Raw genomic sequence first — 62,211 nt, 5'->3', positions numbered from 1 at the left:
CTGTTCCTATCCAGCGGCCAGCCCTTCTGGTTTGGGGAATGGACTACGGGCAATGAGGTCTTTCCCTCACCCTGATTTGGGAAGGAGGCACGGTCCCAAGAGCTGGGCCCCGCAATCGTCTTCTAGAAACACTCAGAGGCCGGTGAACGGGATCCAGGTGGCTTCTCTGAGGTGCTATTATTGAGCAGCCCTGCCCAGGAGGGAAGTGGGGTGAAGGGCCAGGCCATTGCCAAATCTGGGGTTTGGTGGATCTGCTAGGTCAACAAGTCTTGAAGAGGAAGTGGTGGGGAAAGGAAGTATGATGATTGGGTTTGGTTGAATTGGCTGTGTCCCTCCCCCACCACCTTCGAGTCCCTGGTCATCCACCCAGCCTCCTGTTCTTCAGACCAGGCTCCCCTAGGCCTGGGTCAGAGACTCCTCCCCTGCATCTGTGTCACCTGACCTTCTGAGGCATCAACACCCCCCCATCTCCGACCTTCAGGAGGGTGTCACTCCAGATTTGCATTGTCTGATGGGAATACAACGGGAGCCCCATAAGTGATCTTACATTTTCCAGCAGCTAAGCAAGAGACGAGCAAAGAGAAACAAGAAGGATCAGATGAGATTGATTTGGGTGATACATTTCACTGAACCAAATATATTTAAAATATTATCATTTCGGGATGCCTGGGTGGCTCAGAGATTGAGCATCTCCCTTCAGCCCGGGGTGTGATCCTGGGGTCCTGGGATCGAGTCCCACGTCGGACTCCCTGCATGGAGCCTGCTTCTCCCTCTGCCTGTGTCTCTGCCTCTCTCTCTCTCTCTCTCTGTGTGTCTCATGAATAAATAAATAAAATATTTTTTAAAAATAAAATATTATCATTTCAGGATGTGATTAATACAAAAAATTATGGAGAGATTTCATGTTGCTTTTTCCTACCAATCTTTGAAATCCAGTGTGTATTTTGCATCTCAAGAGGCACCACGTTCCAAATGCCCGGTAGCCCCATGTGGCCAGCGGCTATCATACCGGACGGCCAAGGGCTAGCACTCCTTCACCCGTGTCCAGACCATCTACGAAATCCTAACATCCAACAGCTGGAGCTCTACACGTTTAGCACTTTTGGGTTCCGATGTGACAGGCTAGATCCTATGATTCAAATAGTCTGTGAGTCACCTGTAGAATCCCTTGGGTCAAATAGCCTATGATTCCAATGTTCTAAGAGTCTGTGGTTTCAACACTGCAGCATCTTCCACCTGGATCAGCAGTCAGCAGACTCCAGCCTGGGGGCCGCATCTGGCCCCTTGCTTGTTTTCGTAAACAGAGTTTTGCTGGGAACACAGCCAGGCCTGTTCAGTCCACGGCCACTTTCATTCCACCAAGGCAGGTTGAATAGTTGAGACAGAGACCACGAGTGACTTCTTGACCAGCAAAAACTATTTACTCTTTGTTCTTTTCCTGAAAAGTTTACTGACCTCTGATGTAGATATTCAAAGATTCTAGGACAGATGGTGGTTTTACAGATATTCATTAGATTATTGTACTTGACAATAATCTTACATGGATGTGACCTACACTCTTCTGTGCATTGAGTATCACATATTAATATACATTGTTCAAAAGACACTTATTTCTCTATCTTAGGCATTCATTTACCTTTTCAGGTTTCTATAATTTTTAAAAATATTTTATTTATTCAACTATGAGAGACACAGAGAGAGAGAGAGAGAGGCAGAGACACAGGCAGAGGGAGAAGCAGGCCCCATGCGGGGAGCCCTATGTGAGAGTCGTTCCCGGGTCCCCAGGATCACACCCCGGGGCTGAAGGCAGTGCTAAACCGCTGAACCACCTGTGCTGCCCAGGTTTCTATAATTGTGTTAAGTTGGGTGCACCTGGCTGGCTCAGTCGGTGGAGCATGCTACTCCTGATCTTGGGGTTGTAGGTTCGAGCCCCACACTGGGGAATAGGACTTCAAAAGGAAATCTCTAAAATTTTTTAAATTAATTTAAAAATGATGTTAGGGGATCCCTGGGTGGCGCAGTGGTTTGGCGCCTGCCTTTGGCCCAGGGCGCGATCCGGGAGACCCTGAATCGAATCCCACGTCGGGCTCCCTGTGCATGGAGCCTGCTTCTCCCTCTGCCTGTGTCTCTGCCTCTCTCTCTCTCTCTGTGTGACTATCATAAATAAATAAAAAAATTAAAAAAAAATGATGTTAGGTTGAACTCTAGGAAATTGCCAAACATCATCCTGTTTTGGAGTGAGGGGGTGAAATGGCTTATTATTCATTACTTAAAAAATTAGAAAAATACGAGTCATATAACATTCACCATTAATGGCATTTAGTACATTCCCAGTGGGGTGCAACTGTCACCACTCTCTAGGTCCAGAACATTTTCATCACCCTAAAGAAACCCCATCGTGCCCCCCAGCCCCTGGCAACCACTAAACTGCTTTCTTGCTACAGATTTGCAAGAATGCAACCGATTTCGACGCATGACGTGGCAATTCTCTATGTCAACCTAACCTTCTAAGGTCTCCTTCTGGCCACCACCCCCCTCCGTCCTTGAGGAGCTGGCACTTGGTATCTTGCAGAGTGGCTGTAAAAAGGAATTCCACCTCCAGAGTGGCCCCTCTCTTTCTTTTTTTTTTTTTTTAAGATTTTATTTATTTATTCATAGACACACAGAGAGAGACAGAGACACAGACAGAGGGAGAAGCAGGCTCCATGCAGGGAACCCGATGTGGGACTCGATCCAGGGTCTCCAGGATCACACCCCAGGCTGCAAGCTGCGCCAAACCACTGCGCCACCAGGGCTGCCCCAGCCCCTCTCTTTCTATAAAACTTTCTATGAAAGTTGTGTCCTGCTTTCCACCCCCAGCCGTCTGCATCTGCACCTGCAGAGAGCCTGTCCTTGGTCCACAGCGTCTCCCAGGCCCCCAGGAAAGAGCCACAAGCACCAGGGACACCAGGAAACCTCAGAATCTGAGAAACATGCACCCCGAGACTCAGCGGCTGAAGCGTTTATGAAGCTCTAAAGATTTGAGCTGTAAACTGGAGGTCGGTAGAAATTTGCACTGATCATGGACAGTCCCCAGCCTCCACCTCTGCCACCCTCATCTCTTTCTTTTCTTTCTTTCTTCTTCTTCTTCTTCTTCTTCTTCTTCTTCTTCTTCTTCTTCTTCTTCTTCTTCTTCTTCTTCTATTTTTTAAAAAAAATTATTTATTCATGAGAGACATAGAGAGAGGCAGAGACATAGGCAGAGGGAGAAGCAGGTTCCCTGTCAGGAACCCAATGTGGGACTCGATCTCAGGACCCCGGGATCATGACCTGAGCCAAAGGCAGACACCCAGGTGCCCACCCCCCCACCCCCCGTCTCTTTTCTGAGCAGGGTGGGTCCCCATAGGATGTGGGTGGTGAGGAGGCCTCCCAGGGCATGGCAGGAGGGGACAGAGGGGACGTGTATCTCTTTGGGAGGGTCTAGGGCCACAGCAAGGCTTAGCCAAGACCCAGGCCCCCAGGGTGGGGCTGGGAGACGTCACAGATCACGCAGTTCCAGTCTGTTGACTCAGAACAACTTCCTCTAACAACACGATTTGATTCCCTAAACAACATCAAAAGAAATGTATAACTACAGCTCCCTCAGCCCCAAAGGCCGCACAGAGAGAGAAGTATATGCGCCAACAACTGCTGAATAAGAGTTCTGAAATGGGAGAACCACTTCCTCTTGCTCAGCCTGCGTTCTGAAAATGTAAATTTTGACACCTTTCATTAGATTCTTTCCATTATCCTCGATCTACCGTGTAGGTGGCCACGTCCAGTGGGCCCAGGTAGCCGCTGCTGTTGGAGGTGCTTTCAATCTCTTCACCCGTGTCCAGCTCATGGAAAAAAAAAAAAAAAAAAAAAAGGCCCCTGCACAGATGAGGAAGGAGAGGCCAAGAGAGGCGAGGCCCTGGATCTCAACGGTGGGCTTTGCCCGGGCCCCTCGTCATTCTGGCCCCGAGACCACATTCTCAGCCTCCACACCTCTGCTCAGAGGGAGGTTAGGGACACGGGGCCATCAACATCTTCCCGTGATGATCAACATCTTCCTGTTTCAGAGATGAGGAAAGCCGGGGAAAGGGCAGGACAGGATTGGTTTCTGTTTTGTCTGGCCCATGTTGTTTGGTGGCTTTGGCCTTTTTGCGGGGCATGTGGCACTGAGCCGTCTGCCGCAATCCCTGGCAGGCGGGAGGACTGTTTATCTGCCTTCAAGGCTCTGCGAGGCCAGAGAGAGGAGCTGGCGCACAGCCGGAGTCTGGCAGGAGGGTAGCAGGCAGTGGGTGCTCCCTGAGGGTGACCTCGCAGCCCCCCCCCCCCCCCCAGAGTGAGTCCCGGCCAAGAGCCTCAGGGTCAAACCGCATGCAGGTCTAGCTTCCAGGAACTGATGGCCTTGAGCAGGGGGTTGGCGACACTGGGTCAACTCTCCACCCCCCTGGAGCGCTCTCCAGCTTCTGCTGCCCAGTAATTTTGGGATGTGTGAGTCATGGGAAGAATACAGGATAAACACACCCTGGAAGGAGGCAGAGGCCACTCCTGTGTTCCCCTGGTTATGAAGATTTGCTGGGACCTGTGAGGTGGGCAGTGCTCAGCTGTGTCCCCCGGGAGCCCTGGCAAGGGGGGCAGATTTCCAAGAATTCACCTGCTGCCAGGCACAGAGAGGGGAGAGCCCGGGCCTCCTGGGTCCTGGTTCTGAGCCTGGATCGTGTTCCCGCGTGGCATTTGGGCAAGATGAGGATCCTCTTACAAGAGACGGTAAGGATGGAGGGACGGAGGGAGGGAAGGATGGACAGGAGGGGGTCATTTAACCAGCTCAACTAATTATTTTCAGAATCTGGGAATCAGAACTAGAATGTGAGAGGTGGAATCTTATCCTCATGACACTGGAATTCCAGACTCTTGGAATTTACTTGGGTGGCCAAAGGGAAGAGCTTTTTGTCAAAGGATCTGCATATTTGGTGTGCTCAGGTGTAGAGAAAATGACCTCTCTCTCTCTCTCTCTCTTAAACATTTTATGTATTTATTCACGAGAGACATACAGAGAGAGGCAGAGACTTAGGCAGAGGGAGAAGCAGGCTCCCTGCAGGGAGCCCCATGCGGGATTTGATCCCAGGACCCTGGGATCACGACCTGAGCCAAAGGCAGATGCCCAACCGCTGAGCCACCCAGGTGCCCCACCAACTCTACTTCTTCTTCTTTTAAAGGTTTTATTTATTTATTCATGAGAGACACAGAGAGAGAGAGAGAGAGGCAGAAACACAGGCAGAGGGAGAAGCAGGCTCCACGCAGGGAGCCCGACGTGGGACTCGATCCTGGGTCTCCAGGATCAGGCCCTGGGCTGAAGGCGGCACTAAACCCTGAGCCACCCGGGCTGCCCACCAACTACTTCCGAAGAGAGAATCTTTATTTCCATGTATAACACGCACACGTGTCAGAACTGTGTGCACAGGTAATGAGCGCCCGGGTCAAGCAACAGCATGAGCCGGGATGCCTGGGTGGTTTAGTTGGTTAAGCATCAGCCTCCGGCTCAGGTTGTGATCCTGATCCCAGGGTCCTGGGATCGCATCCTGAGTCGGGCTCTCTGCTCAGTGGGGAGCCTGCTTCTCCCTCTCCCCTGCTTATGCTCTCTCTCTGTCAAAAAAAAAAAAAAAAAAAGAATCTTAAAAAAAAGAAACAGCACAAGCTGATGCACCCTCCTGTTCCCCCGCTCACTGCCCACCCCCCATAGACTGCTTCTGCTCGGTTTTGAACTTGAGTGAATGATATCACTCAGTCACCTCCCCTGTGTGTCTGCCTCTCTCCCCCCAGCTCTGTGTGTATGAAATCCACCCACATTCATGTGTGTGGTTTGTTCATCTGCTGTAGAATATTCCATTGCATGAACATATCACGGTGTGTTTATTCATCCCACCCCCCCGGGGGCGACTATCAGGGTGGTTTCCCATCAGGGGCTGCTATGAACACGTCTTTCCTGGCGCATGTTTTTTGATGAGCATGTGTGTGCTTCTCTGCAAGGAGGGGCGAGGTATCCTATGTCAGGGTTAAGTCGAGTCTGCCCTGTGGTTCCCCAGAGCAGAAGTTCCAAGGAGACTGGCTGATTTGCAAGCACACATGTACCAAGAGCCCACACACTGGCGCTTGCGAGCTTAAGGAACCGAAAGAAACCTAAGTGACCCCTTTGCTTCCCTGTGCCTCACTTTCACTCTTTATTCTTTGACTCACTGAATACCAACGAAGCACCTGCTGCGCGCCAGGTGCCGTTCTGGATGCCGGGGACACGGTGATGCCCAAGTAGCTGGCGGTTTGGGAAATGGAGCATAACAATAACACGTCATACGGTTGCCGTAAGTGTTGTGCTTGGTACATAAGAGGTGTTTGATCAATGTCACCCGCTGTCTTATTGTTATATATAAAATAATAAGAGACACCTGGGTGGCTCAGCGGTTGAGCGCCTGCCTTTGACTCAGGTCATGATCCCGCAGTCCTTGGATCGAGTCCCACGTCGGGCTCCCTGTAGGGCGCCTGCTTCTCCCTCTGCCTGTGTCTCTGCCTCTCTCATGCATAAATAAATAAAATCTTTTATAAAATAATATAATAATAATAATCACGGCAATTATGTTTTATGTGTAGATGTAACTATATGAATGTCATTTGTTTTTTTTATGAATATAATCTATTGTACAAAATGATGATAAAATAATAAGGCTATTCGTGATTATCATTAAATGTCTTTTATTTATAGCCCAAGGCTGGTTCATAAGCACGGCCCATCCAGCCAGCGGGCTGATTCTGAAGCTGTTGTAGGAGAGGGTTGATGTGTGTGCAGATAGGGAAACAGATCGAAAACACATTCGTTACATGGAAGAGATAAGGGGATGACACAGCGGGTGTTGGATGTTGCATTTCTGTTTGAGATATTAAAAGGGAAATACCACAGACTGGCTGAGCTGCCAACATGCAGAAAATTTCCCGGATTTCGACCAGCAAAAACTGTGGCAGTGTGGGGTCTGAGGGCGGGGAGAGAGGGCGCGCACACCAGCAGCTAGCAGGTGGCTGAGGCTCGCTGCGGACCAGGCACCGTGTTGGGCTCTTCACGCCAAGTCACTTACTGAATGTTCGTCTCACCCCAAGGTGAGAATATTATCATTCTCATTTTACAGACAAGGAAGCTGAAGAGGTTAAGTGACCTGCCCAAGGCCACACAGCTGATGAAGCTTTGAATTTTTATTTATTTATTTATTTATTTATTTATTTATTTATTTATTTATTTTAAAATTATTTATTTATTTATTCATGAGAGACAGAGAGAGAGAGAGAGGCGGAGGCAGAGGGAGAAGCAGGCTCTATGCAGGGAGCCCGATGTGGGACTGGATCCCGAGACTCCAGGATCACACCCTGGGCCGAAGGCGGCACCAAACCACTGAGCCACCCGGGCTGCCCAGTCTTTGAATTTTTAAAGCCTGCACCCTTTTGATTCTAATGATGAAATAATACAAAAGCAGCATGCCAAACTCCAAACACATGCGCACAGATACACAGACACACACGTGCACAAAATGGCTGGACACACACACATGCATGCACGCACGCACCACAAAGTGGCTGGGCCTCTTAGCTGCTCCTTGGCAGGGTGGAAGGGCAGAGAGCAGCACGCCGACTTCCCCTCTGCTTTTCCTGTTGCATCAATGCCAGCTAGAGCTCTGGGTAGTGCCAGCCAGCCCAGGAGAGCCAGCAGAGAGCCACAGGTCTGCTGGCTCTGACGTGATGGGGGTGGCCTGCCATGGCCTGAGCCCTTAATCTCTGCCATGTGCTTTACACCTGTCAACTCCTTGAGGCCTCCCACAAACCGGTGAGGTAGGTTCCTCTCGGTGACTTATTCTTCAGGCGAGGAAACCAAGAGAGAGCCAGCTGAAACTGTGTTACGGAGCCTGGGTCTGCTGAGGGCCACGGGCCGCATGGCCTTCTGTCTCTCGAATCTAAGGTTTTGGGGTGAGTATACTCTAGGGCCCGGAGTTCCAGAGTGGGGCTAGCATGGTTCAAAACTCAGCTTGGGTACTTGTTTAGCTGAATGATCGTAGGTAAGTACTTCTCATCTGTGGAGTGTGTATGATAATGGTATTAGAACCAGAGGGTTGTTGTAAGGATCAAATAATATAAGATTTAAAGGTGTTTGGAGCAATGCCAGACACGTGACACAAAGTGCTCAATGCATGGTGGCTTCTAATAATAATAATACTATTAATAATATATAATAATAGTAATGTCATTATTATCACTATTGCTATGATAGATCATGTTGCTTCGTTGCTCACCACCCTCCTGTGGCCCCGATCTCACATGGAATAAAAGAAAATGTCCTCAAAATGCTCCCTGCGGTCCATGATGTCTTTCTGTTCTTACCTTCCCCTTCTCTGCCTCACCTACTCCACTCCAGCCACACTGGTGTCCTCGCTGTTCCTTGAACATGATCATCATGTCCCCACCTCAGGGCCTTTGCACCGGCTGTCTCCTCTGCCTGGAACTCTCTTCTTTCGGGTCCCCACATGGCTCGTCCCTCACCTCCTTTATGACTTTGCTTCAGTGTCACCTCCGCAGAGAGGCCTTCCTTGACCACTCATTTAAAATCCCCTGTGTGATCCTTTTTTTTTTTTTTCTGTAGCATTTTTCACCTTCTAAGACACTGTATTTTGCTTATTTATTTCTAATTTGTCTTTTTCCTTATCTGACTCCTCCCGCTAGAGTGTCAGCTCTGAGACAAAAGAGGTTTTGGTTTGTCACGTCCCCCACTAGGCATGCAGTGCCTGGAAGAGAAAAGGGACTCAGGACTTTTCTTGAATGAATGAATGGATCTCCTGACCGGGGAATTCAACATTTTATTTTTCCTGTTTTCCAAACACCATCAAGACTTTAAAAAATTGCTCTAGTAGGATTCTAGGTATGTTCTGTCTCTCGATCTGGGTGCCTCTTAAACGGCTGCGTTCAGGTTGTGAAACCCAGTGAGCTGGACCTACGTGATGTGTGGTACCTTGCTGTCTGTGTGTGTGCTCTAGTTTATGCAAAAAACAAAATAACACAATTTCTCCCGAGGTACATTTTCATTCTACCGAGATACAAAAATACCAGTGAAGAAGAACCAAGACAAGTACTTTTGCTGTGAATGCGTATTAACCTTTCCCCCTCTTAATGGATATTTGGATTCCAATGTTTTAAATTCTAGAATTCCACGTTGCTAACAGGCTAGTGTTACATTTAAGTGCTCTAGAATCTCCCTGTCCAATGAGGTAGCCATTAGCCATGTGTAGCTATTTATATTTAAGTAAAATCAGAAGATTTTTAGTCTCAAAAATTAGTCTAAAAATTTAGTCCCATTTCAAATGCTCAGTAGCACCTTTTGGCCTGCAGGTAGTTACAGATTGGATGGCTCAGATCTAGAACATTCCCACCAGGGGTACCTGGGTGGCTCAGTTGGTTGGGTATTTGCCTTTGGCTCAGGTCATGATCTCAGGGTCCTGGAATCGAGCCTTGCCTCGGGCTCCCTGCTTAGTGGGGAGCCTGCTTCTCCCTCTCCTTCTGCAGCTTTCCTCTGCTTGTGCGCACTCTCTCTCTCATAAATAAATAAATAAATAAATAATCTTTTTTTTTTTTTTTTGAAAAGAATGTTTCCATCAACACTGAATATTGGATCCCACAGAGCTGCTCTAGAATTCCAAATAATAATTGGCTGCAGTTGGGGGATCCCTGGGTGGCTCAGCGGTTTAGTGCCTGCCTTTGGCCCAGGGCGTGATCCTGGAGTCCCAGGATGGAGTCCCACTTCGGGCTCCCTAAATGGAGCCTGCTTCTCCCTCTGCCTGTGTCTCTGCCTCTCTCTCTCTCTGTGTCTCTCATGAATAAATAAATAAAATCTTTAAAAATAAATAAATAATTGGCTGCAGTTCTAATGGTATGCCATTTGGAGTTTCCAAAAAAAAAAAAAAAATTTTTTTTTTTTAAATCACGATCACAGTCTAACATTGTAATGTTCCAGAATCCCAAGATGCTAGTAAGCTTGAGTTCTAACACTGTCATATTCTAGAATTCCTGGATGCTCACCTAGGGCTAGTGTGCTAACCCCCGGCATCCTAGAATTCCAGTATAGTAGCCTGCTCGGGTTCCAACATTGTGTTATTGGCTAATCCCAAGATGCTACCGAGCTAGTTCTAAGGTTGGGGGCTTCTAGAATTCCAGTATTAGAATGCACCGGAGCTCTGACACCGTCACAGTCGTTTCCAAGCCGCCGGTGGGGTCCCCACCCCCTGAGGATTGCAGGGGCCTGAGGGCTTCCTCGACCAGCTTCCACTGCTTTCTCTCCTGTTCAGGAGCCTGGGGCCTGGATGGAGAACACGTCTGTCAGCTACGATTATGGGCACTACGACGAGATCCCGGATCTCCCCGTGGACTGCGTGGACGGCTCCTGCGTCTCCACGGACCCGCTGAGCGTCGCCCCGTTCCTGCTGTATGCTGTGGTCTTCCTGGTGGGCGTGCCCGGCAATGCCACGATGGCCTGGGTGACCTGGAAAGAGGCCCGCCGGAGGGTGGGTGCCACCTGGTTCCTCCACCTGGCCGTGGCGGATCTGCTGTGCTGTTTGTCTCTGCCGGTGCTGGCGGTGCCCATGGCGCGCGGGGGCCACTGGCCGTACGGGGCACTGGGCTGTCACACCCTGTCCTCGCTCATCCTGCTGTCCATGTACGCCAGCGTGCTCCTCCTGGCCGCTCTCAGCGCCGACCTCTGCCTGCTGGCGCTCAGGCCGGGCTGGGGGGCTGCGGGGGGCCGGGCACGCAGGGTGCAGGTCGCCTGCGCGGTGGCCTGGGCCGTGGCCTTGCTGCTCACTGTACCCTCGGCCATGTACCACCGGCTGCACCAGGAGCACTTCCCCCCCCGGCTGGAGTGCGTGGTGGACTACGGGGGCTCGGCCGTGGTTGAGAGCGCCGTGGCGGCCGCCCGCTTTGTGTGCGGCTTCCTGGGGCCGCTGGTGGTCGTGGCCAGCTGCCACGGTGCCCTGCTGTGCCGGGCCGCCCCGCACCGCTGGCCCCTGGGCGTGGCCGTCGTGCTGGGCTTTTTTGTCTGCTGGGCCCCCTACCAACTGCTGGGGCTGGTGATCACCGTGGCCGCCCCGCACTCCAGGCTCCTGGCCCGGGCCCTGCGGGCTGAACCCCTGGTCATCGGCCTCGCTCTGGCTCACAGCTGTCTCAATCCCGTGCTCTTCCTGTATTTCGGGAGGACTCACCTGTGCAGGTCGCTGCCAGCTGCCTGCCGCCGGGCCCTGAAAGAGTCACAGAGCAAGGATGAAAGTGTGGTTGGCAAGAAATCCACCAGCCATGACCTAGTCTCAGAGGTGGAGGTGTAGGCCCGAAGGAAACTGGTTTGGGTGCTTCCGCCCTATTTCGCCAAGCTGCCTTCAGGAAAAGCTGGATCCAGGGGGCTGGATGATCTTTCTTTCTTTGTCCATTCAACAGACATTCATTATGCACCTGCTACGTGTGAGGCCTTATAATAGGCACTGGGGGAGTAGCAGTGACCAAAAGGGACACAAATCCTTATCTCCCGGGGCAGCTGGCATTCTAGTGGAGGAAGACAGAAAAAGAGCAAAGCAAAAGGGAATATGGAGTATGTCAAGTGGTGGTAACCTAAAGGGGACAGAGAGGACTGATTAGGGCAGGGGTATGTGTAAGCTAGGCAAGGCCCATTGGGTAAGGTGATAATTGAGCCAAGACCTGAAGAAAGGAGGGAGGAATCATTCATAAATCTGGCAGAAAAGCATATACAGGGAGCCGCAAGTACAAAGGTCCTGAGGCACAATATGCTGGGCATATTTCAGGAAGAGTGGAGAGGCCAGCGCGGAAGAAGCTGCGGGAGCAAGAGGGAAAGTGGGTCAGACAAAGGGAGAGAGGTAGTGAGGGCCGGATTTGAAAGCCCACCAGGCCAGAGCAAGGGTTTGGAGATCCACGGCAGGGTTCTGAGCTGTTAGCAGATAAAATATACAATATCCAATTAAATTTAGTTTCAGATAAACAATGGGAAAAAGGTATTTTTGTTTTGTTTTGTTTTTTAGCAGGAGTATGTCCCATGCAATATTTGAAACTGTAAAAAATTATTTGTTTGGGGCACCTGACTGGCTCAGTCTGTAGAGCTTGTGACTCTTGATCTCAGGGTTGTGAGTTCGAGCCCCATGCTGGGTGTGGAAATTACTTAAAATCTTTGGGGCGCCTGGGTGGCTCAGTTGGTTAAGTGTCTGACTTTGGCTCAGGCTGTGATCTCAGGGTCATGGGATCAGCCCTGCATCAGGCTCTGTGCTCAGCATGGAGTTTGCTTAAGACTCTCTCTGCGCCTCCCCACCACTCACTCTCTCTCTCAAAGTAATAATAAAAATCTTTTAAAAAGTAAAATCCTTAAAAATTTTTTAAAAATAAAAATCATTTGTCGTTTATCAAAAATTCAAATTTAAGGGAACATTCTGTACATTTTTTTTTTCTAAATTGGACAACCCTATTTATGAGCACAGAAGTGTCTTGATCTGACTTAGATTTTAATAGGATCCCTCTAGTCACTGGGAGACTAGACCAGGGGGGAGAGAGGAGGGACATGAGGAGCAACTGCTTTAGCAAAGAGACTACTGCCATGATCCCAGCAAGAAGTGACGGTGACTTGGGTCAGGGTAATAGCAGAGGTGGTGAGAAGGTGACAGGTTATGGATCTATTTCGACAGAAAGGCTATATCCTAGTTCCTTGGCTTGGTATTTGAGGCTTCTCTCTGCCACTGGACACGTTTATGCTCTAGCTGCTCAGACTGATGTAGCAGACAGAGTAATGGCCCCTAATGAGGCCCACATCCTAACCTCCTGAACCTGGGAATATGTGACTTATGTGGCAAAGGGAACTTTGCCATTGTGATTGAGGATCTTGAGGTGGGAAGAGGATCCTAGATTATCCGGTGGGCCCAAGGCAGTTGCGAGGGTCCTTATAAGAGGGAGGCGGGAGGATCAGGGTCAGTAGCGGAGATGTGACAGCAGAAGCAGATGTCAGAGTGATGGAAGAAAGGGGTCACTGACTAAGGAATGCAGCCCCAGCAGGGGCTTGCTGACACTTTGATTTTAGGCTCCTGACCTCCAAAACTTGTACAGAATAAATCTGTACTATTTTAAGCCACTGAGTGTGTGATAACTTGTTACAGCAGTCACAGGAGACTAATACAGGAGACTACAGGGGACTACTACTCCCATACAGGAGACTAATCCTCTGGGTTGTATTATTTTCATGCCCCTGGGCCTTTGCTCAAGCTGGTCCCACTGCCTGGAATGCCCTCCGGATCTATGCTGCCCTTTCTGGTAATCACTAGGTGTCTGTGCCTATTCAGATTCAAATGAATTCAAAGAAAAAATCGAGTACCTGGAACACCTGGGTGGCTCAATGGTTGAGCATCTGCCTTTAGCTCAGGGCATGATCCCAGGACCCTGGGATCAAGTTCTGCATCAGGGTCCCCGCAGGGAGCCTGCTTCTCCCTCTGCCTGTGTCTCTGTCTCTGTCTCTCTCATGAAAAATAAATAAAATCTAAAACTGAGTTCCCCAGTTGCACAAGTTGCTAGTTGGAAGCTCATCAGCCCCGTGTTAGCCCCTGCGGGGCAGTGCATATACGGGGCCTTTCCATCACCGCAGAGTTTTACTAGACAGGACTGCTCGAGAATCCCACCCGCTCACATCTCTGAAGTCACAGAGTAGTGGCATCTGAATGTAGAATCATTACTCCAGCACAGCATCCTACACATAGCTTCTCCTTTAAGTAATTCCTATAGCAACACAGGGAAGGAAAGGGAGATGTCTTATTTTATAAGACGAGCCCCAGGGAAGGGAGGTCATTTTTCCAAGATCACACAGCAAGGAAGTTGTAGAACTGGGATTTGATCTCATGTTCGCTTGACTCTAGTGTCCATCCTCTCATCTCTGAAATTTTCCTCCAATGCCTTGCTCAAATGACACTTTCTCCAGGGAGTCTTTTCTGATTCATCCCCCTCCGAGGGAGGGAGTAGTCTTCTCCTCTCTGGGTAGAGTTTCTGGAATACAAGTTCCCAGGTAAGCTGTAAATTCCTCAAGGGCAACAGCTGAGTTATTTTTATTTTTATTTCTTCTCCCATCATCCCAGGCCTTAGAAACACCAAAACTGTCTTTATTTGTCTACACCCTGTTTTCCAGCTAGACTGTGAGCTCCACAGTGATGAGGATCTCTTTCTTGCTATCCTTTTTTTCTCTTTTCTAGTATAGGGACACATAGTAGTTCCTCAACAATATGTATTTCAGTCCTGTTATTTTATTCAGCACTGACATGCATGAGTTATTAAGACCAATACTCCCTTGTAGAATGAATTATGTCCTGGGACAATTTACAGGGCTTCATGAGCAGTTGGGGAAAATCCTGTCGTTAATCCATTGGGGCCAGGTGCCATTTAGGAGAGCTCTTTTTAAAATATGTTTGTAAAAGTCTTTTATTTTTTTTTAATTTATTTTCACTTATTACTGCAACAGCTGTACTTATTTAAAAAAAGAAGAATCACTTTCACATAAGCTTTTAAATGTATTTCTTTTTTTTTAAAGATTTATTTATTTGGGGGTTCCTGGGTGGCTCAGTTGGTTAAACATCTGCCTTTGGCTCCAGTCATGATTTCAGGGTCCTGGGATCAAGCCCCATGTTGGGATCCCAGCTCACAGGGAAACTGCTTCTTCCACTCCTCCCTGCTTGTGCTCTTGCTCACTCTCTCAAAATAAATAAATAAATAAATAAAATCTAAAACAAAAAAATTATTTAAGAGAGAGACTGATGTGAGTGGGGGGAAGGGGCAGAGGGAGAAACCTCAAGCAGACTCCCCCCTGAGCCTGGAGCCCGATGCGGGGCTGGATCCCAGGAACCTCAGATCATGACCTGAGCCAAAATCAAGAGTCAGTTGCTCAACCATTTGAGCGACCCGGTATCCCTTGAATGTATTTCCGTGCAACTTGGTCATGAAAAATAATCTTGCCTTTTTTTGTTGTTGTTGCCACTTCCCCTTTTCTGTTCTTAATTTTGTTTGTTTTTTGAATGCATTGATTCTCTTGTTTCCAAAGCACCAGGTCTTAATCTTTTTCCAAGAACTAATTTCAAGTTTGCGATTCAATCCTAGTGTTGGCAGTTTGCGACTTACATCCTGATATGGTATTTGTCGTTTACGTCCTTCCATTTTTCGTCAAAAAATAAATTACAGTTCTCTTCTGGAAATTTCAAGCATTGCTTAATCAATTTCTTCCCCTTCTTCTTTTTTTTTTTTAAGATTTTATTTATTTATTCATTAGAGACAGAGAGAGAGAGAGGCAGAGACATAAGCAGAGGGAGAAGCAGGCTCCATGCAGGGAGCTCGATGTGGGACTGGATCCCAGGACTCCACACTTGGCCAAAGGCAGACACTCAACTACTGAGCCACCCAGGCGTCCCTCCCCTTCTTCTTTTGATGACAAAATACGAATTGGCTTCTCAGTGTTCAAATTGTTTTCTAAAGGCTTGGTAATTGCCTCCAACTTCCCTCTTGACATCCCAACTCTGTGCAACACCTCACTCAAACTCAAATATGGTCAAAATGGAACTCTGGATTTTCTCTCAGCCCTTCTACCCTACTTTTCGATCTCAGTTGATGACAACTTCACATTTCCAGGCACGCAGGTCACAAACTCTGAGGTCATCCTTGACGCTTCTCTTTCTCCCACATTCAGTGGCCTATCTGTCAGCTGATCCCTCTGGGCTCTACCTTAAAGTATACACAGAATCCGACCACTTCTCTTCATTTTCTCTGCCATCGTCCTGGTCCACAATCTCTCACTTAGGCATCAGCTGTCTTCCTGGTCTGCTTTCCTCATCTTGGTTCCCTACAATCTTGGTTTCCCTGCCCACAAGCCAAAATCTAATCTGTTAAAATCTAAGCCAGATCAAGTCTCAGGTCCCTCCTCTGCTCAAACTCCTCCCATGGCTCCCACCTCACTCAGATGAGAAGCCAAGCCAAAAATCCTCCCCTAAGTGTGCTTGATCTACACTCCTTTCCCTACCTCATTTCCAGCTATTTCCCTCTCCCTCCTTCCCTCCACACACACACACCCTCTTGCTGACCTCACTTGTGAACCTACGGACTTTGTTGCCATGGCACTGTGCACTTGCTATTTCCTCCACCTCCCAGGATTTCCATGGCTTGTTGCTTCACTTATTTCTGCTCAAATACTACTTCCTTGGAGCTATGCTCTCTGACCACGCTACTTAAAATAACATCACTCCTTGCCCCTTTGCTGCTTTTTCTCCATAGAGCATGACACTACTGCTTGACATTCTTTTTATTTTTTATTTCAGCGGAAAAATATATTTATAAATAAATATATTTAATAATAATAAATCCTTAAAATATATTTTAAGGATTTACTTCTTTATTCATGGGAGGCCCAGAGAGAGAGAGAGAGAGAGGCAGAGACACACACCGAGGGAGAAGTAGGCTTCCCTTGAGGATCCCGATTCGGGATTCAATTCCAGATTCTGGAATCGTGCCCAGAGCCCAAGGCAGATGCTCAACTGCTGGGCCACCCAGGCGTCCCTCAGTAAAAATATTTAAATGTCTGTTTCTCCTGTTAAAACCCAAGCTCCATGGGAGCAGGGATTTTATCTGTTTTGTTTACCGCTGTATTCTCAGTTCCTAGAACTGGCTTTGGAATCAAAAGCTGTAACCTTCTCAAAAACATTATCTTAAGGATAATGGAGATATTTTAAGGAAAAAGGAGAATGATGGGAGGATACACTAAAAATAAAAGCTCTAGGGATCCCTGGGTAGCTCAGCGGTTTGGCGCCTGCCTTTGGCCCAGGGTGCTATCCTGGAGACCTCGGATGGAGTCCCACATTGGGCTCCCGGCATGGAGCCAGCTTCTCCCTCTGCCTGTGTCTCTGCCTCTCTCTCTCTCTGTGTCTATCGTAAATAAATAAATTAAAAAAAAAGGATTTTAAAAAAATAAATAAAATAAAAATGAAAGCTCTCACATTTATTGAGGGTCTACTATGTACACTCGTGAAAAAGCAATTTATGGATGTACCTTGTGTAATGTATTCTTGCTTACTTTTCCCCAATGATCTTGAAAGGGGAATATTATCCTGGTGTTATCCTCAGACCCACAATGACTGGGGCACCTGGGACCAGAGGGGACTCTGTTTTCTCATTCATTTAGTCATTCATTCAACAAACATTTACGGACTCTCTGACCCTTGTGGTGGCCGCTGGACAACACAGGGCCTCCAAGACAAGAATGGCCCTTGCCTTCAAGGGGCTGGGGAGTTGAGTTGAATTATTAGTGAATTGCTAGGGTGAATTATACAATAGAATTATGCATTAGTAATTATGAATTAGGGGCACCTGAGTGTCTCGGTGGTTGAGCGTCTGCCTTCGGCTCAGGTCATGATCCCAGGGTCCTGCAATCGAGTACTGTATGGGGCTCCCAGGAGGGAGCCTGCTTCTCCCTTACCCGTGTCTCTGCCTCTCTCTGTGTCTCTCATGAATAAATCAAATCTTTAAGAAAAAGAATTATGAATTATAGTGAATAAACCATGGGAGCAGTTTAATAGTGTCTGGGCTCCGGTCAGCTTTGTCCTTGGCGCGGGGTGATCTGGGTGCAAGTGAAGGTTCGCGGGGAGCGCAGAGCTTGCGCACACCTGGGCGGAGGCGCCTGCAAGTCTCCACTGCAGCGCTACCACCGACCCCTAGAGGGCGCAGCGTCACTCGCGGCTCGGCTCAGAGACAGGCGGAGCCGGAGCGTGCTGTGCGCAGGCGCAGAGTGGGTTGTGGCCGCTCCCAGTTCCGCACTGGCTCCTCTGCCGGCGGCGGGGTGGAGCCTGGCCGTGAGGGTGCGTGCGCACGCGCAGAACCGGCTTCGGGCGCGTGAGGGACGCTGGGGACCGGAAGTTGGAGCGATCCGGGCGATTTGTGAGGTGAGGGGGGCGGGGCGGCTGCGCGGGGCCGGGGTGGCGGCAGCGGCGGGTGTCTGGTGTCCGACCGGGCTGGGTGGCTGGGGAGCGAGCCGAGGGGTGAGGAGGGAAGTCCCAAGAGGAGGACATGTGTTGGAGGAGACAGGGGGTCCGGGAGAAGCGGACGGAGGTGGAGCCTGAGCGCCCCGAGAGTCCCTGGGCGACACGGAGGCCCCGAGACTGGAAGAAACGGGAGGCACGAAAAGAAGCCTGGGGAGGCTGAGGCAGGACGGAAGCCGCAGACCGGAGAGATGCGGGCGGAGAGCTGATGGGGACCTCCAGGGCGCCTCCCGGGGGCTGCCGGGAAATGTGGTGGCCCCGGGCACCTGGAGGGTTGGGGAGCTAGCGAACGGATACAGACTGAGGAGGCGGGCGGTTCAGACGCACCAACGAGACCCTCGAGGACCTTCACAGTTACCAGCCCGAGGGGACGACAGGGTTGCAACCTGGGACACGCCGGCTGCTGTAAAAGCCATAGGCTAGCCCAACAGAGAAGATAAATTTATGGAGAAGAAGGAAGTTCGGAAGGAGTGGTTTTGAATGGGAAGTCGACTGGAGAAGAGCAAGAATCCAGGGGGGTGACGGTTTCTCATTGGCTGAGTTGCTGGGATGGTCACTTTCCTGTAGGAGATGCAGCTGCACCTCCTTTCCTGTTGGCACCTGTGATCCATGATTCTCTCCTGTCGGCAGTTCTGTGGGAGCCTGTAATTGACAATTCTTGCAGGGATTGAGCTCAGGTGGTACCTCAGGAGAGCCCGCCCCCCCCCCATCCTTCCGGCCTCCCAACTCCGGCTTTGTGAGATTTCTCTTCGTTAATAGAGCCTGATAGATCCAGAGAGACAGAGGCAGTGGAGGAAAGGAGAACCTGGCAAAAGCTGACGGAGGGACTGAGAGAAGGGAAGAGCCCACCGAGGGAAAGAGACTTGGAGAGAAAGCCGGAGGTGGGAAGTGAGTGAGGCGCATGGGAGTCAGGGGATTAGGGCAGACCAATGAAGAGAGCCATCCAGAGTGTGGGGAAATGGGGTGCGATGAAGAGATGGTGCAGCTGGAAAACAGCAAAGAGAACCGAAAAGACCGTGTCGAGTTGAAAAACGGAGAGATAAAGCCAGACCACGGAGAGAAAAACACAGGAATAAATGGGAGCCTGACTCCCTAGATTTGAATTCATTGTCTCACTATGTACTTAACATGTCGTTGGCCCAGTACAATAGGGAGTATAATAGCACCTTTTAAAAAATATTTTATTTATATATTCATGATAGAGAGGCAGAGACACAGGCAGAGGGAGAAGCAGGCTCCATGCAGAGAGCCTGACATGGGACTTGATCCTGGGTCTCCAGGATCACGCCCTGAGCCAAAGGCAGGCGCTAAACCACTGAGCCACTCAGGGATCCCAGGTTTACTTGTTTTAGAGGGGGAGGGGCAGAGGGCGAGGGAAAGAGCATTTCAAGCGGTGCAGAGCTTGATCTCATGACCCTAAGATCATGACCTGAGCTGAAACCAAGAGTCAGATGCTCAACTGGCTGGGCCACTCAGACTCCCTGGATAGTAGCACCTTTTTAACATGAGGAAAGTGTAGATGTGTGTATGTATGTAGTTGTGCATATAAATAGACGTGTGATTTAGAATAGTACCTGACACGTGAGGAGCTCTGTTAGCTATTAAAGCATCAGACAACTGGGAGACAAGATATTAGGTGGAGAAATGGAGATGAATAGTCATGATGGAGAGGCAGTGACGGAGACTGGGAACTGGAGAGACAAAAATGGAGTGTCAGAAAAAAAAACGACTGAAAAAACCAAAAACGACTGAACAAGCAAATGAGAGGGCCGACAAGGAATAGAGACGGAGGGTTGGAGAGAATCTCAGACCTGAAGATAAGAGAAACAGGAGAGACGGGACCAGACTATGAAAGGGAAGAGGCTGAGCATGGTTAGCTGAAAGACACAGGCTGAGGCATAAGGATGACAGCCAGATTGGGGAGAGCTCAGGGAGCAGAGACAACCTCTGCAAGCTTCCACCAAGAGACCCAGAAATGGTCAGAGATGCTGTAACAGAGAAATGAGGGGACCCAGGAAGTCTACAAGGTAGCCCACAAGAAGAGGCCCCCTTGAGAGCCAAGATGTGTGGTCAGTTGGGCCTACCTAGGCAGCTGGGAGGAATGCTCTTCATTTCATTCCCAATCCTTTTCTCAGGATCCTGGGCTCAGTATCAACAGCCTTCTAGGGCCTCTTCCTCTTAAACTGCCTCCCCTGCAACAGGAGTTCCCTGGGAAGCCACTCTAGCATCACCCAGCCCGTGTTTACCAAAAAGTGACGTGCATAGGCCACTGCTCCCATGAGAAACCACTCCGCCAGCTCACAGGTGCTTCATCAGTGGAAACCCCTTCCTGGCTCTAATAATTCCCAGGGATGGCCTGAGTTCCCCCGAGAGTGCAGAGATCGAATCTCTGAACTCTGTTCTGTGATGGCCCCAAGGGACTGAAGGCAGAGTAGGTGAAAGCATTGCTAATTGCAGATGAAGGTGAAGTGTGGCCTTTTTTTTTTTTTTTTTTTTTTAATATTTATTTATGGGGCACGTGGGTGGCTCAGTCAGTTAAACCAGATTCTTGATTTTGGCTCAGGTTAGATCTGAGGGTTGTGGGATCGAGTGCTGTACCAGCTTTGTGCTCAGCAGGAAGTCTGCTTGAGATTCCCTCTCTGCCCTCCTCCACCTCTAGAATGAGAGTTGGGGGGAGGGCAGAGGGAGAGAAATCCTCAAGCAGACACCCACTGAGTGCAGACCCCAATGTGGGGTGTGGCCCTGAGGTCATGACCTGAGCTGAAACCAAGAGCTGATCACTTAACTGAGCCACCCAGCCGCCCCAAATCGTGGCCTTTTGAGTGTAATTTTCTCCTGGTTCCTTTCACTGATTTCCCCATTTAGCCATCACTAGAAGAAAGGGTGGACTTGACTTCTATTACTGTTTAGCTCCTCTGTTTCAGGCTAGACGATAAGCATTGCAATGTTTGAAAGTAGGTATTGTTCCCATTTTATATACAAAACAACCTCGATGTAGTTAATTTGCAAGTGGCCATGCACCTAATAAATGATGAAGCTGAGGTTTAAACCCAAATCTGCCTGACTCTAAAGCCTCTTTGCCAAGGAGGGCTCTAAATCCTCTTAAGGTCGTAAACTTTAAAAATCTGAATGATGGGCTTCACTCCAAAAAATTGTACATAGGTGGATAATATTATTAGTTAGGACTTATGCAGCGGAGAGAAAACCAACTTTGACCAAAAAGACATGATGTGTACCTGAGAAGTGAGGGGTGGAGGGAACAAGCCAAACTTCTTCCTCTCTCTTCCACTTTCCTCCTTTGCAGTTGGTCAGTGACTTCATTGTCCCCGTGCAGGCTCTTCTCTAGGATGGATTTCTAAGAAAGACCATCATGTTCAAGAGCTACAACAGGCAGCCCCAGGCTTAAGTCATCCTTGTGTGACCACAATAGATTAAGAGGGCTTGTGTCTCCTGGCAACCTAGTGTAAATTCCAGACAAAGGCCGTGATTGGATCTCCACAGGTCACGTGTCCACTTCTTGCACCAATCAAAGGTTGCAGGAGGAGTCAGATACCATGATTGGCCAGGCCTTTGTCGCCTGTCTAATCAGTAGGGGTTCTCTGACTTAGAAGCCCATTGGAACCCTGAAGGACTGCCCTTCAAAGGCGGTGGGTGCTGTTATCAGGAAAGGAAGGAAGGGATGTGCCAGGCAGGAGAAGACCGTGTGTAACCTAACACTTGCAAAATTGTGCAGTTGATTTCTAAGAGTTCCTAGGTGTTTAGTAGGTCAGTGGACCCCGATTAAGAACCCTTGCCTTACTCATTTCTTTATACCACACCCCTCTTGTGTTCTTGCCTCTGGTGTCAAGGTTCTGCTGTCCATTGGCCCTGTGACCTGCAGTCTTCAGGTTTTTTGGTCAAACATCCCGGGGGATCCTTCCCTGATTCCCCAGCGTAGTCAGCTGCTCCTGCAGGCGGTCACTGGCTTGTCTGTGTCTCACCTGTGACCATGACCACACGTGAGGGCTCAGGGTGGCCTTATCATTACTGTTGGCCCTCCTAGTCCAGTACTTATGAAACTGCAGGCTTTCGGGAAACATTACTTAAAATGAATGTGTGTCTTCTCTCCTCCAGGCATTCAGGGCCTGAAAGGCCAGGATGGACTGATGTCTGCCCCAGAGATCATTCCAGGAGTCATGAGGTGCCTTGTGTGTTGCCAGCTTTGAGCTGGGCCCCTGAGCACTTGCTCTGTCATTGCCTGTGGTTGTCCTGTACCATTGATGAAGAGGAAGATTGTATCTTTGCCGAGAAGAGTGGTTCCTTATTGCAGGCACTGACCTCTCACTGTGACTCTGAGACAGCACTGTGACCACCCCCAGCATGCCTCCTCCCAGAACAAAGGAGGGCAGGGATCACCGAGGCCGACACTGGGACCCCAGTGAGGAGGAGGCCCCTGAGAAATGGGACTGGAATTGTCCAGAGACACGTCACCTTTTCGAGGATGCCTTTTTCCGTGAAGAGGATTATATCCGCCAGGGTTCTGAGGAGTGCCAGAAGTTCTGGAGCTTCTTTGAACGTTTGCAGAGATTCCAGAATCTCAAGACCGCCAGGAAGGGGGAGAAAGACCCTGCGCCACCCAAGCACAGTGTCCCAGCACTGGCTGACCTACCTCGCACTTACGATGCCCGCTACCGCATCAACCTCTCTGTCCTGGGCCCCGACACTCGGGACTCTCGGGGGCTGGGCAGGCAGCCCCCAGAGAGAGTGACTGAGTTCCGCCGAGCACTGCTGCACTACCTGGACTTTAGCCAGAAGCAGGCATTTGGGAGGTTGGCCAAACTGCAGCATGAGCGCGCAGCGCTTCCCATCGCCCAGTACGGGAACCGCATCTTGCAGACACTGAAGGAGCACCAGGTGGTGGTGGTGGCCGGTGACACGGGCTGTGGCAAGTCCACCCAGGTGCCTCAGTACCTACTGGCTGCTGGCTTCAGTCACGTGGCGTGCACCCAGCCCCGGCGGATTGCCTGCATCTCCCTGGCCAAGCGTGTCAGCTTCGAGAGCCTCAGTCAGTATGGCTCACAGGTGAGTGGGCCAGGCCGGATTTTCAGTTTTTCCAGTGTGACCTTGGGGTGTAGGTTGTTGCCCATACGATAGTATAGTATTGATGAGAGTTGCCAGAGCACTTACCCTTTCACTTCTCAACGATTCTTCTAGCAGTTGATCTACAGATTGACCTGAATATGGTTCAGATGAGAATGTCACTAGCATTACTTACCCAGTGTAATGCTTTTTAAAATTTTATTCTATTTTATTTTTGAAAGAGAGAGCACGTATGTGTGGAGAGAGAAAGAGAATCTCAAGCAGACTCCACGCCTAGCACAGAGCCCAATGTGGGGCTCGATCTCAGGACCTCGAGATCATGACCTGAACCAGCACCCTAGAAACCCCCTTGTCTTCCACCTCCAGGTGGCCCCAAGAGTTGTCACTATCCCGAGTGATAGATTATCATCTTAGATTATGACTGTTGAGTTAAAGAGGAAATACCACAGATTAATTTTGCCTCTTTTGTTCACTTTTTATAAATGGAATCAAAAAGTGTGTCCTCTCTGGTGCCTGTGCTGTCGCTCGGTGTTAGTTTTGTGAGATTTGTCTGTGGTAGAGCGTGTGGGTGCACACTGTTCTTTCTCACTGCTATTTGATATCCCCTGGCAAAGATACCACAGAGTATTCGTCCCTTCTTCTGTTGACGGGAATCTGGGACATTTCCAGTTTCAGGCTCTTGTGTGAAGGCGCCGCTATCAACATTCTAGAATATGCCTTTTGGTGTCTGTCGGTGCATATTTTCTGTTGGGGGTATCACTAGGAGCTAGGAGGGTGACTGCTGGCTCATCAGATCTGCAAGCATGTCTAGCTTTAGTAGATTAAAGCTTTGCAAAGTGATCCTACCCATCCACACTCCCAACTGGTGCTGTGTTCCACGCCATCACCTACGCTTGTTACAGTGAATCTTTTTCGCTTTAGCTTTTCTGGGTGGGTGGTTAGTAGTAGCACATTGTAATAAGCATTTCTCTGACAACTAAGGGCTGCACGTATTTATTGGCCATTTGGAGATCCTCTTCTCTCAAGTGTCTGTTTGGGTCTTTTTCCCTGTTTGTCTTCTGTGTTGTCTTTTCTCAATTTTTAGGGTTTTATAGATGTGGGAAACGAGTCCTTTGTAGGATCTATGTATTGCAGATTTTGTCTCCTATTCTGAGTTTTCTTTCATTTTCTGGATGCTATCTTTTGATGACAGTGTCTTTTCATGTAAATACGGGCCAGTCTGTCATTTTCTTTTTATGGTTGTCACTTTTTATGGTTCTGTTTAAGGAATACCCCTCTACCTTAAGGATACAAACACATTCCTAGGCTTTTTCCTAAAAATTTTTACCTTTAAAACTGTATCAGAAATTGACGTGTGTGTGTGTGTGTGTGTGTGTGTGTTCACACTGTGTGTGGTGGGAGGTAGGGATTAAGATCATTTCTTCACAGGGTCCCTGGGTGGCATAGTTGGATGAGCAGCTGAGCCTTGGTTCAGGTCATGATCTCAGGGTCTTGGGATCGAGCCCCACGTATGGCTCCATGCTCAGCATTGATTGAGTCTGCCTGGGATTCTCTCCCTCTCCCTCTGCCCCTCCCCACTGTGCTTTCTCTCTCTCAAATAAATTAATAAAAAATTTTAAAAAGGTCATTTTCTCTCAATACCGCTTTTTAACTGTGTTTGTCTTGGATGAGTGACCTCAGTTTCCCCATTCGTGAAGTGAGAATAGTGGTTCTTGCTTCTCATGGTGGCTGTGAGGATGAAATGAGCTGGTGGTGCACATTCAGTGTTTAGTTTCCAGCAGGGTAGGGACTCAAACAAATTAATTAATTAGCATATACACCAGGCCCTTTACCAAATACTTTCTGTGCATGATCACGTACCCATTCTTCCAATGTCTAGGGGGGAATGTGTCTTTGAGGGATGGAGCTGCTTGCTCAGTCAGTGGCACAAAGTGGCGGAGGGGTATCCAAACCCAAGTGTGCTGGCCTCCAGAGTCCGATTGGAGTGGTGTTGGGTGGAAATAGGGGCATTTGCTCAGATTTTCGGTTTAGGCAACTGAGGGCTGGTGCTCAGGTCCGGGCTCCTCTCCTGACCATTGCCCCTGCCCTCAGGTTGGTTACCAGATCCGCTTTGAGAGCACGCGTACGGCAGCCACCAAGATCGTGTTCCTGACGGTGGGGCTGCTCCTGAGGCAGATCCAGCGGGAGCCCAGCCTGCCCCAGTACCAGGTCCTGATAGTGGACGAGGTCCACGAGCGGCACCTCCACAACGACTTCCTTCTGGGAGTCCTCCGGCGCCTGCTGCCCAAGCGGCCTGACCTCAAGGTCATCCTCATGTCGGCCACCATCAACATCTCGCTCTTCTCCAGCTACTTTGGCACGGCGCCCGTGGTGCAGGTGCCCGGGAGGCTGTTCCCCATCACGGTCAGTGTCACTCCCGTGCCCCCCCATCCTCCCACCTGGACTCTGGCTGACCTGGACATGTCCCTTCCCTCCTTCTCAGATTCCCATCTTTCGGTGAAGGATGTGCTTGCTTGTGCACACTCTCGCTTTTAAAGCTGCCGTTTTCTGAGCATTGACAGTGTGCTGGGCACGGTGCCAAGTGCTTGTTGGAGAAGACCCAGAAATGTAAAGATAAGAGTTGATTCCTCTTATGTAACAGTCCTGCTGGTCGGGGCTGCTGGGCAGCTCTTTGCATGTGGTCATTCAGGGACCCGGGCTCCTCTTTTCTCCTGCTCTGCCATCTCATGGGTTGGGGTTTCTCAGTCTCTGCACTGTTGACATTTGGGCTGGAGAATTCTGGGCCATGGGGGCCGCTGTGCACATTGTAGGATATTGAGCAGCTTCCCTGGCCTCTTCCCACTAGCTGCCAGCACCATCATCCTCCCTCAGTGGTGAAGACTAAAAATGCCTCCAGATGTTACCAAATGTCCCCTGGGGGTGGACTCCCCCCTTCTCCGCCACCCCCATGCCACGCACCACTGTCCTAGGGAACTGTCCAGCTCTGTATAGTTGAAGATTGCAGGAAGAGGGAGAGAGCCCCATGCCAGGGAAGGGCCAGTTTGTCTTCAAGGCAGAAGGGACCCTGCAGTTGTCTCCTCCCTGTGCCCCACCTGGCTGCAAGGTGGGGAGGTGGCTGGAAAGTGTTCTGTCTCTTGCTAAGTGACATTGTGCCCGGGAAGAAAAGAGCAGAGTCTCTGGGCCACTGTGGGTCTCCTACACCACTCGACACACCCAGCCTCACCCTGTCCCCATAGTGGTCCTGGGCACACACGTCATTAACTTCCCACCCCAGGTCTTTGATTTCTCTGGCAGCTTCTGCCCTGAATTTTGCCCCTCTTGCTTGGCCTATTTGCTGTGGCTGGCACATTGGTCCTGTTGGTAATCCTAGCGAAGATGATCACAGCTGACATCCACGGGGTGTGTGCTGCATGCTCTGCAGCAAACGTGGAAGAGCTTACGTGGGCCAGGCCCTCAGACAGCCTGGGGTCCAGTGCCGGGGATTTCTGCCCATGGGGGTAAAACGGAAGCTCAGAGACATGGAGCCACAGAGCTGGGACTGGAATCCTGCTCACGGATGTGGTCCCGGGCCAGGCAGCTTCCCTTTGCTCTTCCACATCCCATTCCCTCCCCACCTTTCTGTCTTTCCTGGAGGGGACCCGTGTGAGTGGCACTCATGGGGTCCCCCCCTACTTGGCTTCCTGTTGGCCCTCCCAGGCAGTCTGTGCCCTGAACCTGCTCTCTTTTGTGTTTTGAAAATCCTTCCTCTTGCGCTGAGAATTGGTAAGAGCCTTGGAGGGTGAGCTCCAGGAAACTGCACTGTTCCTTGTGGTTTTGGGTTCTAAATGCCCCCCACTATCTTCTGGGCAGGGCAGCTGTAAAAGAGTGAGGATGCTTTCTGAGAAGGGTTATTTCTAGGATTTTGATCCTGGCTCCATCCTGTAAAATTCTGTTGTTGTTGAAGCTTCCCTCCGAACACAACAGAATGCGCATATCTTGTGTAGAGCTGGTTAATCCCCACACATCAAACACAGTATGCAGCCAGCACCCCCCACTAAAAAGCATCAGATGTTACCAGCACCCCAGGAGCCTTCCAGTTCCCTGATACTTTGTCTTTTTATGACATCCTCCTCTAACTAATCCATTTGAGAGTGCAGTCTGCTCCCTGATGGGTGGGTGACAGCCTGTGGTCTTCCTGCCCTGTTGCCTTGCGCTAGGGTGACAGGCTTGCCCCTGCCTGGGGCCATCTCCCCACAGGTCGTGTACCAGCCACAGGAGGCAGAGCCAGTGGCATCCAAGTCGGAGAAGCTGGACCCTGGGCCTTTCCTGAGGGTGCTGGAGGCCATCGACAATAAGTACCCACCCGAGGAGCGGGGCGACCTCCTCGTCTTCCTTAGTGGCATGGCGGAGATCAGCTCAGTACTCGAGGCTGCCCAGACCTATGCCAGCCGCACCCAGCGCTGGGTGGTGCTGCCGCTGCACAGTGCCCTCTCTGTGGCCGACCAGGACAAGGTACCACGTGTGGCCAGGCCAGGTGGGGCACTGGAGTCTGGCCATGTAGGCCAGGGGAGGAGGGGGTGGGGGTTGGGGACATGATCCCACAATTGCAGGGCCCTGGGCCGTGGACAGGCCTCCTCACATCTTTTGGGTGGGGCAGTATGTGCCAGGGTTAGCTTCCTGATGAGATGGGAGTGGAGCTTTGGAGGGCAAGGAGGATTTTGAGTAGTCCAGTGTGGGGGGTAGTCCAGGGTGGTGGAGGAGGACCAACTCCCCGGGTGTGGAGGTGGGATTCTGTGAGTTGGGTGTGGGGAACAGTTGAGAGACTGCCCTGCTGGCACAGAAGGGGGTGGGCAGAGAGGCCTTCAGGTCATGTGGTAGTTGTTTGTTGCTGTGTAACATATTCCCCCCAAGCTTAGCAGTTCAGAACAGTAAGTGTTCACTATCTCCCATCACTTCCACAGGTCAGGAATTCAGGAGAGGTTTAAGTGGGTGCCTGTGGCCCAGGGTCTCTCTAGAGGGTGCAGTTGAGGTGTCAGCTGGGGCTGCTGCCATCTGAAGGCTTCCCCAGGGTGGGAGGGCCCTCCTGTAAGATGGCTTACTCACATGGCAGGTTGTTGGCTGGGGGCCTCAGTTTCCCTCCATGTGGGCTATTTGAGTGTCCTCCCAACATGGCTGGCTCTCCCCAAGAGACCCAAGCAGAAGCCACAATGTCTTTTATGGCCTAACCTTGGTCATCACAGCCCCTCATGTCTGCAGTGTCCCATTAGTTGACCCGGGCTGCTCTGTTCAGGGGGAAAGTACTGGATGATGGTGTGGATCCCGGGAGGTGAGACACACCAGGCCTTTGTGGAGGGTGTCACAGTCCCCTAGGGAGGAGGCCCTTCAGGTCACACCCAGCTGTCTATTGATGGAAGAAATAACCTTTGAGCACCTCCTTAGTGCTTCCCCTTGTGCTGAGGAGACTCTTCGGGACACCCTGGGAGCCAAGATAGGGCCCTTCCCCTAATGCAGCTGCCAGACTGTTGAAGGAGATGGCAAGCAGCCAATACTTTACAAATGGTAGAGGAAAGCTCTGGAAATGTGAGTGCACAGTCCTGGCAGATTCAGGGAAGGCTTACTGGAGAAGGAAACTTTTAAAACTGAGACCCTAGAAAGCCCCAGCCTAGGAAGGGGTCCGGGAGAAGAGTGTCCCCCCTAACTTGTGGAGCACTGCTGCGGGCCGGCTGGAGTTGGGAGGCCTGTGTGTGCCTTGCCTCATTTAGACCTCCCAGCAGCCCTGTCTCCTGGGTGCCACTGTTACCCAGAACAAATGCAGACACTATGGCCAAGGCACTTGTGCCAAGTCACATAAGTGGCAGGGCCAGGCTTTGGAACTTGATAGTTTGGCACCAGAGCCCATGCTCTTAACCAGAGGTTGCCAACTTCCAGTAAAAGGTCAGGAAGTACAGGTATAGTTTATTTGTTTATTCATTCATCCATTCAAAGACAGAGACAGAACATGAACAGGGGCCGAGGGAGAGGGACAAGCAGGCTCCTCACTGAGCGGGGAGCCCGATGTAGGGCTCAATCTTAGGACCCTGAGATCATGACTAGAGCTGAAGTCAGATGGTTAACTGACAAAGCCCTCCAGGGACACCCCAAAGTTGAAGGGTTTTTTTGTTTTTTAAAGCTTTTATTTATCTATTCATGAACAGAGAGAGGGACAGACAGACAAACAGAGGGAGAAGCAGGCTCCTTGTGGGGGGAGCCCAATGTAGGACTCAATCCCAGGACCCCAGGATCGTGACCTGAGCCAAAGGCAGATGCTCAACTGCTGAGCCACCCAGGTGTCCCCAAAGTTGTAGGTTTTATGAGCCATTGCATCTCTGGCACAATTACTCAACTTTACCATTAGAGTAGGAAAGAGCCGCAGACACAGGTGACGCTGTGCTATTTAAAATATGATTTACAGAGACAGCCAAAAGGCTAAATCTGACACCCAGCCTAGTCGCTGACCCCCACTCTTGACCACTGTACTTGACTGTCTCTTGGGTCCAGGAGAAGGGCTCATGCAAAGGGCCTGTGGTGAGAGAAAGGCGGGGCCCCTGGGAGACTACCTCAGGGTGTCTAGGGTCTGGACTGTGATGGGGAAGACAGGCCAGGTGGGACTGAGAGGTGGGCAGGCCTAGGCCACAGGGCCTTGAAGACCCAGTGTGGTGCTTGGGCTTTGTCCTGAGTGCTTCTGAGCCATGGGAGGGTTCTGAGCAGGGTTGGGAGCAGTGCTGGTTTGTGCTTTAGCAGATCCCTCTGCTGTGTGCGATCATGGACGGGAGGCCAGAGACCGGGGAGGAGGCAGGGGCAAGATGTGGATGGGAAGGGAGGGCCTGGACTGGGGCAGGGCTGGGGGCTTGCGGGGAGGGGAATGAATTTCAGAAATGTTTACGATGTGCAGGTGTGGCTGGGGGGTGGGGAGGAGAGCCAGGCCAGCCCAGGTTTCTGGCCCCTTTGGTGTGGTTGGTGATGAGCTGTCTCTGAGATGGGGAACAGGGAGGAGGCAAGTGTTCAGTGGGAGACACTGAGGCTATCTGAGATACTGTAGGTGGGTGGGAAGTGCCCTTGGGCCACCAGGCATGGGTCAGCAAGGGCTGAGTTCATCTTGGATGTCACCTCCTCACCTACCTCCGCCTCCACCCCAGGTATTCGATGTGGCCCCCCCTGGAGTTCGGAAATGCATCCTCTCCACCAACATTGCTGAGACCTCTGTCACCATTGATGGGATCCGCTTTGTAGTTGATTCTGGTAAGGGCTGCTCCCCGCCACCCCCAGGCCCTAGGGAGAAATGTGGGGTCTGGAGATGTGCACGTGTAGTGAGGAACTCCAGACCAAAGCAGGCAGTAGGTGGCCTTTAGGGCCATGGAGCAGAGGCAACATCTTAATCTTCGCAGACATTCCAGGCTTGCTCCTGCCTCAGGGCCTTTGCACTGACTCTTGTCCCTGCCAAGAACTGTCTTTCTCTAGAGATCCAGAAGGCTCACTCCCTCATCTCATTTCAGGGCCTGTATACATGTGTCCCCATCAGAGAAGCTTACCTTGTTCACTTTTGTGATCTCCTTGTTCTTCCCCCCATTCCTTATGAGGGCTATTGTTCCTCAGAGTATGGGCCTTATATTTTATATCTGTTGATGTATTTCTTTTCTGTCTTCCCGAGACCGTTCTCTGGGAAGTCAGCATTGCATAGCGGTTGGGAGACACTGGAGCCAGCCTGGCTATGTGACCAAGGTCCTGTCATGGACACTCTGTGTGTCAGTTTGCTCATTTGTGAAATGGCAATAATAGAGCCTCCCCCGAGGTGTAAGGGTGACATGAGTGACTTCCCCTGGGTACTTAGTATCATTGTGGGCACAGAGTGAGCAACCCATAAATGTCAGCAGTGACCTTGCTGGATTGAATCTGGATTGCCATCCATGATAAAGTATTCTGTAATTTTATGTACCATCAAAATTTAAAACTGCTGGCCATTGAACGTTGACATGTCATTGCTTTCAAGGGGTGTCCCATTTTCAGAGACAATGAAAGTGGACAAAGTTGGTCTTAGGGTCGAGGAACTCTGTTTTTTTTTTTTTTGAGGAACTCTTCTGTTCAGCCCCTGCTGTTCTGGGGCCGGGGTCATTGTTCACAGCTGCACCTAGTACAGTGCCTGGCACGCAGCAGGTGCCTACTAATAACAGCTGGTTGACTGGGCTTCTGAATACACAAATAAGAGATGTGTGAATGAGGAAATAAGGATGGATCAATGAAATGTCAAGGTCAAGGGCAGAATAAGCTCTCAGTCAGCATCAGTGGAATAAAGGAGGAAGTGAGGGCGTTGGGGACTGAGCGGCAAGGTGGGGGGCTCCCCATGGCTGTGGCACCCAGTCTCCTGTGTTCCCACACAGGGAAGGTGAAGGAGATGGGTTATGACCCGCAGGCCAAGCTGCATCGGCTCCAGGAGTTCTGGATCAGCCAGGCTAGTGCCGAGCAGCGCAAGGGCCGGGCAGGCCGCACGGGCCCTGGCGTCTGCTTCCGCCTCTATGCTGAATCGGACTATGATGCCTTCGCCCCTTACCCTGTTCCGGAGATTCGGAGGGTAGCCCTGGATGCACTGGTGCTGCAGGTGAGTCGCGGCTGGGGATGGGCCTGATCCCGGGGTTTCAGGGCCCGGCCATGGAGGGGAGCTCATTGCTTCCAACCGTCAGATCCCATTTTGAGTGGCAGATGGTTCCCCAGATCCACAGGCTCATGGGAAAAACCTCATGACTCCAGGATGCTTTCAGCTGTAACAGAAAGTCCACCAGGGTGTGGCTTTTAAAACTGGGGTTTCTCCATCCGTATGTCTTATGTCACGGCTCTTACCTCATTAGTTAGCTTTGCTTAGCTTAGGCTGCTGTGCCAAATAGGCCCACTCACAGAGTGGCCAACACACAGAAACAGTCCTCGGGGTGGGGGGGAAGCTTCTTGTATTTGGGGACCCAGGCCCCTTCCTTGTGTGGCTCTGTGCTCACCTTGCTGGCAGGGAACAGGGGAGGGTTTGGGGGCCAGGTCCATCCTCTCAGCTTGTCCTGGTTAGCAGTCAGTCCCGGGGTGCACCTCACCGAGGGGGAGCCTGGCCAGTGCGAGTGAGGCAGAACAGGTGGCTTCCACAGCAGGTTCCCCCGGGGGCGGGAGCGGCCGGTGGCACAAACCAGCCCCCCTCCTATGGGTGATACACTCTGATTGTTTGTTTGTTTGATTTCATTTTTCAAAACTGTTGCTTGTGATCCACTCTGCGAGTTCCTGACCCCTGTAAGCTGCTTTGACAAACGCTGGTCTGACCGGTAGGGACAATGTACCGTTTCAGATGAGCGATCCCTAGATGGAGAAGCGGCAGGCTCGGTTATTTAAATGGGTCAGTGATGTCCTGTAGGGCTCGGGCTTGTTCTAGTCTTTTCCATCTTCTGTCAGTTGGCAGCTCTTTTAAGAACAGTGATGGAGATGGTGACAGTGGATAGAGAACACGTGCCTCGTGCCCATTGTGGGCCTGGCACCATTCTGTTGTGTGTTGTAAGTGCTTGGAACCGTGCAAAAAACTAGGGGTAAGTAGTCTCATCATTCCAATTTCTGGATGAGGAACCCATCACACAGAGATGAGTTAACCTGACCCAGGTGGCACAGCTGGCCAGTGGCAGAGCCAGGATTCCATCTGAGGCTGTCAGGCCCATGCATGGGAGCCGAGGGTGGCACCGCGGCCTCCTTTATCATCCAGAAGTGACACCTGCCCCTCCTTGTGGGTCTCATTTTTTTTTTTTAATTTATTTTTTATTGGTGTTCAATTTACTAACATACAGAATAACACCCAGTGCCCGTCACCCATTCACTCCCACCCCCCGCCCTCCTCCCCTTCTACCACCCCTAGTTCGTTTCCCAGAGTTAGCAGTCTTTACGTTCTGTCTCCCTTTCTGATATTTCCCACCCATTTCTTCTCCCTTCCCTTATATTCCCTTTCACTATTATTTATATTCCCCAAATGAATGAGAACATATAATGTTTGTCCTTCTCCGACTGACTTACTTCACTCAGCGGGTCTCATTTTTAAGGCTGTGGGAACTTCACCTATCCGGTCTCATGGGCAGCACCTGGTCAGTCCTGTTTGACCTGGAACTGTCCAGGGCCATGGCCTTGGCTGAGTATATCAGAGCGGGGCTTGCCAGCTCTAGCTACATGTTCACCTAGAGAGCTTAAATTAAAAATCTAGCCTTGGGATCCCTGGGTGGCGCAGCGGTTTGGCGCCTGCCTTTGGCCCAGGGCGCGATCCTGGAGACCTGGGATCGAATCCCACATCGGGCTCCCGGTGCATGGAGCCTGCTTCTCCCTCTGCCTGTGTCTCTGCCTCTCTCTCTTTCTCTCTCTGTGACTATCATAAATAAATAAAAATTTAAAAAAATTAAAAAAAAAATCTAACCTTAACGCTCACCCAGAGCTTCTGATATAAAGGGTTTTTTGTTTCTGTTTTTGTTTTTTTTTAATGAGCACTGGGTGTTCTTCCGGGCAGCAGGGGGGAAGGTGGACCAGCTGCTTGCTGGGTGGACACCCTGAGCTTGTGGCGCCCTCTGGATGAGGCCTAGGCCAGCAGGTCAGCTTGCGGTGAGGCTGGTTAGAGCCCTGGGCCCCCCAAGCTTTCTTTCTGCTACCTCATGGCCCTGTGAACCACCATGCCTGCCTTTCCTCCATCCATTCCATAGAGGGGCTGCTGGCTTCCATCTCACCAGGTCTGGTGATGGGTGCGTGTTTTGCTCCATTTCCTCCCACAACCTGCAGCCACTCGGGGCCTCTGAATTAGTCAGGATTCACTTCAGTCCAAAGTGAGAGAAACCTGACTCAAACTACCGTAAGCAGAAAGGAGGATTTCATGAGGTTGTGCATCCATTGAGGGTGTGGTCTGGCTTAGGGATGATTAAGGACAATATCTGCTATGCTTGGGCTTGGGCTAATCTCCAGGCAAGGGAAAAATAATCCCAGCAGCTCTGGGCTTCCATGCCAGCCCCTCACAACCAGGGAGGATGCTGGGACTTCTCTCTCCTGGCGTCAGTTTGCAAAAGTCTCAGGGAGGATCCTGATTGGCCCAGCTCAGGTCATGTACTCATTCCTTGGTAATTTGCTGTTTGGAGGGCCTGAGAAACCAAGATTGGTCCAGCTTAAGTCCTGTGGCTTGCTCCATGGGCCTTCTCCCAGGGCCTGGGAGAAGAGAGGCTGGACAGATAGGCAGACAGTGGCCCTCCTCCCCTGCCTCTCTAACACGGGCCTTGACATCGGGAGTTTTAAGGTATCATGAGTTTGTGTGTTGTGAGCCCCCTGCCACTGCTCCACAGTAGCTCCTGTGTTCTCCAATCCTGGATGGGGTTCAATTGTCTTTCCAGATGAAGAGCATGAGCGTGGGGGACCCTCGAACCTTTCCTTTCATTGAGCCCCCGCCACCAGCCAGCCTGGAAACGGCCATCCTCTACCTCCAGGACCAGGGGGCTCTGGACAGCTCCGAGGCCCTCACCCCTATCGGGTCCCTGCTGGCCCAGCTGCCAGTGGACGTCGTGATTGGTGAGGACTTCCAGTGGGGTGATCACACCGGAAGGGGCCATGGGGACCGTTCACCCTCTGAGTGACTCGTAGGCAAGCCTGTTCTTTCTCTGGGCCCCGTCCACTCGGTCACAAGTTCCCTGTGGCAGGGACTGTTCTGGGCACTGGGGTACAGCAGTAAACAAACAGGCACCTCGCTTCCTCTGCACACCCTGTTCCCAGCTCCACCCGGTGCCCACCCTCTTGGTGTCGTAAGGATGTCAACACTGCCTGCCTCTTCCTCTTGCTCATCCCTGAGTCATCCCTGCCCCTTCTGAGAAGCTGGTTGACCGAGGTGTGTTCTGGTCTGATTTGCCTGACTCAGGACATTTTAGATGATCTGATCTGTGGCCCACAGAATATTCCCAGCTGAGCAGGACTCCTTGTGGCAGTATTTTCTGGGCGTGATGCTCAGCAGAACCTTTTGCCCGTGTTAATATCATTAAAGTCCCCATCAGTGCAACACCCTGGAGTTTGCGTGGGAACAGGAGGCTGGGTACTGCTGACCCTGAGGGCCTCTCATGGTTATGAAGATGGTTCTATTTATTTTAGAAGGACACCGGGCTAGAACAAGGGAAATTTGATCTGAGAAGAAAAAGAATGTTCTGTTCACAGCATTGGCTGTGTGTCTGTGAAAGGCTTAATGGGTCTTATATCCTCTCACCGGCACCTGGTGAAGGTTGGGACCATGGTCACCCTTTCTGTGCCGATGAGGAAGTTGAAGCTTGGCCAGGGGCAGAGGTCCACACCCAAGGGCCCAGAGCAAGCAGGTGAGCCTGGGTTTGATCAGATGTCATGTGGGAGTGACACGCTTTCCAGTGAAGCTCAGAGAAAGGCTGTCATTCAGTCACCGAGGGTCATGCAGTGGGCAGAGCCGGGAGGCGCTCCGCAGCCAGGCTGACGCTGTGGGTCCCCAGGCCCAGGTGGCTCTGTCGGCGTGCTTACTCTGTGCCACCGGGTGGAGCTCCAGGGGCTTCTGGGGTGAGGCCTGGTCATCTTCACAGCAGGGCGGGTGCAGCTTCTAGCCCCGTTCACAGACAGGGAAACGGAGGACAGAGAAATGGAGGGACTTGCCCACGGGTCAGAGCTACAGGGTTCTGGGACAGCCTCGTTTTATCGCCGAACTTTATTTTCTGAGGCTAGATGTGTAACAGGAACTTTCCAACAAGGCGGCTAAGGGGACTGGTGAGGATGAGTCAGACACGTGTGACAGGCCACCGAGCACAGGGCAGGCGGGCGATGGCCTGGTGGTGCAGACCAGGGGTCGGCCCGATTCCTGCTGGGGAGCACAGGCAGAGAAAGGGCTTTTCGCTGTGTTGAGATGCCATTCCTACTGCTTCCCTGCCACACCCCCGGCTTCTCCCATCCTCTCCATCCCCCCCTGCTCCCCCGGCCTCCACCTGGAATCAAGCAAGGACAGCAGAAGAGGATTCCTCCCGAAGCAGGCACATAAGTCAGTACCTGCTGTGTGCCGGGCAGGCCATTAGGGCTCCCGTGGAGTCATTTTCTAGAGGCAGGAGGCAGAGACCACCGCAGGTCAGGACGGTGCTTGGCAGGAGAATAAAGCGGCGGGGGGGGGGGGGGGGACGGGGGAGCATGGCATGGGTTGTAGAGAGGAGGCCCAGCTGAGCAGTGGCACTGCTGACCATGGCAGCTGGCCCTCAGACGGTGTCCACCTGGTGCCCGCGGAGGCAAGATCAAGGTCACCTCCAGCCTGCAGATGGGGAAACTGAGGCCCTGCCCGAGCTTACATGACCAGGAAGCAGAGTGTGGGCTTGATTCTGTCCATGTGGCTCCCAAGGCCCTTTGTGGGGAAGCTGGAGGGAGGTGGGGGCAGGCTGGGGGGTGGCCGTCCTGGAGTCCAGGAGGCTCAGCTTGGCCCCTGTCCTTTCCCCGCCACCCGCCAGGGAAGATGCTGATCCTGGGCTCCATGTTCCACCTGGCGGAGCCTGTGCTCACCATTGCAGCCGCCCTCAGTGTCCAGTCACCCTTCACCCGCAGCGCCCAGAGCAACCCCGAGTGTGCGGCAGCGCGGCGGCCCCTGGAGAGCGACCAGGGGGACCCCTTCACGCTCTTCAACGTCTTCAATGCCTGGGTGCAGGTGAGCCCAGCAGAGGGACCACCCATGTCAGTGACATCCTGCATGGGACATGAGGAGGCCCACTACCCCTGCCAGGACCCCTGAGCCCTCTGCAGACCGGAAGGGCCCTGTCTCCACCATTCATCCCTGTGGCCATAGGGCTAGCATGCACTTGAGGGGCCCAGCCTTGAGGAGAGACTGGGGTTTTTAAAGCACTGAATAAAACCACTGCCACCCAGAGAAAGTTCACACACTCCTAGGGTGGCATCTGTCTATCCAGCACATGCTCTGGCCCTGGCTCTGCACTGGGCAGTGCTGGGGACCCAGTGGTGACTAAAAGCCCTTGGCTATGCCCTCTTGGATCTCATGGTCCCATGCTGGGAGGCAGGCCTGTCACTAGACAGTGACCACTGAGAATGGGCTGTGATAGACAGTCCCAGGGGCTGAGGGAGCCCAGAGGGGATGTCTGACCCAGGAAGGGCTTCCTGTAGGAGGGTACAGTGGGGCTGAGACCTGGAAGGAGGAGGAGAACTTGTCCCTGCCTCTTACTCTTCCGGGGGCTGGTGTCTGGGCCGTGCTGGGGGTGTCTGGGCACTGGGTTAGCCCCCAGCACTCTTCCCCAGCTGGCTAGACCCTGACACCCTGGAGTCTGGTTTTTCCACCCAGGTAAAATCCGAACGGAGCAGAAACTCACGCAAGTGGTGCCGCCACCGGGGCATAGAGGAGCACCGGCTGTACGAGATGGCCAACCTGCGGCGCCAGTTCAAGGTGAGACTCAGGACGAGGAGAGGGGGCCGGGAACAAACCTGGGGAAGTGGGGGATGGTGATGGGGTGTGAGGAGATGGAGTGACTGCAGATGCACCACCTCTTCCCTGATGGAGCAATCAGAGTGTTACCATACATCCTCCTCCCCAACCATCAGACACTCAGATGTGGGGTGGCCTGGGTGAGTCAGAGGAGTGGAAATCCAGGAGGGCTTCCTAGAGAAGTAGACAGGGTCGACGGTCACACGCTATATCATCATGAAGAACCTGGCCATCTGGAGCAGGGGTGCTGAGCTGGCCATGCAGACAGAGCTCTGGGAGGCAGCAGGGGGTGGTGATGGTAGGGACACCCAATCTGGAGAGAATGGACATCCCAATTTGCAACCAGTGTGATGCTAGGCAAGTAACTGCACGGCTGGCCTCAGCCTGCCAGCCGTCCTGGCAGGATTACAGGAGTTAATACGCGTAGAGCCTTTAGAACAGGGCGAGTCCCTGTGTAGTCCACTGCCTGTGGTTGCGGATGGCTACACTGAGGCCCAGGGGAGTGGCCACCCGACTGCAGCCTACTGTGCACCTTTAGGAGCCATCCCCACTCCCTTGGGGCCTGCTGATGTTCTGACCGTTGTCAGCATCTCTCAGCATCTCTGGCTTTTCAGAGCAGCGGTTCAGCTTTTGTTGGCCTGCCGACACTGAGAAAGGTGGTGAAAGGCGGGGACCCTTTCCTCTGTGTCACACTCGCACACGACATCCCGTATCTGCTGAAACAGAGGAGCCCAGGTGGCTCAGCAGTTTAGTGCCGCCTTCAGCCCGGGGCCTGATCCTGAAGACCTGGGATCAAGTCCCACGTCAGGCTCCCTGCATGGATCCTGCTTCTCTCTCTGCCTGTGTCTCTGCCTCTGTCTCCCTCTGTGTGTCTCTCATGAATAAATAAAATCTTAAAAAAAAAAAATGAAACAGAGGGGCCAGTGAGTGGCAGGCCCGACTGGAGCCCCAGACTCAGCCTGCCTGTGTCCCTCACCTGAGCCCCACCCACCTTCCCACCGCCCCCAGGAGCTGCTGGAGGACCATGGCCTGCTGGCCCGGGCGCAGGCCCCGACACCAGGGGACAGCTACCATAGGTTGCAGCAGCGCCGCGAGCGCCGGGCGCTGTACCGCCTGAAGCGCCAGCATGAGGAGGGCGGGGGGCGCCGGCGCAAGGTTCTGCGGCTGCAGGAGGACTTGGATGGCTGTTCCAGCGATGAGGACCGGGGGGCCGGCGACAGCGTGGACATCCAGGTGGGTGCTTGGGGCCGGGCAGGGTGGACTCCAGCAGAGTGGGGACGAGCCCTGCCCTTAGCTCTGGAGACCGGGTTCTGTGGACAGGACTGGGCCCCTGTAGTCTGCGGCACCCTCAGTCTATATGTCCCAGTGGACACGGCCCTTGGACACCGGCTTGGCTCTTGGGCACCGGGCTGGGCCCCCCAGAAACTCGCCTTCTCCCGCATTCCCCCCAGGACGTGAAGTTCCAGCTGCGGCACAGCCTGGACCAGCTGCAGGCAGCCACCAGCTCCGCCCAGGACCTGACACGGGACCAAATGGCCCTGCTCAAGCTGGTGCTGGGTCGGGGCCTCTACCCGCAGCTCGCTGTCCCAGACCCATTCAACAGCAGCCGCAAGGACTCGGACCAGGTGGGCCTCCTCCTTGGGCCCTGGCCTCACGTGTCTTGTCACTCAGCGCTCCTTCCTTGCCCTGTTTGGTGCTGAGGACACGGTGCTTATCAGAGGTTATCAGAACAGTCCTGGTCCTGCCCTCCAGGGCTCCTGGAGGAGGGGACTTCTTTTTTTGAGGAGGGGACTTCTGAGTGGAGATGTAGTTGGGGGAATCTGGCCGAGAAAGGGGAGGATAAGGATTCTGGGCAGCGGAAGGGTAGGTCACAGGGCCTGTGTCACCTGGTGTCTGCCTTTGCCCCTCCAGATTTTCCACACGCAGTCCAAGCAGGGCACTGTGCTGCACCCCACCTGCATCTTTGCCAACAGCCCTGAGGTGCTGCACACACAGGAGCAAGAGGCCAGGGGCAGCGAAGGGAGTCAAGGTACTGTGAGTGGAGGCAGGGAGAGAAAAACCCTTTGGGATGTGAGGGGGTGACTTCAGGGTGCCCCTCGCTGCCTGGGATTACCCCTGGCTCTCCCCACACTCGGCCTTTGCTGGGGCTGTTGACGTGGGATCTGCAGGCTTGGTGGTCCCAAGAGCCAGACCTCTTTGCGTGGCCTTGTGAGTCACCCCCACGCTGATCCCCACCCTCCCTGCTATGGTGGCGTGGTGGCTGATGGGGCACTGCGGCCACAACCCAGGCCTGAGCTTTTAGCGAGTAGAATGGACCAGTTCCATGGGCTCCGTGAGCTCTTTGGCCTGGTTCTGCCCAGGGGCGCCCCCAGCCGAGGTGCCCTCCCTGGGGTGCAGGCCACCATGCTCTGTGTGAGCTCTAGTTCACAACTGCACGCTCTCCTTGTCTATTAAGGAACTGATGCACTGTGGGAAAATGTCATCGTTAACCCCGAAAAGCAACGTTTATAATCTTAAATACCTAAGGTAGAATTTTAAATTTTTCTCTCAAATCTTCAATTGCTGTAATTTCCTAGTCAGTTTGCTCTCTTCCTGTTAACATTGTTTTTCTCTTTTTTAATTTTGAAAAATTCCCGACACCATCCAAGTAGAGAATGGGATGAGCCCTTGGTCCCCTCGCCCAGCTTCTGTCATCACCTCACGTTTTTCTCCTTTCTGCGGGGACACGATCCCAGCCATTATATCGTTTAGAGGCGTAAAAATCAGGACTGGTTTTTTGCACTACGATAGCGTGGCTATCCTGCCTAACAAAATTAGCAGTATTTCCTAATAGTGAATAGCAAAAGTCATATTCATTATGACAAAGTATTTAAAAATAAGTCACAGCCACTCTACCATTATTCACACAGACATATTTTTTATACAGCTGCGTAAATGGCCCTGGTGGGACCGGCAGCCCCTGGGGGATAGACCAGTGCAGGGGGCGCTGTGGGTAGGAGATCAGGCCGCAGGGGTGCCCTGAGCTGCCCTCTGGACTATTTCAGATGACAAGGACAAGATGAGCAGCAAGCACCAGCTCCTCACCTTCGTCTCCCTGCTGGAGACCAACAAACCATACCTGGTGAACTGCGTCCGCATCCCCGCTCTCCAGGTGAGTCCTAGCCCCATACACCCCAACTCCCAGGTCTGGTGACCATGGAGGAGGCCGGGGTGGGCTCCAAGAGTCTCCTTCCCCCCAGCTGTTTGCTGTTTTTGCATTCCTGACTCACTCAGTAAGTACTTGCTGAGCACCTGCCGTGTGCCAGGAACTGTTGTAGATGCTGACAACCGAGCAGTGAACAAGACAACACCCAGGCCCTGCTCTCCCAGAGCTCACATGTGGGGGAGGATGGCCATAAGGACAGAAAAGCAGTACTATATGATATGTTAATAGTGCAAAGTATTTAGGAAAAATGAAAAGAATAGGATAAGGGGGTTGGGGAGGGATTGGGGTGAGGGTAAGGGACAGGCTGTAGTAGGAAAGGTGATCAGTATGGGCCTCATTGAGAAGGTGTGGTGGAACAAAGACCTGGAGGAAGGGAGGGAAGGAACCATACGATACCTAGGGAGAAGAGTATTTAGAGGGAATAGCAAGTGCAAAGGCCCTGAGGCACATGCATGCCCCCTATACCCAGGGAACAGCTGGACCAGAGGTAGTGAAGGAGAGTGGCTGAAGATGGGGTCAGAGAGGTAGGAGAGGCTGGAACGCCCTATCCCCAGGAGGGTTTGAGCAGAGCTGGAACAGGGTCTGATGTGGGGCAGTAGTGGGGAGCCCAGCAAGGAGGTGACTGGGGTCATTGGGGCAGGAGAGGGTGGTGGCTGAATCCAGGTGGAGGCCGAGGACACACCTAGGTTGTAGATAGATTCATGTATGTGTCTGCAGCCAGGAAGTGAGCTGCTCATCTCATGAGTTCTGCACACCACCCTGCCCTTCTGGGCCTGGCCTTCATTCTCGCTTTATGGAGGAGGAGGTGAGGCTTGGGGGGCCAGGTCGCTTTCAAGTGGCCGAGCTGGAGCTCCAGGGCCATACACCATACATCATGGCTCCCCTGTGCATCAGATGGGTGTCCCCATTACCAGGGCCCCTCGCTTCAACCCTGGGGAATGTAAAGGGAAGAGATAAACCCTGTGGGCTCCCTGGGCCTCTGCAGATTGTGCTGGTGCTGTGACTTCCACCCACACCATGAAAGCTAGCTCCAACCTGCTCGGTTACGTCGTCTCTGCAGCACGTATGGAGCAGCTGCCTGGCACCGGGTACCGGTTCCTGTTCTAGGCGCTGGGGATGCAGTCGTGATGAGAATCACAATACTCCCCACACCTGTGGGGCTCCTGGAGCGGGAGAGGCAGGCAATAAACAGAGACGGAAATAGGAACGCTAATGCCAGATTCTCCCAGCAGCGCTAGAAGGAACAGAGCGGGGTCAAGGGCCAGTGTGGTGGCCCTGGGCAGGACTCCAGGGACAAAGCACAGAATCCCTGGCTGAGATGCCTCCGGCCCTTCTTCCTCCTCCTCCTGGTTGCCTGGTTTCTGATGGAAACTGAAACACAAAAGGAGAAGAGCATGTGGAGGTTTCCCGCTCCGGCGCCCAGCCCCCGAACTGGTGACCCTCGGCCAGGCCTGCCTCGGCCACCCAGCCGCCCCATCCCACACGCAGTCCCACGTTACTGTGATAACCTGCAAACAGATAGTTGAAAGAAATGCATGGTGTTTGTCCCCACTCCCAGGAGCTACAACCAGCATCCGGCCTTTCTGCTTTATCCCAGATCCTTCCCTCTGTCGTCCGTGTCCCACTTCCGTCCACCCACTACCTCCAGGCTTTCTTTTCCATTTCCGATGCATTTTATATAAGTTTCTGGCAGCAGTGCCCTCGGCCTGAAACGCTTTGGCATCCACCCCACTGACCGGTGCTCAGTACTTGTTTACGTATTTTGAGGGTAAAGCATATGTAAGGGTGACATGTACAAACAGGAGGGACACCGTCTGATGAGGTCTCAGGAGGTGTCCGACTGTGTGCGTCAGCTCAGCCTTGTGGGGACACAGGCTCCTCCCTCAGGCACCTGCCTCCCATCAGGAGGGCGACCTAGTATGGTTTGCCTTTAATCTCAGTCCGTCTGTCCCAGTCGAACGTCCGTTGTGTGGCAGCAGGGCGCCTCCTGCGCGGCTAACACGGCTGGACACCTGGCACACAGCGGGCGTGCAGCGTGTTTGCTGCGGGGCTGGACACGTTGGGTCGGCGGGTGGGAGAACCACACATGGAGCAATGGGTGGGGGCCGGGAGGGCTGGCGGGGCTGCTGAGATGGCACCCTGCCCCGCACACCCACTGCCTGTCCCCTGTCCCCTTTCCTCCAGTCCCTCCTGCTCTTCAGCCGGTCCCTGGACACCAATGGTGACTGCTCACGCCTGGTGGCCGATGGCTGGTTGGAGCTCCAGCTTGCGGATAGTGAGAGCGCCGTCCGGCTTCTGGCAGCTTCCGTGCGGCTCCGGGCCCACTGGGAAAGCACCCTGGACCAGCAGCTGGCCCGGCAGGCCCGGCAGCGGGGGCCGGGGGTGGACCAAGAGGAGGAGGAGGCTCCAGTGGACCCCAAGGAGGTGGCACACCTGAGCAGGGACCTGCTGCAGTTCGTGGCGTCCAAGGTACATGCAGCCTCGGTGGCTATTCCCATCTCAGCCGGAGGGGCCGCCTGCCCCAGGGATTAGGGATCCACAAGGCCTGGCTTCCAGCTCATTAGGTAGGTTTGCAACCCAGCTGGGCTGAGGACAAGCCCAAGGTCACACAGAGGGTAAGGGGTGGAGGCAGGATCTGATCCCCAGGGGCACAGCTCCAGAGGCCATGCGGGTAGGTGCTGCGGGCCCCTCCCCCAGGTCAGCACACGTTTATGGGTTTATGCGGCACCCACGCACCACGCCGTACCCTCGTTAACAGTTAAAGGTGTGCAGGCCAGAGAGGGAAGCTGTAAGTATCAGCTTGTTCTTGGAAGATGGAGGGGGAGGGCAGCCCCGGTGGCACAGCAGTTTGGCACCGCCTGCAGCCTGGGGTGTGATCCTGGAGACCTGGGATCAAGTCCCACATCGGGTTCCCTGCATGGAGCCTGCTTCTCCCTCTGCCTGTGTCTCTGCCTCTCTCTCTCTCTCCCTTGTGTCTCTCATGAATAAATAAATAAAATCTTAAAAAAAAAAAAAAAAAGGAAGATGGAGGGGAAGAATTGGGCGGAGCAGAGTTGAGATCTGTTCCCCACCTCTTACGTGGGCCATTGGAATCTCCCTGATTCTGCTGTGTGTGGATGGGGTGCAGAGAAGGGCGTGCGCCAGGGTAACTTCCTGGAGCAGTGCCTTGGGGAGCTGGGGCACGGGGACCAGACCGACGCGCCAGGTGAGGCTGGGCAGGGTGGCCAGATGGGAGGTGTGGTGTGGGCCCACAGGTGACAGGGAGCAGAGAAGGAGCTGGGGCATCGGGGTGTATTCCAGACAAGCCTCTGGTAGCCATGGTCTGAGACCCTGTGATTGGTTTAAGCAGTTGGCTCTGTAGCTGAACTGTCCGGGTTCAATTTCAGGTACAGCTGGATCCAGGTGCTCTACTGAGTCTACCTGAGTCTCTCCCCTTTTTTCCTGCCCTTCCTTCCCCAGGTTCCCTACAGCCTCCGGCGGCTCACGGGGCTGGAAGTCCAGAACCTCTATGTGGGACCCCAGACCATCACAGCTGCACCCAGTCTCCCCGGCCTCTTCGGCAGCTCTGCCCTGTCCCCCCACCCCACCAAAGGGGGCTATGCGGTCACGGACTTTCTCACCTACAACTGCCTCACGGTAAGTGTGGACCCCACCTCGGCCCTTCATTCCCCACTGCCTGCCCCCCCCCCCCCCCCCCGGGCCCTGCCCCTGAAGATGGGATCTGAGGGAGCCCTACCTCCCCACCAACCACGTCCCAACTTAGTGCAGGGATGTGGTTTCACAATGGGGCCTGTCAACCCCGAGGGCTTCTGGGACGGGTCCCAGGTGGGTAGTGGCAAGCTGGGCAGGGGGCCAAGTCTGGTGCAGCCTTCCTGCCTCAGAGCGACACAGACCTGTACAGCGACTGTCTCCGCACCTTCTGGACCTGCCCCCACTGCGGCCTGCACATGCCCCTGACGCCCTTGGAGCGCATCGCCCACGAGAACACGTGCCCAGAGGCCCCGCAGGACGCCCCCCCAGGTAAGGATGTTGGGGGGGCACTGTGACCGCCCACCCCGCAGTTGTGTCCTGGGAGTCTGGGCATTCACTCTCTGGACATCTGGGGATTGAGGACCTCGGCCCTCTCACTCTGGTTGGTGCCGGCCACATAAGCTTTGTCACAGAGCCCGGGACAGGAGGGTTGGAGCATTGTGTGTGTGTCTCTCTCTGGTCTCCATGTGGTGCTGACTCTGGTCTGCCTGTTTCTGTTTCTCTGTCTTGGCCACACCCCCATTGTCACCCAGGGGATGCCACAGCAGGCAGACCCTGACACAGCACTCGGGGTGTGTACCCCACACCCCACCCACACACACAGGGCTGGTCAGGAAGGCGACAGGGGGGGGCCACACTGTCCCACCCCAGGACACTCTCTTTCCCAGTCCCTGTGTCCCAGGGAGTGACAGAGACAGACACAGCGAGAGACACACAGTAAAGACTTGCCTGTGTGTGTGTAATAACCAAGGAGGCAGTATCAGAGGCTGGGAGAAGGCCTGGGATTTGGGTGGGGGTGGGAGCACGCAGCAGAGGGACCTCCCCCCACAGCCTCCCTTCCCCTCTCTCACAGAGGCTGAGGATACTGCCCCTGAGCCCCTCCCCAAGGCGTCTGCCTTGCAGAGGCCCTACCACTGCGAGGCCTGCCAGAAGGACTTTCTGTTCACGCCCACGGAGGTGCTGCGGCACCGCAGACAGCACATGTGAGCCCGGAGCCCCGCCTGCCCCCCCTGAACCTGCGCCCTGGGCTCAGAGCTCTGGTCTGGCCCACCTGGCAAGGAGGGAGTGTGGAACTGTGAATAAAGTCTCATCGGCTGACCCTGACCTTTGAGCCTACTCCGGCCCCTCCAGGAAGTGCCAGCGGCCCCTCGTTGGTCCTCCCCACGGTCTGGCTCTCATCCTGCTCGCTGCTGCGTGCCATCCCAGGCTCCCAGGGCCCGATCTGGGCAGGTGAGGCCAAGCAGGGACTTCAGAGGACGTGGGCCCCGCTGGCTGCTGCTCTCTCCCGACTCTGTCCTCATGGGTCCTGCTCATCCCCAGACTAGGGAGACCTGCACTGTCCGTCCATGAGAGTCACTTCGAGAACTGGGCGGGGAGTGGTGGGGGTGGGGGTGTCCATGTCGAAGTGGGCCCACATCCAGCACAGTCACTGGGGCCATTCCTGCTGCGGGGTCCTTGGCAATCCACAGTTGTCCCCTCTGACCCCCGGCCTGGCCCCGCCACACTCCTATCGTGAGGATGATAGGGAAGTGCCTTGATCCCTGCATGCTGGTAAATTCCATGGCTCCGGTGAAAGACACAGATGACAAACGCTCATTCCAGAAGAAAGAAATAACTTTCTGATCAGCATCACACTCAGGCCCAAACCAGACTGAGAGCATCGGAAAAGCAAACTAGAGGCTCCTGTGTGAACACACACGCAAAGCCCTTAGTGAAAGTTTAGCTGCTCCCATTCAGTGGCGTAGATAAAGGCCAGTAAGTACAGATGGCCAAGCGGGGTTCTAGGAGGACAGTTGGTTTAACATTTGGAGACTAGTCAATGGGATTCACCGTATTAAAAACAAAGCACATCAGACAAATTTCAGCACCTTGTGGCCTTGGGTAACCCCCCTGACCTCTCTGCTCAACTGTTTTTCTCCCAAAAAAACATAGCCCAACTGTCCACTTATCTCAGAGGCTTCATTTTCATACAGAAATCTTGCCCTCATATTTTCTTCTCCCTGAGTGCGGGAGCAGAGCATGGCTGTGGGGCTGTGGGGCAGGGGTCAGAGCCCGGATAGAAGCCACGCCAGGTGTTTGAAACAGGAAGGGGTTTTGTAGGAGGATGGGGGGGAGCGCTGACAACACCCGGGGAGGTGGAGCAGCGAGCTTGGGGTGGGTCTTTGGGAGTGACCCCAGGACCGCAGCACGGAAGATCCACAGCATGGAGGCCCCCCTGGACGGTGCAGACACGGGACGGGAGGAGGACGACAGGAATCCACCAGATTCACCTTCGGGGGTGCAGCTCCACACACCTTCCTCTGCGCATACGCTTCCAGATATTTACAAACTGGTCAAGGTCCTGCGGTGCCCTTGGCCGTGTAACAGCTCCCTGGGAGCGACCTAAGTGTTTCCCAGGATCATTGAGCACTCGGCCGAAGGCTGACTCTACAAATGGTGGTGAACCACTCCAAGTGTAGACATCTCACCTGTGAAAACCCGGGTCCTTCTGTCGGCTATGTGGACGGGTTCTCTGTTTTTAATTTTTTTTTTAATTTTTATTTATTTATGATAGAGAGGCAGAGGCACAGGCAGAGGGAGAAGCAGGCTCCATGCACCGGGAGCCCGACGTGGGATTCAATCCCGGGTCTCCAGGATCGCGCCCTGGGCCAAAGGCAGGCGCCAAACCGCTGCGCCACCCAGGGATCCCTGTTTTTAATTTTCCAAATAGCGTGACAGCAGACGCCTTCGATGCACCGAGGAATCTCTGTCCACTTCTGAAATCCCATTTTTAAAAAGATTTCCCCTGTTCTAGAAGGTTCAGAGAAGCTGGAAATAGTAAGAAAAGAATCCCTTGGAATCCCCCACATGCACCCAAGACTCGGGGACCAGCTGGTTGATGAGCGCCGCTTGGACGGCGGCGGATCCTGTTTGCTTCTTTCCACAAAGCATCTGAGTATAAACACATCCTGGTTATTACCGCGCGTCTGTCCCCTCGGTGAGTGGCCGGGCCTGCTCGGGGCCATGACCGGTTTCCTTCCATTCTGCTTGGCGCTCTGGGGGACCGGCCTCTGCATTATGCCTCTCTCCAAACTTCCGGCCCTTTCCTCAGGGCACGTTCCCAAGAGGGCAATTAGTGGGTCAAAAGGTAAGAGCGTCTGTGAGGAGTCCTTGGCACAGACCGCGAGCTTCCACTCCTTTCTAACCACCTGCATTTCTGGCCAACTGACAAGAGGAACTGCATGCATCCCGGTATAGCGGCCAACACTCCGTGCTGACGGTGTGCCAGGCGCTGTTCTGGGAGACCTTTTTGTATTGCTACAGACCTGGCTCCTTGTTTTCCCTGGCTGTATAGCGGCCGGGTACATGGAAGGGCCAAACTTATTTAGCCAGGCCCACCTGGAGAGACATCTAAGCTGTTTCCAATCTTTTGCTCCTACAAAGAAAGCTGGCATGAATATCCTGCCACGTGGGTCATTTCCAGATATGTGTGTATCTGCAGGATAAATCCCTGGAGGTAGAATCACTGGCCCAAAGAAAGGTACATTTTAATAAGTCATTTGATAGACTCTCCTGTCTTCCATCCAGGCTGTAGGGGCTTATATTTTTATTTCCCCTGATTGCCAGTAAACCTAAGCATCTTTGCATATTCCGGGCTATTTATATTTCCTCTTCTGTTGGCTCAAGTCCTAGACTCTTTGTCATTTTGTTATTAGTTTGTAGTAGCTCTTTATATATTCTGGATCTTCAGAGTCATAGACGTGACGAACATCTGTCTCTGCTGCTTATCTTTTGGCTTTATGTATGGTGACCTTTACTCAATATTTTAAAATTTTTTGGTGGTCAAGTCTCTCTTTTGTTATGACCCCAGAAAATGCCTTCCTTGATGTATGGTATCAAAAATAGAGAAATAAGTGGTTTATGAGAGAAACTAACCTCAGAGCTTCTCCCACCCAGTGTCCAGCCAAATCTCCTAAGAACATTACAGCTTGTTGGAACTGTTCCTTCTTTTCCTTCTTTTTCATGTTAGCACATAAATTAATGTCCCACTGGCAAGAAACAGTTCTTTTGATTTATGTGTGTGCGTGTGCTTGCATACACACACACACTGGTAGGGATGTGGTGAAGATGGAGGCTCGCCAGTATCTGCCAAAAAAAACTTAAGCATCTCCTGGGCTCTGACCCAATAAAACCATTCTAGGGGGTCTGAAGGGACCTTCTGGAAGAAGGGAGAAAACTCTTAATACCCACATATGGCCACCACGGCATTTGCCGGAACAGAGGAGCCAGGGGTCACAGTCCCACCCACCCACCCAGGGGGAATTTTATGGCCCTGAACAGCACCAGGAGTTCTTATTACCCATCAGTCACCCCAGGGGGAAAGAGGTCTGTTCCGAAACCCGCCCCAAAACTCCGGGTAGGTCTGGGGCCTGGACATTCTCGCAGCTGCATGAAGTAAAGCTCCTGGAAACCTCACTTCTCACCCATCAGATTGGCTCAAATTCAAGAGCTCCCTGCGGTGAGGATGTGGGGAAAGGGGAACTTCGAGCTACCCTGAGGGGACTTTGGTACAACTTCAATTTCGCAGCATCTCTCAAAATGCAAAGTGTGCGTGCACTCACTCAACAACCCTTTAAAAACTTTCTCTCGAAGCATAACACAGAGGAAAGTGCACAAATCATCAATGAACAGCCTGGTGAATTTTCCCAGAACACGAAACATGCCTGTGCCACCAGCATCCACACAAACCATGACCAGGGCCCCCCTGCAGCCTGGCTCCTGTTCCCCAGCACCGCCCAGTGTGGGGGGGCTCCCAGGGCCACCAGCGCTCTGACCTCTAACGCCATCACCTAGCATTGCCCATTCTAGAACCTCATAAAAATGGTCTCTCTCGTGTCTGGCATATTCTGCTAACATGTTGCGTGGAGCTGTGGTTTATTCATTCTGTTGCACGAATTCATCACACTTTATTTAATTTGCTCCTTTGCTGATGGGCATTTGGCCGGGAGCCAGCTACAGTGATGATGCCCCTAGGAACACACGGTCCATGTGGCCTTTGGTGAACACATCCGCGTTTCGGTGGAGTCACTGGGTCACTGGACACATACGGGTTCAGTTTTAGTAGCTTCTTGGCAGTCAACTTCCAGTCATTTTAGCCATGTGTGCTCCTAGCAGCCACGCATGAGAGCTTCGATTAGCCGTGCTAATGTTATTTATTGTGATTGTGCTTGCATTTCCATGATGGCTGATGAGGCCGAGTATCTTTTCATGGGCTTATTAGCCATTTGTTTATCTACTTTTCATAATTTATATTCAGGATTTTGACTCATAAAGGAGTTGTATTGATTTGAAAGAGTTCTTTTTATTCTGTATAGGGAGCCTGCTGGCTTAGTTGGTAGAGCGTGAAGCTCTTGATCTTGGGGTCAAGGGTTCGAGCCCCAGGTTGGGTGTAGAGTTTACCTAATAAAGTTTTTATATATGGCTTATGTATTTATATAATATATATAGTCATTTATATATAAAATATGTCATGTGTGTAGTGAAATTTCCCCCCAAAATTGAAAAATCAAGTATCTTTCAATACTTGATTTCAAAAATATTTGATTTTTCAATTTCTTCCAACCAATGACCCCATCTTAACTGGGTCATCTGCCAAGATCCAATCTCCAGATAAGGTCACAGTCGCAGGTCCTGGAGTTAGGACTTGAGTATATCTTTCTGGCAGACACAACCCAACTCACATCACCCCTCGTAACCCGCCCTTCGCCCTTTGCGTGGCTGCTCAGCGCAAAGCACAAACCGGACTCTGTTTGCTCAAAATCAATGGGATCATATTCAGCCACAAAAAGGAACAAAGCACTAGACAGGCTACAACATGGATGAACCTTGAACACTATGCTGAGTGAAAGAAGCCAGACACAAGAGCGGGGGCACCTGGGTGGCATAGTTGGTGAAGGTGGGACTCCTGGTTTGGGCTCAGGCTCTGACTCCAGGGTTGAGATGGGATCCACGTGGGTCTGCGCTCAGCGTGGGGTCTGCTAGAGGCTCTCTCCCCGCCCCTCTCCCGTCTCTAACAAATAAGCGTTAAAAAAAAAAAACCATCTAGTGTATGATTTCATTCCTGTGAAACGCCCACAGCAGGCAAATCCACAGAGCCAGGAGGTGGATCGGTAGCCGCCTGGGTGGGAGTCGGGGTGGCGGGGGCGTGGCTGCCGGGGGGGGGCGGGTAGAAGGTTTCCAGAAGGGATGGATAGAAACGGGGTGATGGAAACGTTCTACAGCCGCACAGCTCTGAACCCCCAAGCCACCGAACTGCACGCTTTAAAGGCGAGGGTGTAGGGAGTGAATTACATCTCAATAAAGCGGTTCCGAACAAAACCGCCTGCGCGGCTCCCCAGCGCCCCCTGGAGGGAGCCCGGGCTCACTGCCGGCCCCCCGTTCACGGGCCTCCGAGCCGCGAGGCCCCCCGAGGCCCCCGGGTCGTGCTGCCCTGGAAAGGAGCTCACAGGAGCCTCGGACTCACGCCGGGCGGCCCCGGGTACAGAGACCCGCTTTGCCACGGCTCCAGCCCGACGGCGACCCGTACGGAGGCGGGGCGGGGGGGACAGCCGCAGCCGGGACCCCGCCGGCCGCCCGCGACACGCGCGCTGTGCAGGCACAGGCCCCGCCGCCCGGCCCCGCCCGCTCCCCGGGCCGAACCCCTGCCGGCCGCTGCTTCCTCACCCCGGGAAACGGGGGAGGTATTTTTAGTTACAATTAACCCCCGCCCAAGCTCCCTCCTCCCCGGTGGCACATCCAATTGGTTTAATTAGGGAGGATGCAGGAGAGGCATTTCCAGTCGCCGAGCAGGTGGAGGAGGGGGAGGGGAGCTGCCCCTCCCCCACTCGCGGGCGTCCAGGGTCCCCCCTCCCCCAACAGGCAGCGCCCGCTGCCCTCCCCCGGCAGCCCACCTGGCCTCCCCCCGCCCCCGCCCCGGGCCCTCCCCCCACCTGCCCTCAAGGTGTCTGAACCGAGATCCGCGGCCTCCAGCTGTGTGACCCTGGGCGGGGGAGGGGCGCGGGCGGGGCATTTCACCTCTAGGCCTCAGTTTCCTCATCTGGGAAATGGGGACAGTGATGTACTTTCTCAGTGCTGAGGGCTACCAGGTTGGCAGGTGCGCAGCTCCTAGCACGGAGCCTGGCAGGCAGCCCGCAGCAGGTGACTGCCCCCCCCCCTCCGCCTCCACCCTGCTCTCTATCCTGTCACCTCGCAGTCTAAACCGTACACTCTGGGGTGCCTGGTGGCTCCGTGGGCTAAGCGTCTGCCTTTGGCTCAGGCCATGATTCTGGAGTCCTGGGATCGAGTCCCACATCGGGCTTTGCGCAGGGAGCCTGCTTCTCCCTCTGCCTGGGTCTCTGCCTCTCTGTGTGTCTCTCATGAATAAATAAATACAATCTTTAAAATAAATAAACCATGCGCTCATTTGCTGGGCCACTTGCGGGGCGGACCTGGAGATACCTGTGGCCGGAGTGAATGCGACTCAACTGCACTCTTCCTCTGCCCTTCACCTGTGGTTCCCTGGGCACCTGCTGCACACCGGGTGCTGGCAGGGCTGAGGTTCAACCCGATAATGAAACAGGCAAATGATTGGCCAAGAGAATTGGGGGAGTGAGGGAGATGTTAAAATGGGGCAACGATGCGACCCCAGGCAGCAGCTGGAAGGGGGGTGCTTTGGTTTGGCTGCTCCTGCATCCTTGAGCAGCCGGGACGGAGACCAGAGAGGGGGACTGTGCTATTTTACACAAGCAAGGGTCCAAATCCAACTCAGTTTGCACCAAGCTCCACGGCGTCTTGGGAACAAAACAGCAAAATTGTCAGTTCTTTTTTTTTTTTTTTTTTAAGATTTTATTTATTCATGAGAGACACAGAACGAGCGAGGCAGAGACACAGGCAGAAGAAGCAGGCTCCATGCAGGGAGCCCGACATGGGACTCGATCCCGGGTCTCCAGGATCACACCCTGGGCTGCAGGCGGAGCTAAACCGCTGTGCCACCGGGGCTGCCCAAAATTGTCAGTTCTTGAAGTTGGCAGCAGCTGAGGTTCCTGTGAGGGCGGTTTGATCTCCGTGCACTTTTTTGGCGAGGGTGAAGGCCTCTGTGGTTCACAGGCCTAACCGGGCCTCAGTTTCCCTGTTTGCATTATGAGGGTCCAGAGGCTGCTGTATCTTAGGAGGCGAGCATGTGAGGGGTGCCTGCGTGGCCCAGTGGGTGGAGCCTAGACTCTTAATTTGGCTCAGGTCAGGGTCTCAGTGTCCTCAGGTGGAGCCCCACTCAGGCTCACTGCAGGTGTCTGTTCCTTCCTCCCCCTCTCCCTCTGCCCTGCTGGTTCCCCCACCACTCAGACACATGCTCTAATAAAATCTTAACAGAAAAAAAAAGATGAGTATGTGAGTGAGTGGTGTTTGGAGGTGGGCTCTGCAGGTCTCACGTTTCTAGGCTCAGATTTGCTCAGTCCAAGGGAGTATCACGGAGCTGGATGGGGGCAAAGCAAGAATTTGAACCCCGGCAGCTTGGGCTGGAGTCTAGGTTCATGACTTCCCTGCAGTCCAGCCTGTTGGCCACACATGAGTGTTTCCAAGGACAGCCCTGGGTAACTGTGTTTATGCCCCATGGGACAGATGAAGAAAGTCATCTGTGAGCCACAGTGTGGGAGACTGATGCAAAAGTGACCCCGGCTCTTGTGCTGAGTTTGCAGCCCCCCCCCGGCCCCGCCCTGTAAGGGGTGGAGTCTATGGCTCCTCCCTTTAATCTGGGCTGGCCTTGAAATCTGTGGCCAAGAGAACGCAGCAGAGATAACTGGTGTCAGACCTCAGCTGGGGGCCTCAGGAGGCCTGTGCTTTCCTGGGGTCCTACCGAGCCTCTGTGTGAATAAACTGGACAGTCTGCTTGTCAAGGCCACTCCTGCTGCCCCTGGGGCCGGCCAGCAGAGCCCCGGTGCTGACCCATCTCTGGCCACAGATACACAAGCAGAGCCCTGTTGAAATCACAAGAACCGCCCAGCAGAGCCTCATATACCAACTCGTAAAATAAGGAGCTAAAAAGTAGGTGGCGTTTTGAACCACAAAGCTTTGCGGTGGTTTGTTACACAGCCATAGCCGATTGATACTGTGTGTCGGAAGAGCATGGGGGTAAAGAGTATCTAATTATTATTATAATTGGTAATTCATGAGCTTCAAATTGATGAGAATTGGAATCTCGAAAGAGAAAGAACTCAGGTCGGTGGCTTTTTTGTTTTTAAGACTTTATCATTAAAAAAAAAAGTAGAAGACGTCAGTGAAGGGAGGTAGGGGGAGAGAAGGGCAGGGAGTGGGCTAGGAGGACCAGGGGACCTCTCCCAAATGTCGGATCCGGCTGACCCTCCTTCCCTGACCTCCCCAGCCCACCGCCAGTCTCTTCTGCAGCCTGGAGGTGGGGAACCCCCAGCCACCATCTTCTGAAGACCCAGGCCCAGGAGCTCAGGTTGGGTTCCAGGCAGAGGTGAGGGCAGAAGCAGGGTGCAGGGCCTGGAGGCCTTGTCTTTGTCCTTGAGAGACCCTCAAGTGGGCGCTCAGGCCCCCGTGTCCCGGCAGGGCCCCAGGGAGGTAGGCATTGCATTGGGGGGGCCTTAGGAGGTGGGGTCCTGAAGTCGGGAACCAGGTGGGGACCGGAACAAGGTGTGAGCCTGGTGGTCACAGTCCGGACGCTGGGGTCTGTGGAGAGGGGACGAGACGCCAAGTCAGGAAGTGTGGAGGGACCTGGCCCCACGGCACAGTTAAGACCAAGGAAGAGAAAAGAAGACAAGGAGAGAGACTGAGAACCCCCTCCACCTCTTCTGATCTCTGAGGTCCCCTGGCACTCAGACCAGGCCACACCTGTCCTGGATTGGCCAGGGCAGAGCTGAGACCCCCACTGACCTGCCGGGCCCTGAACAAACATGTGCATCTCTCCTCCCCAGGCTCCTGCCCTCGTGCCCCTGGGTGCCCAAGCCCTCCTAGGTCTCTGCTCCCATCTCCCAGACTTTCTGTTGGCCCTGAGTTCATTATTCACCCACCCAGCCTGCTGGCACCAGCTCAGCTAGGTCCTCCTTCCCCCTCACGCAGTGGTGACAGGGGCAGGGGGGCCGTCTCATAGCTGTGAGGTTGCTAAGTGCACTGGCCTTTGCATATACTATTCCCTCCTCTCCCGCCTCACTCCTTCCATTCTCCTTGGTCTCGGCTACAAAGTCCCCTCTTCCAGGACATTTTCCCTAAACCTTCCATCCTGGGTCTGATGCCCACTCTGGGCTCCTCCAGTCCCTGAGTTCCTTCATCCCAGCCCTGCCTACATTGGGTCATCACTGTCCAAAGACAGGTCTGTCTCCCCCACTGGACAGTGAGCCTCGTGAGGGCAGGGCTGGGCTGTCATGGTCACTGCTATGTTCCCAGCACAGGGCAGGCACAGAAGTGCTCAGGGAATGTGCATTAAATGAATGAAAGAATGAAGAGGTGCTAAACTAAAGACTCTGGACTTCATCTAGAGGGCATAAGGGAGCCACAGAAGAGCTTTAATCCAAAGGGGCTCAAGATCTGATTTGCGTTTTAGAAATTCCAGGCAGCCTCTCAACCCTGGGCCTTTGCACAGGCTATTCCCTTGGCTTTTCTGAACTGAGTGAACCTGTACAAGTGACCTCTTCTTTCTATGCATCAATTTTCTCATCTGTAACATGAAAATAATAATTTCTCCCTCTTGGGGTTTTTATGAAGACTGAGAAGATGCTCTAAAGTTTTAAGACCTGGGGGAGTAAATGAATGTACCCTACTTCCTTGCACCTCACTTCTACCCAGTGGACTCGTATTTATCCTTCAAGGCCCAAAACAGAAGTCACTTCCTCTATGAAGTCTTTCCTGATATCTCAGAGATAGATGATGTCTCCCTCCTCTGAACAAGCTGTGTTTTATTGTTTCAGCTGTTGCTCTGGACACTCATTCCTTTCTGATGTCCATTTCCTCAAAAGCCCAAATCTTCTCAAGACCAGGACCCTCCCTGACTATGGTCAGGATATCGAATGAGGGTTTAATATATGTTGGAGATGTATGAATGGATAGATGTGGGGATGATTGGGTGGGTAGGTAGATGGGTGACAGTATGGTAGGTGGACATATTAGTGGGTAGAGGTAAGTGGATGAGTGGGTTGATGCATTTTCTGATGGATGACAAGTGGTAGATGGATGCATGGATGGCTCATGGGTAGGTGGGTAGTAAGTGAATGTGTGGTTAAGTGGGTGGATGTGTGGGTGGGCAGATCAGTATAGAGGTGGATGGATGAATGGGTAGGTGGGTAGATAGATTAATGGACAGTGAGTGGATGTATGTTTGGATGGATAGTGGGTAGATGGATGATTGATGGGTGGATAAATATATAGACAAATGGATGAGCTGATTGATGGATGGATGGATTATCTTCCCATGAAGCCTTGGAGAACCCTCAGTTCAGGGACCCATGCTGATCCTGCTCTGGAGGGGCCCAATATTGGAATCTGGAGGTCTTACCAAAGTTTGAGAGCTGCACAACCCCTAACCCAGAATCCCTAGACATTGGACACTCACACTTGTCCTGAATCTATAGATAATGCCACTCTCCTTCTAGGTTCAAACTCATTCCCATCGACCCTGGAAGACAAGAGAGGAGGGTTGTGGTTCTTCACCAGACATCCCCATATGCCCCTCCCACCTGCTCCTTCCCCAGGGAATCCCTCTATCAGGACACACTGAGTCATCATTTAAGAAAGTACTAGTCCTGGGGTGCCTGGGTGGCTCAGTCGATTGAGCGATTGAGCTACGGATTTTTTATTTCAGTTCAGGTCATGATCTCAGGGTCGTGAGATCAAGCTCTCCATCTGGCTCTGCACTCAATGCGGGGTCTGTTTTTGTCCTACCCCCTGCTGCTCCCTTCCCCTACTCCTCCCACTCATGTGCACAGGGGTGCCCTTGCTCGCCCTCGTGTGCGTGCACTCCCTAAAATAAAATAAACAAAGTATTTTTTAAAAAGGAACTAGTCCTTTAAGGAAAAGTAGAGCCTTCCAATGGATGGGCAGACCTGGAAGGAGCAAACTCAGCTCGGAAAAAGTGGGCATCAGGAAATCTACGATCACCTCTCCAGCTCCACAGTTATGCAAGTGAATTACTGTATTACTCATGCACTTAATCCCAGAAGGTGGGGGAAACCTTCATTTGGAGGCGGGGCCTGGCGTGTTGGGGCGTGGCCTTACCTGGAGGCCTGACAGTCATGTGTGGCTGAGCTTCCGTGTAGCCCCCCATGGGTTGACCCTCTGGGCTGAAGGCTGCACTCTGCCCTGGCAGGGAGGTGGAGGGGTGCAGGCTGAGACCCTGGATAGGCGGGTCCCAGCGTTGATACGTCCCCGGAGAGCATTAGGCCCTCTCTCCCCAGCTTCTCCCTGTACCTGTGCGGTTGGATTGATCGATCATTGGTTGCACGATGCGTCTCCGGGCGTTAATGAACCTGGGAGAGGGTTATGGAAATAAAAGGAAGGTGTAAGAGGAAGTAGGGGAGAGGCAGAAAAGAACACACGTAGACAGAGCTGGAAGGAGAGGACCGGGATGCGGCGGGGGGTCGGAGAGGCTCCCAGGGCCTCGGGAGCCTCCTTCAGCACCGCGGACAGCGCCCGGCCTCCCGCCCGGGGCTGGGGGCTCGGCGACCCGCGCAAGCCTCCCGCGCTGCTCACCAGTTGTTGACCTGCAGGATGGTGAGCCCCGTGTCCTGCGCCAGCTGTTTCTTCTGCTCCTCCGAGGGGTACGGGTGCTGTGGCCACCAGCAAGAATCACCCTGCCTGCCCAGCCTGCCACCTGAGCCCCAAGGCCTGGCCCCGTGGGGATGGTGAGCCTAGGCTGGAGCAGGGCCTGGAGAGCCAGCTCGTCTGAGCCGCTCCAGGCTCCCCCAGGGCCCAGTGGAGGGAAGTGGAGCCAAGCTTCAGGCAATTATGCCTGTGGGCGCCCCGCCTCTTCCAGCAATTAGATGCTAATTGACCGGTTTCATTAGGGAGACCGAAGCTCAGGGTGGGGGCTCGGCTCGGAGACTTGGAAGAGGCAAAACCCAGCACGGGCCCTCTCTGAGTCTGTCAGGGTCCTGATCTGTGCGTGTCTCTCGTTGTCCCTGTCCCCGTCCCTCTGTGACTCCCCGACTCCCTGACTCTCTTCCTGTCTGTATCTTCCCCGCTCTCCCCCTACCCCACCCCGATGCAGCGTGGTGCACTGGTTAGGGCTAAACTGCCTGCATCTGCACCCACTTCTGGCTAGGAGACCGCTAGGCTCCTCACCTACTCCTCACAGCCCCATCCATCATAGGCTCTATTTGGTGATGACTGATGGGGGGCGGGTGGGTTGGGGGCAGGACTGGGTGAGTTTCGAGCCTTTAGAAGCACCACAGGTTGCACTCACAGATGCTCTCCCCTTTGAGATTTACCCTCAATACCCCGCCCCCGTGCCTCAGTCTCCCATCTCTGGGTCTCTCTCAGGGCCTCGGCCTCTGTGCAGCCATCCTTTTCCTTCGCACCCTATGCCCACCCTGCATCTGGGCCCCAGGGCTCTCACCGAGAGGTGCTGAAACAACCAGGCTCTCATGATATTGGTAGCCACCTTGGGGAAGATCCCCCTCTTCTTATTCCGCCGCCGCTCCTGGTCCAGCTCCTCGTCCTCTCCCCCAGAACTCGGAGAGGCCACACTTGTGTCTAGTCCGTCTCCTGAGGGGGGATAGGCATGCTGTGATGGTGGGCAGTGAGGGAAGAGGCCAGGGGGACCCAGAACCCTCCCCCAAGAGAGCGCTCCACACTCCAGTCGTCCTCGCGCCTCTGGAAATACTACTTGCTGTCTAACTTCAATCCTCAGACCAACCTCCACATTTCCCCTTCACCTCCCAGGCTTCTTACCTTGGTCGCTGGAGTTGTCCCCACTCTGGGAGGCGAGGCCCCCACTGGATGGACCCGGGGTCCCCAAATGTACAGATCCGCTGTCCTCATGGTCTCTAATCCATGCATTATTCTGGAAAACAAGAGCTGGAGGTCAGTGCCAAGGCTTGGGGGCACTAGATAGCACAGTGGCTGAGGCCATGGGCTCTGGAGCTGGGACCCCTGAGGGTAACGCCTGTCCCTGCCTCTTTCCTGGCTGTGTGACCTTGGGTAATGTGCTTCGCTTTTCTGTGCCTGTTTCCTCAACTGGAAAACAGAGGACAACACCTGTCCCCACCTCACAGAGTGTGGTGAGGGCTCAGTGAGCTGGTTTACATCAAAGGCACAAAGCTTTTGGGGGACCTGGGTGGCTCAGTAGTGTAGCGTCTGCCTTTGGCTCAGGTCGCAATCCCAGGGTCCTGGGATCGAGTACTGCATTGGGCTCTCTCCAGGGAACCTGCTTCTCCCTCTGCCTGTGTCTGTGTCTCTCATGAATAAATAAGTAAAATCTTAAAAAAAAAAAAAAAAAGTGCAAAGTTTCAATCCTGGGTTTCAGCACACACACAAAAAAGAAAGGCGCATTGTAATTGTCCAGTAAAGATGTGCTTATACAGGTCCACAGCATCTTATCTGAAATCCTTGGGGGCCAGCAGTGTTGCAGAATTCAGAACTTTTCACATATTTATTTATTTTTAAAAGTAATCTCAAGCTCACGACCCTGAAGATCAAGAGTCACCTGGTCTATGGATGGAGCCAGCGGGGCGCCCCTGGAACCCTTGCCAGCTATAGACAGTAAATCCCTGCTCCGACGAGCCTCGAAGTTCATAACACCCCCAGCGGGGGCCGGGGCTTAACCTCGTCATCGAACTCATTAACATTTCTGCAGCAAAATGGATGAATATTTAACTGAGTGGAATAAATAAAGGCTATAAATAGCCTCTCATTAGTTCAGGTCAGACTTTGCTGCCAAATGAGTTTGCACTAAACTTCTAGGGGATAAAACACAACTTTCACTTTTCAGATGGGGGGTGGGTCTCTGAATTGCAGATGGATGAAGGGGGGGCAGTTCGGGTTGCGCTTTCTTTAGTCCAAACTCTGATACATTTTGAGGAACTTGACAATGCATTGGATCCGCCTGCCCAGGGCCCAGCTCTGTGTCCTAGGGAGGCTGCCCCGCCCCCCCAGAGATTGCATCAACACCTCTTTATCATTTGGTTAAAGGATCAGTTCAATTGTTGAGAGGCAGACCCAGTACCCCACCTGCCCTGCTGACTGCCCTCCACCCTGCCAGCCCTGCCCGACATGGCCCACTGCCGGGTGCTGCATCATCTGTGTCCTGCAGGGGCAGAGCTAGAGATGCCAAAGCTCAGAGAAGGCTTCTCCAGGTGTGGTATGTCTGTGTGGAATTGTGTGTGTGAGTGCATGGTGGACGGATGTGCAAACTGAAGGCTCCTGAGCTTGGCTGCCACCGTCACCTCCGGCTGTTCCCCATCAGTGTGCCTGATGCTGTCTCGCGACTGCTGTGTGGTGCATGTCAGTGTGCTTGTGCCTGTGCCCGAGATGGCATGGTTGAGAGTTACATGTGTGGAGCTGAGACACACAGCGGGACTGATATGTAGTTGTGTCCCATTTGAGATGGCCAAGTGGCTGTGTAGGCCACGTTTTTCTAAGTTCGTGGCTGTTGTTTGAGGGGTTGGCTGTCCTCTGTCCTCTTTTTTTTTTTTTTTTTTAATGGCTGTCCTCTTTGTGAGACAGTGTGTGTGGTTATGGCACAGGAGGCTTTGTGACTCCATGGGGCTGGAGCATTGCCATGGGTGTGTATGGGAGGCCGGGTGAAGATACGGAGTACGGCTATGTCTCTGAGTGGGGGCTCTAGTGGAGCATGTGCAGATTACGGGGCACATGTGGGCCAGAGGGTCCCTGTGACTGCTGTGTGCAGCATGCCTGAGTCTACGTGCAGTACAACTGCGTGCCTGTGTCTGGGTGCAGGTGTCATGTTGTATCATTGCTGTGTGTGCTGGTAGCATGACCACCATGTGGGGGTGGCCCTGTTTAGGATCTGTGCTGCTGGGACGCCTGGATGGCTCAGTGGTTGAGCATCTGCCTTCGGCTCAGGTCATGATCCTGGGGTCCTGGGATTGAGTCCTGCATCGAGCTCCCCGCAGGGAGCCTGCTTCTCCCTCTGCCTGTGTCTCTGCCTCTCTGTGTGTCTCTCATGAATAAATAAATAAAATCTTAAAAAAAAATACAGGATCTGCGCTGATGTTTATGGGATTGTCAACAAAACTCATCCATCTGCCTCTGGGGCTTGGGCTGCTGGGTGGCATGGTGCGTGTGCCTGGGGCCGCAGTCCAGCTGTGATGTGGGGAGGGTGCCACATGTATGCGCGCGTGGAGGCCTGGGTCTGAGTGTGGCCGTGTCTGAGTTTGTGTGGCAGGATCTGGGGCCGCTTGGCTCCGTTTACCTCCATGTGGCTGTTGTGAGGCCGGATGTGCTCTACAAGCGTGGGTCTCAGTCAGGTGATATGCTGTGTGACACTGTTACGCGGCTGGGATGTGTGTGTTTGAGTGTGTGGTACGTGCTGTTGTCTAGCTGTGAGTGAGAATGGCCGTCAGTGAGTTGTGTAGCTGTGTCTGACACTGTGTGGGTGTAGCTGAGTCTATGGGAGTGTGTGTGTGTGTGTGTGCGCGCGCGCACTGCCATCCAGCTGTGTTCCGGTCTGTGTAGCTGTGGCATCGCTGGCGTGTGCCCCGTGCTCACACATGTCTGGCTGTGGCTGCCTGAGGCTGGGGGTGCGTGTGCTCCTTCACGCGGTAGCCCGGCTATGTCTGCTCAGGGCTTTGGTCATGGGGTGATGCCCGGCGCCCCATCCCTGACCCACCTGATCTGGGAGGCTGGGGCAGGAGGGCGGGTAGTCCTCGAGGTCCTCCCTGCAGCCGCCATCCCGATCCTCGATGACCAGGTCGATGGGCATCTTTCCCTTGAGGCAGGTGATGTAGCGGTGACAGAAGTTGTCGCACAGGTCGTGGACCTGAGGGGGCACCGGGGTACTGGGGGGGCCACCCGGGGGCCAGGGCTGGGGTGTACAGGGGTGGGGGCAGCATTCTGCTCCAGCTCCAGTGGGCAGAGAGCCTGAAGGAGGGGTGGAAGGGGTGAGAAGGGGAGGGATGGGGGGGCAGGCGAGGGTGGGAGGGGAAGTGAGAAGCACTCACCTTCTCCAGCTCCAGCAGGTGGAAGCGGAGCACCTGAATGGCCTGTATCATCTGAAAACAGAGATGGAGATGGGAAGAGACAGAGGAGGGGAGGAGGGAGGGGCAGAGGGAAGGAGAGAGAGGGAGAAGGACAAGAGGAGGAGGAGGGAGGGGAGGAGGGAGAGGAGAAGGTTGGGGAGGAGGGAAGGAAAGAAAGAGAAAGAGGGTGAAGGACAAGGGGAAGAGGAAGGTGAGAGGAGAGGGAGGAAGGGAAAGAGTGAGTTAGAATGACAAAGACAGAGGACAGAGAGGCAGAGAGGGACAGAAGGGGGGGCGCAGAGAGCAACAGAGAACAGAGACCCAGAATTAAGGGAAGATGGAACGTGAGAGAGTCAGAGACAAAGAAAGAGAAGCAAGAGGTGGAAGAGACAGAAAATCCTTTTGATCCGTTGCATG

At 53.1% G+C, this 62,211-nt stretch overlaps 3 protein-coding genes and 2 long non-coding RNA genes across 21 annotated transcripts in view; 2 read left to right on the top strand and 3 right to left on the bottom strand.

Annotated features, from left to right (window-relative positions):
* The first annotated feature begins 4,073 nt into the window (after positions 1-4,073).
* Positions 4,074-13,621, top strand: C5AR2 (complement C5a receptor 2). Of its 6 annotated transcripts, XM_072773717.1 has the most exons (4): positions 4,074-4,773; positions 5,223-5,467; positions 6,256-6,362; positions 10,374-13,621. In XM_072773717.1, the coding sequence occupies exon 4, from the start codon at positions 10,389-10,391 to the stop codon at positions 11,400-11,402; it is 1,014 nt and encodes a 337-aa protein (XP_072629818.1). In that variant the 5' UTR covers positions 4,074-4,773; positions 5,223-5,467; positions 6,256-6,362; positions 10,374-10,388; the 3' UTR covers positions 11,403-13,621. The 6 variants fall into 6 exon arrangements, with proteins under 6 accessions (XP_072629818.1, XP_072629827.1, XP_072629801.1 ...); XM_072773726.1 differs by lacking the exon at positions 6,256-6,362; XM_072773700.1 differs by lacking the exons at positions 5,223-5,467; positions 6,256-6,362 and having other exon boundaries at positions 4,077-4,773.
* On the bottom strand, positions 7,242-23,168 carry LOC140603161 (uncharacterized). The gene is made up of 2 exons (XR_012006216.1): positions 21,362-23,168; positions 7,242-11,318 (listed from the first exon to the last, which is right to left on the bottom strand). It is a non-coding gene; the product is annotated as an uncharacterized lncRNA (long non-coding RNA).
* DHX34 (DExH-box helicase 34) lies at positions 17,903-45,733 on the top strand. Of its 8 annotated transcripts, none has more exons than XR_012006125.1 (17): positions 17,903-18,029; positions 22,239-23,186; positions 25,296-25,607; positions 27,441-27,695; positions 30,359-30,461; positions 31,598-31,815; positions 34,595-34,769; positions 36,695-36,888; positions 37,534-37,635; positions 38,683-38,907; positions 39,126-39,299; positions 39,586-39,703; positions 40,719-40,825; positions 43,064-43,348; positions 44,339-44,515; positions 44,747-44,899; positions 45,483-45,621. XR_012006125.1 is itself a non-coding variant. In XM_072773566.1 (17 exons), exons 2-17 carry the CDS (start codon positions 22,485-22,487, stop codon positions 45,614-45,616), a joined length of 3,420 nt encoding a protein of 1,139 aa, XP_072629667.1. In that variant the 5' UTR covers positions 17,904-18,029; positions 22,239-22,484; the 3' UTR covers positions 45,617-45,733. The 8 variants fall into 8 exon arrangements, 7 of the variants coding, with proteins under 7 accessions (XP_072629667.1, XP_072629711.1, XP_072629705.1 ...); XM_072773566.1 differs by having other exon boundaries at positions 17,904-18,029; positions 44,761-44,899; positions 45,483-45,733; XM_072773610.1 differs by lacking the exon at positions 17,903-18,029 and adding an exon at positions 18,549-18,802 and having other exon boundaries at positions 44,761-44,899; positions 45,483-45,733.
* On the bottom strand, positions 18,295-21,344 carry LOC140603165 (uncharacterized). The gene is made up of 2 exons (XR_012006220.1): positions 20,210-21,344; positions 18,295-18,767 (listed from the first exon to the last, which is right to left on the bottom strand). It is a non-coding gene; the product is annotated as an uncharacterized lncRNA (long non-coding RNA).
* An 8,106-nt stretch (positions 45,734-53,839) lies between the features above and the next one.
* The window catches only part of MEIS3 (Meis homeobox 3), an 11,698-nt gene continuing 3,326 nt past the window's right edge, over positions 53,840-62,211 (bottom strand). The window contains exons 5-13 of one of the 5 annotated variants that reach the window (XM_072773560.1): positions 61,777-61,827; positions 61,446-61,595; positions 58,547-58,658; positions 58,212-58,360; positions 57,347-57,423; positions 57,065-57,123; positions 56,873-56,951; positions 56,211-56,273; positions 53,840-54,334 (exon numbers count right to left, since the gene is read on the bottom strand). In XM_072773560.1, the coding sequence (XP_072629661.1) occupies positions 54,250-54,334; positions 56,211-56,273; positions 56,873-56,951; positions 57,065-57,123; positions 57,347-57,423; positions 58,212-58,360; positions 58,547-58,658; positions 61,446-61,595; positions 61,777-61,827 (825 nt within the window). In that variant the 3' untranslated portion in view covers positions 53,840-54,249. Of the gene's footprint in view, positions 54,335-56,210; positions 56,274-56,872; positions 56,957-57,064; positions 57,124-57,346; positions 57,424-58,211; positions 58,361-58,546; positions 58,659-61,445; positions 61,596-61,776; positions 61,828-62,211 lie in introns of all 5 variants that reach the window. The other 4 variants (XM_072773536.1, XM_072773534.1, XM_072773554.1 and 1 more) reach the window with 4 other exon arrangements.

The sequence above is a fragment of the Canis lupus genome, chromosome 1 (genome assembly GCF_048164855.1).
Source record: "Canis lupus baileyi chromosome 1, mCanLup2.hap1, whole genome shotgun sequence".
NCBI classification, from domain to species: domain Eukaryota; kingdom Metazoa; phylum Chordata; class Mammalia; order Carnivora; family Canidae; genus Canis; species Canis lupus.
Note: the sequence above shows the minus strand (reverse complement) of the source record. Positions and strands in the feature narration are given on the sequence as shown.

Coding starts and splice junctions, on each gene's coding strand:
- C5AR2 (XM_072773700.1), top strand. CDS start 4,750: ATGAGGATCCTCTTACAAGAGACG. Junction 4,774..10,373: donor GGATCCTCTTACAAGAGACG/GTAAGGATGGAG, acceptor TCTCCTGTTCAG/GAGCCTGGGGCCTGGATGGA.
- DHX34 (XM_072773566.1), top strand. CDS start 22,485: ATGCCTCCTCCCAGAACAAAGGAGGGCAGGGATCACCGAGGCCGACAC. Junction 23,187..25,295: donor TCAGTCAGTATGGCTCACAG/GTGAGTGGGCCA, acceptor CCCTGCCCTCAG/GTTGGTTACCAGATCCGCTT. Junction 44,516..44,760: donor TCACCTACAACTGCCTCACG/GTAAGTGTGGAC, acceptor TTCCTGCCTCAG/AGCGACACAGACCTGTACAG.